General features: G+C 44.7%; 1 protein-coding gene across 3 annotated transcripts; it reads right to left on the bottom strand.

Moving 5' to 3' along the window:
- Positions 1 to 10,829: 10,829 nt before the first annotated feature.
- On the bottom strand, positions 10,830 to 48,019 carry ZNF281 (zinc finger protein 281). 3 transcript variants are annotated; one of them, XM_077252483.1, is made up of 6 exons: positions 47,360 to 48,019; positions 34,287 to 34,415; positions 27,583 to 27,706; positions 26,473 to 26,556; positions 26,235 to 26,353; positions 10,830 to 18,535 (listed from the first exon to the last, which is right to left on the bottom strand). In XM_077252483.1, the coding sequence occupies exons 1-6, from the start codon at positions 47,681 to 47,683 to the stop codon at positions 16,919 to 16,921; spliced, it is 2,397 nt and encodes a 798-aa protein (XP_077108598.1). In that variant the 5' UTR covers positions 47,684 to 48,019; the 3' UTR covers positions 10,830 to 16,918. The 3 variants fall into 3 exon arrangements, with proteins under 3 accessions (XP_077108598.1, XP_077108601.1, XP_077108600.1); XM_077252486.1 differs by lacking the exon at positions 47,360 to 48,019 and adding an exon at positions 41,254 to 41,338; XM_077252485.1 differs by lacking the exon at positions 34,287 to 34,415 and having other exon boundaries at positions 47,360 to 47,969.
- Positions 48,020 to 60,948: the final 12,929 nt, after the last annotated feature.

Below are 60,948 nucleotides of genomic sequence, written 5' to 3'. Positions count from 1 at the left end.
GCACATTGAGGGCTCTGCCAACACGACATGGCACCCGCAGACCATTCTATCAAAGTCTGAATTCCAAAACTTCACTCGTTTCCTTCCGAGCCCTGACGTTCACCCAAACAGTGATTTTCCTCCACATATGGGGTATCAACGTACTCAGGAGAAATTGCAAAACTTTTGGGGTCCCTTTCGTCCTGTTCCCCATGTGAAAATCATAAAAATGAACTTTTAGCCCCATTTTTTTTTTTTTTTTTTAAATTTTCGCAGCTCTAAGTTATAAACTTCTTTGAAGCACCTAGGGGTTCAAAGTGCTCCTCCCACATCTAGATAAGTTCATTGACTGGTCTAGTTTCCAAAATGGTGTCACATGTGAGGGGTGTTTTCAGCTGTTTAGACACATCAGAGGCTCTCCACACGCGATATGGCGTCCATTGTCAATTTCAGACAACTTTGAGTTCAAAAAGTCAAACTGTGCTCCTTCCTTTCCATGCACCAAAACAGTGGATTTCCCCCCACCTATGGGGCATTAGCATACTCAGGAGAAATTGCACAACTTTTGGGGTCCATTTTCTCCTGTTACTCTTGTAAATAAAAAAAGTTGAGGCCAAAAATATAATTTTTGTGACTAAAGTTAAATGTTCATTTTTTCCTTCCACGTTGACTCAATTCCTGTGAAGCATGTTTTCATGAACTACTTAAATGAGGTTTTAACCCCTTCCCGGCATGTGACGGTATAGTACGTCACATGTCGGGACCCCCGCTTTGATGTGCGCTCCGGCGGTGAGCGCACATCAAAGTCGCGACATGTCAGCTGTTTTTTACAGCTGACATGTGCGTGCAATAGCGGCGGGTGAAATCGCGATCACCCGCCGCTATTAACTAGTTAAATGCCGCTGTCAAACGCAGACAGCGGCATTTAACTACCGCATCCGGCCGTGCGGCCGGATATGAGCGCATCGCCGACCCCCGTCACATGATCGGGGGTCGGCGATGTGTCAGGAAGGTAACCATAGAGGTCCTTGAGACCTCTATGGTTACTGATTGCCGGTGGCTGTGAGCGCCACCCTGTGGTCGGCGCTCACAGCACACCTGCAAATCTGCTGTGTAGCAGCGATCTTATGATCTTATGATCACTGCTGCATAGCAGAGCCGATCGGGCTGTGCCTGCTTCTAGCCTCCCATGGAGGCTATAGAAGCATGGCAAAAGTAAAAAAAAAAAGTTTTTAAAAATGTGAAAAAAATAAAAAAAATATAAAAGTTTAAATCACCCCCCTTTCGCCCCAATCAAAATAAATCAATAAAAAAAAACCCAACCTACACATATTTGGTATCGCCGCGTTCAGAATCGCCCGATCAATAAAAAAAAAGCATTAACCTGATCGCTAAATGGCGTAATGAGAAAAAAATTCGAAACGCCAGATTTACGTTTTTTTGGTCGCCACGACATTGCATTAAAATGCAATAACGGGCGATCAAAAGAACGTATCTACACCAAAATGCTATCATTAAAAACGCCAGCTCGGCACGCAAAAAATAAGCCCTCACCTGACCCCAGATCACGAAAAATGGAGACGCTACGAGTATCGGAAAATGGCGCAATTTTGTTTTGTTTTTTGCAAAGTTTGGAATTTTTTTTCACCACTTAGGTGAAAGTCTTAGTTACTCACCGGTTAACGGTGTTTTTCGGAGTCCATGACAGCACTACGGAGAGAGGGGATCCGCCCTTCAGGAACAGGAAACCTACAGATACATAAGGGCGGCACCTCTCCCACGCATCAGTTGGTTTACAGAGCACAAGAGGACCACCAAGGTTAATAGCATACATAATAAACAATGATACAAATAACTAACTATTCACTACCCGTGAATTATATAAATAAAGGAAGAGGTGTACACCCAGAACTTAAGAAGACGGGAGGGTATGTACAGGTGCTGTCATGGACTCCGAAAAACACCGTTAACCGGTGAGTAACTAAGACTTTATCGGTCGTCCATGACAGCACTACGGAGAGAATTACAGAGAGTAACTAACTAGGGAGGGACTACAGCTTGCAGCACCCTTACACCAAACGAAAGGTCAGAAGAGGCACCCAAGTTCAATCTATAATGGTTATAGAATGTGTGTGGAGAAGACCAAGTAGCAGCCTTACAAATTTGGTCGATCGACACCTCCAATCTTTCTGCCCACGAAGCCGCCATAGCTCTAGTGGAATGCGCTTTTAGACCTTCAGGCGCCGGCTTGCCCTTTGAGATGTATGCCAGCGAGATAGCCTCCCTGATCCATCTAGCTAAAGTAGATTTTGATGCCCTGTGACCCTTCCTACTACCCTGATAGGACACGAATAGGGCGTTATCTATCTTCCAGGGATCAGTTACTGCCAGATATTCCAGGATACATCTTTTTACATCTAAAGTGTGTAGCTTCCTTTCCTTATCGTTAGTAGGATTGGGGAGGAAGGATGGAAGAACTATTTCCTGTGTTCTGTGGAACCTGGACACTACTTTAGGAAGATATGCTGGATCAGGGGATAGTATCACTCTATCATCCCTAAGCTGCATGTAAGGGGGAACCCTGGATAATGCTTGGATGTCGCCTATCCTACGCGCCGATGTTAGGGCCACCAGGAAGGCTACTTTAAGGGATACATTTTTAATAGAGGCTGATGAAATTGGCTCAAATGGGGCCTCTGTCATGGCTGAGAGGACTAGGTTCAGGTCCCATGGCATGACCCTATTCTTCACCATTGGCCTGGACCGTTTTGTCGCTCTGATGAATCTGCTGACCCAGTGATTCTCAGCAATGTTGCAGCCAAAGAGGGCCCCTAAGGCTGATACCTGCACTTTAAGTGTATTTGGGGATAACCCCATATCTAACCCTTTCTGTAAGAATTCTAAAATCTGGTCTATTGGTATTGACTGACCAGCTATTACCCCCGAGTTTTGAAGGAACCTCTTCCAGATCCTAACATAAATCTTTGTGGTGATTATTTTTCTGCTCTTCAGCAGAGTGTTAATGAGGCCCGGAGAGAACCCCCTATCCTTTAACAGCGCCCGCTCAAAATCCACGCCGTCAGATGAAGGCCAACCGCCCGAGGATGGTAGACTGGGCCCTGGGACAGGAGATCCGGGATGTCTGGCAAGACCCATGGGTCGGATATCGACATAGCCCTCAGGCATGGAAACCACGTCCTTCTGGGCCAGAAGGGGGCAATTATTATCACTGTGGCTTTGTCCTTCCTGATTTTCCTCACCACCAGAGGAAGTAGAGACAGGGGAGGAAAGGCGTAGGCTAGCCTGAAGTTCCAGTCTATGAGGAGGGCGTCTACTGACAGAGGATTTTCTCTGGGGTTGAGAGAGCAGAATTGTGCCACTTTCCTGTTTTCTTTTGTGGCAAACAGGTCTATTTCTGGTTGACCCCATCTTTCCACGATGAGGTTGAAGATGGAGTCGTTCAGGGACCACTCCCCCTGCCTCAATGTGTTGCGGCTTAAGAAATCCGCTGTAGTGTTTTCTGCCCCTCTTATGTGAAGAGCCGTCAATGAGAGAAGATGTTGCTCTGCTAGATGGAATAGACGATCTGCTACGCACATTAGGGATTTGGAACGAGTCCCGCCTTGGTGATTTATGTATGCCACGGCGACCCGATTGTCCGAGAATACCCGCACGTGGTGGCCCTGTAGATAGACAAGGAGTGATTTAACTGCCTGTTCCACAGCCGTTAACTCCTTTAGGTTGGAAGACATTTCTATCTGATCCCGATCCCAAAGCCCCTGGATCAATGTATCCCCCATGTGAGCCCCCCATCCAGAAGGGCTAGCGTCCGAGGTGACTATACGAGTTACATTATATTCCCAGGGGACCCCTGTGGACAGGTTCTCTTGGACTAGCCACCATCCGAGGGATATAATAGCGTCTTGGGATAGGGTCATCAGGCTCTCCAGACATCCCCCCAACCTTTTTTGTTGTAACAGCACCTCGCCCTGAAGTATCCTCGTATGATACTGGGCCCATCGGACCGCTGGAATACAGGACGAGAGAGAGCCCAACAGAGACATGGCTCTTCTAAGGGACATGGTGGGGTTTTCAGAGGCATTCAGCACCTGAAGGTGCAAGCGATCAATTTTTTCTTGAGGCAAACGGCATTCCTGAACCTGGGAATCCAGGGTCAGGCCTAAAAATCGCTGCACCGTCATGGGCTGTAAGCGTGATTTTTTGACATTTAGCATCCACCCCAGACGCTCCAGAGCAGACATCACTTTATGTAACTGTTCCAGACAGTGATCCGCCGTTTTACCTACGATAAGGAGATCGTCCAGGTAGGGGATTATTAGAATGTTGGACTCATGCAAGTGAGCCATAACCTCCGCCATAACTTTGGTAAACACTCGAGGGGCGACCGATATACCAAAGGGGAGGGCCCTATACTGGAAGTGTCTGATTACCCCATCCAACCTTACCGCCACCCTCAGGTATCGTTGGTGACCTGCATAAATGGGGATATGGTAATAGGCGTCCTTCAAATCCAATACTACCATAAAGCAGTTTTTAAACAGCAGCTTTATTGCGGTGTTAATAGTTTCCATCTTAAATGATTGGACGGTCAGGAAATTATTAAGAGCCCTAAGGTTAATAATTGTTCTGAAGGAGCCATCAGGTTTACTTATTAGAAATAGAGGAGAGTAGAATCCTCTACCCTGTTCTCCTTCCGGAACCTCTGACAGGACATTCTTACTGAGCAGGTCGTGAACTTCTGCTTCCAGGGCCGCCTGTTCTGCTGGAGAGGACCTGAGTGGGGTAACTCTGAAGAAGTTCTGAGGGATGGAGGAGAACTCTAGCCGCAGACCCGTAGCTATTAACCCCAAAATCCAATCACTACTGGAGATTTTGGACCAGGCCGGGTAGAAGGCAGATAGTCTACCTCCCACCGGGGCGACTAGTCATTGGGGTGGTTTTTTGACCTCACGGGATGGCTCCTGACGTCCTCCACCTCCAAACATAAATCCAGTACCTTTCTTCTTTTTCTCATCCCATCTGCTCTGGTCTCTGGCTGGTCTCCTCCGAAAGAATCTTTTCCCTGTGAAGGGACGCCTGTAAGAGGTAGCTGGTAGATTGGGAAACTTTTTCTTCTCGTCTCCAGCTTTCTCCAGCAGTTCGTCTAGGACTGGACCAAACAGGTATTCCCCTTCGCATGGGATAGAGCACAGACGGGATCTGGATTGAAGGTCACCTGGCCAACATTTCAGCCACAGGGCCCTGCGTGCTGCGTTTGATAGTCCGGCCGCCCTAGCCGCCATTCTTGCCGAATCCGCAGATGCGTCCGCGAGAAAGGCAGCGGCATTCTGAATTGTTGGCAGGAATTTCAACATAGAGTCTCTGGAAACACCGCCTTCCAACTTAGACCCTAGCTGATCCAGCCAGACCATCATCGATCTGGCTGCACATGTCGCAGCTACAGCAGGTCTCAGGGCACCCGCCGACATCTCCCATGTCCCTTTAAGGAATGAGTCAGCCCTCTTATCGAGAGGGTCCTTTAGGGAAGCCATGTCGTCGAAGGGGATAGATGATTTTTTAGACGCCTTAGACACCGCTGCGTCCAATTTCGGCGCCTTATCCCATGTATTCACCATGGGGTCCTCAAAGGGATATCTGCGTTTAAAGGCAGGTGGAAAAGAGCCTTTCTTCTCCGGTTTTTTCCATTCCCTTTTGATGAGGTTCTGGACCTTGTCATTGAGCGGAAAAGACCTACGTTTTTTAGGGTCTAGACCGCCAAACATTAGGTCCTGTGTAGAGAGTTCTGGCCTTTCATCAGCCACCCCCATGGTGGATCTAACTGACTTAATAAGTTTGTCCATTTGGTCCAATGGGAAACAGAACCGGTTAGACTCCTCTTCCGAAGAGGACGCTGAGGAGACAGAGGCGTCTGACTCATTCTCCCTACTAGGGCCAGCGGACAAATCCGACTCTGAGGCGCTAGGCTCCCTTCTTCTTTTGGAAGACTCCCCCCGGGACAGGGATTTCAGGGAATCTTTCACCTCCTTCCTGATAATCTCCCTAAGGCTTGATGTGAAATCAGGAGACTCTTCCGCCACCTATGGGAGCGGAGAAAAAGGCTATGTAATTTATCTGGCGCTACCGCTATCAGTGTTCCCATCAATTTATTTCCTACCGTCTGCCGTACACACGACTGACAAAGTCTCTTAGGGTAGGCGTCTGGCAAAGGGCAAGCGCATAGCGCGCACTCCTTGTTTTTTGATTTACCAGCGCTTTTTTTCCCCTACGGAAATAAACATAGGAAAAGACTGCATCAGGGTACATTCACGAAGATCTCTTACCCAGGCAGTAGCGGTAGGTACCGGATTACTGGGGGGTCGGTCCAGATCCTTCTGCTTAGATCTGCGACTGGTCTGGTTACTGCGTCCGCGGGTCTTCAGCTGGGGGTTCGCATGGGACTTCTCCGAGGATCCATCCTGCTCCTGCTCCAGCAGACCGACGGCAGCTTCCGGCTCATCCATAGCTGCAGATGGGCTCACAAGCAGTGCTGCAGCATTTTGTTTGGCTATAAATAGCCCTCCCCCGGATCCGGAATCAGTGCAGGTGTGTGGCCAAATCCACCCCCCCGACTTGCAGGTGACTGCTCCACCCCCCCCTGCACCCAAACGCCCCCCCCCCCGCCCCCGCCCCCGCCGCATGCAGGACAGCGGCGTTTTTAGAAAAAAACCGGCCGGCGTTTGACTTCCGGTTTTGGCCCCGCCCCCTGTGCGTCACTTCCGGTTTCGGGCAGAACGCTCAGAAACGTGCCCGGAAGCCTGGGAACGGCGCCGCCGGACCCCCCAGCCGCCCCCCCGCTACGCCACCGCCGCTTCCACGGCCGCAGCCCAGCGGTGACCGCGGCAGAGGCCGGTGTCCGACCCCCAGCTCCGGTCCCGAATCGAAAGGAGCACACAGGACGCCGCGCTGCACCGCACCGACGGGGAGAGTGGGGAAGACCGAGGCCCAGGGGGGAGAGCGGACCCCGGGGGGGGACATACTCACCTGCTGACCACTGGGGATGGACCTCCTCCGGACGTCGCTCCACACTGCACCGCTCACTGTCGTGGAGCCCTACCCGGACCCACCGTGGCGCTTCCAGGGACCCGCACTGCCCGAGGTAGGAGACCCCCTCGCTACCTGGGTCGGACAGCCGGCCTGGGTATTGATAGGAGAAACGAAGTCGTATCTGCAGGGAATCCTGTCCTCCAGGAACAGGAAACCAACTGATGCGTGGGAGAGGTGCCGCCCTTATGTATCTGTAGGTTTCCTGTTCCTGAAGGGCGGATCCCCTCTCTCCGTAGTGCTGTCATGGACGACCGATAAAAATAACCTAGTCATGTTAGGTGTCTATAAACTCGTAGTGACCTGGAGAATCATAATGGCAGGTCAGTTTTAGCATTTAGTGAACCTAGCAAAATAGGCAAGCAAAAAACAAGTGTGGGATTGCACTTTTTTTGCAATTTCACTGCACTTGGAATTTTTTTCCCGTTTTCTAGTACACAACATGCTAAAACCAATGATGTCGTTCAAAAGTACAACTCGTCCCGCAAAAAATAAGCCCTCACATGGCCAAATTGACGGAAAAATAAAAAAGTTATGGCTCTGGGAAGGAGGGGAGCGAAAAACGAAAACGGAAAAACGGAAAAAGCTCCGGGGGTGAAGGGGTTAAACAACTTGAAGGGTGCAATTTTTAGAATGGGGTAATTTGTGGGTATTTTATGTCATGTGGACACCTCAAAGTCATTTCAAATATGATGTGGTCCCTAAAAAAATGGTTTTGTAAATTTTGTTGGAAAAAGGAAAAATCGTTGGTGAATTTTTAACCCTTATAACTTAAGTTTTCAGTTATTTTATCCCATTTGTTGTTTGCTTCACAATAAAAAGAAAACCAAATGTTCAGTTGTAGGCATGTACATTACATGAACAGATGCAAACCCTCAAAAGCAAAAGTGTAATGCCAGTTTGTGAGGCAGCAAAATACTAAAAATTACAAGGGGGTGAATTATTTTGCCAGCCACTGTAAGGGACTCAATTTTTTTTTTTGCACTTTATGGATTGTGAGTCATCCAACTAGCTGTGAATATATCTACAAATATTTGTTACAGGACCTGACTCAGCATGAGCATCCCAATAACTATCCATCTGAGAATAGGAACTAATCCTGATGCAGCATAAAGCGCCTGTTACCGGACTTGAAGGCCAACCCTTACACATTATTTCTCTAATCTTCCTTCTCAAACTATGCTTCAAAGAGGGACCATAGCCACTGTCTTAAAGCCGTTGTCCACTACTCAGACACCCCTTCTGAGTCCTTATTTCCACCAAAATAAAACCACCTACACTCATCTCCAATGCCAGCGCTGTGTACAGGCTCTTCCAGGGCCAACATGTTATGTCATGCAATCCGTGCCTGCAGATGATCAGTGGCGGCATCACTGGACATCCCTTCTTTGAACATCAGACATTCTGAGGTAACAGCTGCTCTCAGATTTCCTCCAGATGTCCGATTCCTCTGAATGAGGGGAGAGTGAAGCAGCAGCGGGAGAGCCAGTGGGACTGGAGGCAAATATAGGTATTATTTCACTTGGAGAAACAGTGATTGAGAAATGTTTGTCCGTGTCGTGAACACCACCTTAATTGAAGAGATTCTACGATAAGTACTGCAAGACTATATTTTGACTAAAGTCTGTCACACACGAGATAGCGGACAGCTGAACGATGATTTGGATAGCAGCCATCTAAAGGTACCTTCACACTGAACAACGATAACGATAGCGATCCGTGACGTTGCAGTGTCCTGGATAGCGATATCGTTGTGTTTGACACACAGCAGCGATCTGGATCCTGCTGTGATATCGTTGGTCGGAGCTAGAAGGCCAGCACCTTATTTCGTCATTAGGTCGGTGTGTATCGTCGTCTTTGACAGCAAAAGCAACGATGCCAGCAATGTTTTACAATGGTAACCAGGGTAAATATCGGGTTACTAAGCGCAGGGCCGCGCTTAGTAACCCGATATTTACCCTGGTTACCATTGTAAGTGTAAAAAAAAACAAAAACAGTACATACTCACCTTCTGATGTCTGTCACGTCTCCCGGCGTCCGCGCTGCTGCTCAGAGCTTCCTGCACTGAATGTGTCAGTGCCGGCCGTAAAGCAAAGCACAGCGGTGACGTCACCGCTCTGCTTTAGGGCCGGCGCTTACACAGTACAGGGAAGCGGACGCCGGGGGACGCGACAGACACCAGAATGTGAGTATGCAGTGTTTGGTTTTTTTTACATTTACACTGGTAACCAGGGTAAACATCGGGTTACTAAGCGCAGCCCTGCGCTTAGTAACCCGATGTTTACCCTGGTTACCCGGGGACTTCGGCATCGTTGGTCGCTGGAGGGCTGTCTGTGTGACAGCTCTCCAGCGACCACACAACGACGAAACAGCGACGCTGCAGCGATCGGCATCGTTGTCTATATCGCTGCAGCGTCGCTTAATGTGACAGTCCCTTAATTCAGCCAAGCGCTCCTGAGTTTTCAAAGACAATTCTGGCAACAGCTTAGCTCTAGGAGAAAATATGATAGTCAAGCGCTACTATACACATTATAATAATGTACAACAGTATAATATGTAAAGGGGGCTTTAGGGTCCTTTTACACAATAATTATTTGAATATATAATCAAATGTTATGGCCACAAAAAATATGCTATTGACAACTTTTTATCATTTGATCAGTGGATAGGTTTAAAGGGAATCTGTCACATTTGACCTACCTAAACTATTAATACGAGCATACAGGTTATAGACTGCTGAAAAAAAAAAACCGTCATCCCTGTATGCCTCATATCAGATGCCTTGTTGAGAAATCATCTTTTATTACTTTATGTAAATAACCTCTTCCAGGGAGGATGCTGTCTGGAAAAAAAAAACTCTGCCTCCTGAGCTTATCTTAAATAAAAGGGGAGTTACCAGTATGAGCCAACTAACACAGAACAGAACTGAAGTTTGACTTCTTGCAAAGATTTTTTTGCAGCGCTGTGAGCTCTGCTGTATTGCAACCCTGTCTGCATGCGAGATGGAAGCTGAGAGGACACTGCAGGTGTGTCCGGTATAAATCACACACAAATCAGGAGCCATTAAACATCACTGGTAACACCCCCTACATGTGAAAAGCTCTGGAGGCAGAGTTATCTTGCAGGCAGCGTCCTCATAGCCTAGAAAAGGTTACTTGCATAAAAAAAGGATCTCTCAACAAGACATCTGATATGAGACATACAGGGATTAATTTTTTTCATCAGTCTATAACTGTATGCCATATTAATAGTTTAGGTCAAATATGGTGACAGATTACATTTAAAGTCCAGACACATTAGGTGGCTGACAGCCCAAGGATCTTTTGGGCATCTCTCCTATTCACAGGACAGGACCACTTGTTCGGCTGACTGCTAATGGACGCTCACAAAGAAATCAATCTAAAACATCTCTCCCAGAAGCTTATGTCCCCTGATGCCCCTATACACAATGTCACAATGAATAAATAGCTGTCGGTGGTTACAACAGACATTAGGCTAATATGTATGAAAGGGGGTGGATTTAAACTGAGCAATAATTGGGTATGAGTAGCTATGATTTAGGAGCCGTTTTTCAATATATAAATTTGCTTGGCCACAAGGACAGCTCAGGCAGTTCTGTTTCAGGATGCTGTTAACAGTAGTACATATCTTCCTGGACCCTCTATAAATTTGACTTGATAGGGAAAAAGAAATGCAAGCTCTTTGTGAAATGAGTACACAACAGATTTAGGTTTCTTCCCATCTATCCTTTCTCTCATTATTTTATATCATTTACTTTCAGCACTGAATAGTCTTGATCACATACAACAATTCTTAGGGAAAATAAATGAAGCCACACAACCAACTCTTGTAATTTTTTTTTTTTTATTATAACTTAGGGTCCACAATTCCTGTCCCCTCTCAAAAAAATAAAATAATAAAAAGTTCATGGATTCCCCCCAAAAAAACAACTTGTAAACGTGGAATCCCATCAGCAGAAGATAAATTCATATTTTCTATTTCTTTGTCCAAATTAAAACAAATATATATAAAATAAAAAAAATAAATGATAACATATTGCTCGTCCATGCTGCTTCTCTAGTAAAAGCTAAATCAATTAAAAATCTCTCTGGAATTTGGCGCATGTGGACAAAGTTTGGAAACAATAGTAAACGTCATCTATATATATATATATATTTATATCCATATATATAAAAACAGGGACCGATGTGAGAAATCTCAGATATCTTGTACACTTGCCATTTCTTTTCTTTTTGATAGTTTAAAAACACACATTGCATTGTTGTAGTGTATAAATAGACCATAAACAGTACATACAAAGGGAGATCATGAAATTACACAGGCAAATAATGATCATGATAAAAAAAGGCAATACTTCGTTTTTTTCCCAATATGTATTTTCTACACAAGTTCTGCCCAATGTCTTGAAGTAACATGATTCCATAAAAGATTGTACTGTCGAAGGAAAATAAGACTTAAGTCAACGCTAATCATCAGAATAAAACAAAAAAAAAATGTGAACCCAAGTCAGCTGAAATGAATTTCAATTTGCATAAGGCCAAGCTGCTTTTTTTCTTCTAGAAAATCTTAAAAGAGGACCTGTCACTAGGTGCAGCATTTGCCCTTAGTTTATTCTGCCGCTCCTGAGTATTCCATTATTTTTTTTTTTTTAATTCCGCCATACAGTTCTACACATAATGGCCTTTTTACTTAGTACTACAGTAATTTTCATGTCCCTCAGGGGCGGTGCTCATAAGGGTAATAACGCAGGACAGTCTAATGACACACCCACAGGGAATCTTGTGAACCATGACCTCTTTGAAATGACTATAAAATTTAGCACTAAAAAGTATCTCTTGTCATTGTCATATAATGGGTTATATATATCACATCACACACTAATAGAGATATATATAAATGTTATGGTTTAGTCAGGGGAACAGCAGGAATAAGAGCAAAGCTGGCTACATTTAACTTGATGAGAGGTACCCTATTATTTTTTTTAAAAGCAACTATGTAGGAAAATGCGGCCTGACTTTTCACAGCAGCAATAATAAAGTATTCTCTTTTTAAACATTAAAATGGCTTTAGAAATGTGGCTTTTTTCTGATTTGTAGACCACAGGAAAAGAAATGAAAATTAAAAATTATGCAAACTGTTGCATGGAGGGGAAAAAAAATTGAACGGTTTTATTGCACGACCAACCCATATGTCCTTACACGCACATACATACAAAAATACAAATACTCACAATCACCATAATACTGATTTTGAAGCATGTACCCGTTTGAAATGGACAATACAATGAACGTGTATCTGTCACTTACACAATTGTTTTGGTGGAGCTCATAATACAGTGATCTTTAAAGGGAATCTGCCACCAGCACATACTGTATAATTACACCTACTAAGCAGCACTCTGCAGTCAGGTGGCCAGAAGTAGCAAGCCCCACATAAAATGTAATGCGTTTCCTTTCAGATTTGGTGAACGACATAAGGTTCAAGAGAAGATTTTTTATTAGCCTCCCAGCTTCCAGACCAGAGGTGATAACTTGCTGATCACTTGAGAATGGGGGTCCTGAGGTCCTATTTGGAGAAGAGGGCAAGTGGTTCCATTGAAAGAAAAACAAAACAAGAGAATCAATTAAAAACTAGTGATAAGCATAAAAAAGAAAATTCTGAACCACAAGCGGATTTGGGTCCCCCTGCAATCGGCAAGTTGTCACGTGTCCTGCAGAGAGCTGATGACTTGCAATCCTAGCACATTCCCTTTAAGGAGATTGTCTTAGTACAAGATTCTCTTTAAGGTTCAGGGCAACAATCCATATGCATGATGGCAGCAAACACTGTAACTGACAAGTGCACTGTAATACACAATGAACGAGTTTCATGACTATATTGTAAGTTTTCCACTTCCGATAAAAACGTAACAGTTTATCTGGAGAGAAGAAAAAAAAAAAAGGAAAAAGAAAATCTATCTTGTATTTATTTTTCTTTGATACAGTAAGTCTACCCTCCAAATTGGAAAAGACGCAACTCTGCTCCGCTGTTACAATAACAAGACCCTGCAGGCTGCAGTACCCATCCCAGGCTGTGTCTTTAAAACGTTGGACAGCAGAGATCACACCTTACCTGTTGAGCTCACCGTGCTGCCATACCTTCTCCAGTAGAGTGCATGCATGTGGCAGTATTATAAGCTGTGTGGAGTCTTAAGAGTCTATGAAGTAACGCCATATGCCTTAACATTTCCCCAAATCTCAATCAGGCTATTGCTTTTCAGAGACAGTTTGCTGTTTACAATTGTTACTAACTCCAGTGACATGTGACAATGGAATAAATAGGGAGGAGTGTTTTCTATTTGTACTGGTGAGAAAAGCTTGTTATGCCATTTGTCGCCAGGTGAAAAGGAACCACTAAAGGTACCGTCACACTCAGTAACTTTGCAACGAGAACGACAACGATCCGTGACGTTTCAGCGTCCTGGATAGCGATCTCGTTGTGTTTGACACGCAGCAGCGATCTGGATCCCGCTGTGATATCGCTGGTCGGAGCTAGAAGTCCAGAACTTTATTTCGTCGCCAGGTCGGCGTGTATCGTCATGTTTGTCATCAAAAGCAACGATGCCAGCAATGTTTTACATGGAGCTAACGACCTGTGAGAACGAGAAGTGAGTCGCCGTTACGTCACTGGATCACTCCTGCATCGTTTTGGAGTTGCTGTGTTTGACGTCTCTACAGCGACCTAAACAGCGACGCTGCAGCAATCTAGTTTAGGTCGGCTCGTTGTCAATATCGCCACAGCGTCGCTGAGTGTGACGGTACCTTTAGTTGCTTCATGCTGTCAAAATAAGGCCTCCATACATGGCTAGAGGGCTCACTTGGTCATCCTTAAAACGACATCCCTGCCAACCTGTTTCAGGATGCATATAATAGGTAGGCGATGGTATCAGACACCAATCTCTTCCAGCCGACATCTTCTTAAAACACCACTCTAGCGGTTTCTTTTATTTCCAGTGCTTTAGTGGTGCTACCAATTGAAGTTCCCTGTTGCTAGTCTTGTACTTATCAGCCGCCATTTTCAGCCGTTTCAGATGCCGCTCCGGTCAGTCTCCAGAAGTTTGTGACATACTAGATAACTCCATTGATTGCTGGGCGAGTTGGAGACTCGTAAGTCTATGAGAGCCAAAACAAGGTTTTCATACTTGCATTGAAAGCTTGTGACGATTACCTCTAACTTCCGGTCTAACAGAAGTTATGGTCACAAGACGACGGGAAGGGACCGTAGCGGCACACATTATAGATGAAGACGGCAGCTGGCAATTATAAGACTATTCTCGGGGACTTTAGATTAGAAGCACCACTCCAACGCTGAAATTATAAAAAAAAAAAAAAGTTAGAGTCGTGCTTAAAGGGAACCTGTCACTCCCAAAATGGAAGTTGAGCTAAGCCCATGTAGATAAGCCCCTGATGTATCCTGAAAGATGAGAAGAGGAGGTTAGATTATACTCCCCCAGGGGCGGTTCCGCTGCGGTCCGGTCCGATGGGTGTCGCCGTCCGGGGCCTCCCATCTTCTTACGATGACGTCCTCTTCTTGTCTTCACGCTGCGGCTCCGGCACAGGCGTACTTTGTCTGCCCTGTTGAGGGCAGAGCAAAGTACTGCAGTGCGCAGGCGCCGGGAAAGGTCAGAGAGGCCCGGCGAAGAGGACGTCATCGTAAGAAGATGGGAGGCCCCAGACCAGGACGCCCATCGGATCGGACCGCCCGTGTGAGTATAATCTAACCTCTTCTGATCATCTTTCAGGTTACATGGGGGCTTATCTACAGCATTCCAGAATGCTGTAGATAAGCCCCTGATGGCGGTGGTCTTAGCTCAACTTCCATTTTGGGGGTGACAGGTTCCCTTTAAACGGTAAAGTACATATTTTAGCTCATAGAAGTTATTGCGGATCCAAGTTAGTGCTATCCAATGGGGGTGAGCCTTTCTAATGGGCAAAGGTGAGGGCAAATCTTGTGGGTTCAGGTTGCGTCAATTTATAAAATTTGGCAAGCAACTATAAAGGAGTCAAAGGAAAGTGTATTTGGTTCTAGATGCAGCCATAATTATGTGACCATGATTTTGTATGCAAAGTTCAGATGCCATGATTTATGTTCAGACCACTACATTACGGGCTTGTAAGGGGCAAGCATTATCTGTATTTGCTGATTTATGAGAAAATAAGGACGTCACCTTTCAGTATGTAAACATGTCACTGGGTAGTAAATCAACAATTGCTCCCCATTACCGAATGCACATCACTCACTCCAATAAAATAAAAAAGTTGTAAATTAACACTTCCATATACCCACACCAACCCATAAAAAAAAAAAAAATTGGTCCTAAACATATTTGACAACGATCTAACCATCATGATGCTCCATAGTAGACATCCGAGGCAGATAACCACAATGCCATATTTACCAGGCTTGAGATGCTTTGGCGGTTTTCTTTTAATCATAAAATCTTGCCCAGCAGCTCCTGTCATTTTACTGCTAATACAGTATATACTCTATATATTCCAAAACAAAAGAGGAACGCGCTACTGTTGCTCCCTGTGGCTGCATCTCAACAAAGCAGCAAAGTGAATGGCTGCACATGTACAAGTTCATCTTTCAACAAGTGGATCATTCACCGCTAACCAACACTCAAGGTTACATGGCTGAAATTTACGATAAAAAAATAGGGGTGTCACCTATTTAAAAAAAAAAAAAAAAATCATCCAGGCACATTTCAATAAACTTCCATTTTTGTCTGTGGCACCAAAAATGATGTCAGAGAAATGAGCATTCTCCTACGGCTTGTACCTTTTTGCTACAACGTCCGCTACATTTACTGGGCCTTTGTGTGCTGGAAATACAACCGGACTCCACTGGCTCTAAGCTCACAGAATTGCAAGGGTCTTTTAACATTGATATATGTTTGCATTTCTTGGATGTGCCGTTTGCTCATCTAAAACAAAGGCAAGATAGCTGTATTCAAAATTTATAACATTTTTCACGCTTCTATACAATAATTTGAACACAATGGTTTCTTTTTTATTATTTTCAATGATATTGCAAAATACATGTTCCTGAATGCTGCATGAACAGTAAAAATGAGGTATATCAAAAGGAAAAAATAAAAATAAAATGAACACTGTACATACATAATTTGTCAAAAAAAACAAAACATGATAGTAAAAAAAAAAAAAATGTTTAAGTCCATTAATTTAAAGCTATTGCCGAGAATATTAAATATAATAGACTGGAATACCGACGTGACCTACTCTGAAGGTTATGACATCGTTACGATGAACAGGAGAAGTGAGCTGCACTGTTTAAAGGGAGGGGTAGGAAAAGAAAAAAAAAAAAAAAAAATTAAACTCAATATGTGCCTTCAGCTCAAAATCCCATTCCTGAGTCCGATAATCTACAAGCCATTTTAGATTATTTTTTTCCCCATAGTCAGCAAACGGCAGGTTTTTTTTGTTATTCCCCTCTGGAGAAGTTTGCAATTTGAAGAAGAAGAAGGAAAAAAAAAAAAAAAAAATACTCTGCAGTTGCCCCAAAATCGTATTTGGTTACCCTGTTCCCCGGCTCTTCCCTCCCCCCACTATCTATTTTTTTAGTAAAAGTTTAGGTACAAGCTGAACTATCACAACACTTTTCATAATAAAGAAAAAAAAATTTTTTGCATTGGCAGGGCATAGATTACATAAATCTTGTTACGATTGTGTAGAAACATTCTAAGATGGCAGTGTCTTCAAAAATAAAAAATACACCATGATTTAAAAGACATCCAATATCTGGCAAACTCACAGCCTCACCTGAAGCTCTGACTAGTTGACGCCTTGACTCTGATGCTACCTGTATCATTTACATCAGATAGCAAATTTGTGTACCCTGAGAATTCTGGAGTTGAAGTCCGCAACCTGTGATCCACTCCCCCATCAGTGCTAGTGTTATATATTGGCACCCTGCTGCCAGGTTTGAATTGAGAACCGAATGCTTGTGCAAAGTTCTCGATCTGGCACGCGTCATGTGGTCGGATGTCTTTGTGTTGTTCTAACGAACTGGCCAAATCCTGAGGTTGAAGGTGATAACCTGAAGAGGACTCAAGGCCCTTTTGCTGATCCTTTTGCCCATTCAATTCCTGAGATGATATCTGGTAACTGGAGGATGTGTCTAAAGTTTTCTGGGACTCGATCTGATCAGCCAGCTCCTGGGAGGGAGTCAACTGTTGAGTCTCCAGTGATAAGGAGAAACCAGCTTGGGGGCCCACCACCATGCCAAAGTGTGACTTTGGCAGAGTGGACGGTAATACTGATGTTACCGACTGATTGAACCCACACTCGAGAGGAGATGTAGTGTAAATCTGTTTGTCGGGAAATAGAGAATGATTGGCGAGAGATGAAGATAGGCTCACAAACTGTAAACTCGGCCCCAGGGGGAATGAAGTCGTATGGCTTGTTCTTTCCAACGCTTGCTGAAGGTACTTTGAATACTCCTGAAACATACTGGCCTTATCATTTGGTGTAGACTGCGAGTCTGAGCAGACATTCTCCTGCACCAAATCATTGTGGTCTCCTGGTGTCTGGAGCTCAACGTGATGATCTGCAATGTTAAAGGAGACGTCGGGATGCCCAACCGATTTGTGTGTGTAGTGATCCAAGATGCTCTGGAGAACCTCGTCGGGAATGACAGATTTGTCATGACAATTCTTGATTTCGACATTCAGTGCCTGGGAATCGATAAGAGTTAGTGGGTTGTCCCCATCGATAACACTGGAAACTGCAGAGTGGATGACAGACTGTTGAGCCGCCATATGCCCTACATTCACACCATAGGCATTGTTGCTGCCAGAGGCCTGCAGGTACCTCCGCTTTTTCAGGAACTGCATTGCATCATCATAATTGCTACTGGTAGGACCCTTGCTACCTGAACTTTGAAGGAGGTTCATGGCATCTACATTGGTATTTCCTACCAAGTCAAGAGGGTTGTTCTGTTTATCTGAAAGTTTATGTATTCCCATGTTAGCAGACTGGGCCTCCAATGAGAGATCATGCTTCTCTGCTTGTTTCCGGTTGACCTTCTTGAACAACAATTTTGGCCCCTTGGTATCCAGGTCTTCAATGCCGGTGCTGGACGAACCACTACTGGAAGACACTATTGGAACATCCACTGCGTAAGTCTGAACGTCAAGACCTGCTCCCATGTGTGCCTCATTCAATTTGTTGCCATGCTTGTGGTCCTTGTGAGAGGAACCGTTTCTTGACTTGCTTTTTTTGCGCCCAGAAAAACTGGAATTTCCCTGAGATAAATCAAAGTTGCCAGACAGATTATCCATATTAGGATTCGATGACCCGGGCTCCAATCCTTTATTCACATTCTCGCCACATGTCCTTTTGTGCTTCAGCAACCTATCTGTTCTCGAGAAGAACTGTCAAAACAAAGTTTAGTGCTGAATTAACACACGGATAAAAACTCCCAGAAAATTAAAATGACCCCAAAAAGCATCAATAAGCGATTGGTATGATTGTCATAATCATGGCACGAAGACAGAAAGGCTATAATGACGCATACAGTTTAATAAGGAAATACTTCTATTTCCCTAACAAAAAATTCTGGAGCACCTTTTCTTAGATCTCTGTGTTGTGCTTTTCCTCCCAAAAACAAATTCATTGACAATTGGGTATTACTCACACTGGCACAACCAACACTGGCAGTGTCAGCCTGTTGAACCATACAGTACTTATTCATACAATTCAAGGAGGAATAACAAGGGAAACAGTACAGGGCAGAGCTCCAAGAAAGCATACTCCAAAACTGAAATATACAAGTATTTATAACACAAGAAAGCTGCTGGGTCTTATTTAAGAGGCTGTTCATATTTCAGGGTTATATTTCAGACACAGGAATAAATGTTCATGCTCCGACCACAAGAGGAGGAACAATGGAGACAACTGCCCTCATACAAGTTCTATGTAAGCAAGAGAAACAATGTACCGTATTTTGCGGATTATAAGATGCACCGGATTATAAGACGCACCCCAAATTTTGAGGAGAAAAATAGGAAAAAAAAACACAAATCAGGGATTTTTGTGTACTCACCGTAAAATCCTTTTCTCCGAGCCAATCATTGGGGGACACAGAACCATGGGTGTTATGCTGCTGCCACTAGGAGGCTGTAAATACAAAAAGATTAGCTCCTCCTCTGCAGTATACACCCATACACTGGCTCCAGCCGAACCAGTTCAGTGACAAAGCAGTAGGTGATCATAAGCATCAAATCAGCCATCAGTCCAACAGTGTGGGTGCTGTGTCCCCCAATGAGCGGCTCGGAAAAAAGGATTGTATGAGGAGTACACAAAAATACCTGTTTTTCTTTCGCCTCATTGGGGGACACAGGACCATGGGAGGTCCTAAAGCAGTCCCTGGGTGGGGAACCGACAATGATCAAACCCCATGCACCAACTGTCTATAGATGCACTAATGCCACCTTCAAGATTCGCCTGCCCAGGCCCGCATCTGCAGAAGCCTGAGTGTAAAACGTTGTAGAGCTTAGTGAATGTGTGCAGACTGGACCAAGTCGCAGCCTTGCAAACCTGTTAAGCCGACACCTGGTGCCGAATGGACTAAGAAGCACCCACCGACCGAGTGGAGTGCGCCATTATCCCCGCTGGGATAGGCGTTCCCCTAAGATGGTAAGACTCTTGAATAGCCGGCGTATCCACCTGGGTATTGTGGATTTTGAAGCGGCAAGTCCCTTCCTGTGACCCTCAGGAAGAATGAATAAAGTGTCCGACTTACGGAAGGATGCCGTCCGTGAGACGTACCTTATGAGAGCCCTCACTAAATACAGAGTGTGAAGAGCCCCTCTCCACCCGTGTACTGGTGCCGGGCAAAATGAGGGAAGGACAACGTCCCCATTAAGGTGAAAGGAGGAGACCACCTTGGGCAGGAAGGATGGGGATGGTGCGAGGACCACCTTGTCCTGGTGGAAAGTTAGGAAAGAAGCTCGACGGGACAGAGCGGCTAGCTCCAAAACCCGCTTGACAGACATCACCGCAACAAGAAATGCGATCTTCCATGAAAGGTGGGTTAACGAGACATTCTGCAGCAGTTCGAAGGGAGTATCCTGTAGGACACCCAGGAGCAAGTTAAGGTCCCAGACTTCCAACGGCGTTCTACAGGGAGGTATCACATGGGAGACTCCCTGAATGAAAGTCCTCATCTGCAGCTTGGAAGCAATCCTGCGCTGGAACAAAAACAGATCGGGCAGAGCTCTGGACTTTGAGGAAGCTAAGCGCTAGGTATGAGTATAGGTCGGTCTGAAGGAACTCCAAAATAGTGGGGATGGAGAATAGGTGAGGACGACCGCAGTCTTTGCACCATGCAAAAAAGGCCTTCCAGGTGCATTGATAAAAGCGTACCGATACAGGCTTCCGAGCGCTAATCATGGTGGAAACCACCTTTTGGGAGAAACCAGCTTGGGTTAGGACCAGAGTTCTGGGGGCAAATCGGGCCCTGGGAGAGCAGATCTGGTCGATCCAGTTACCTCCAGGGAACGTCGACGACGAGCTGCACCAACTCTGCGAAACACGCTCCGCGTGGCCAGTCCGGAGCGACTAGGATCACTGTGACACCCTCCGCCTTGATCTTCCTGATGACCCTTGGAAGTAACGGAAGTGGGGGAAACAAGTACGGTAGACAAAACTGACCCCATGGAAGAAGAGAGAACAAAATCGTGGAACAATGCAAGGTCACCACCATACTAATTATTTACCCAAAATAGGGATTGTTCATATATTTATCAACTGGGACCAAGAATATAGGACCATACTGGACCAACTGCCAGACAGTAAACCAAAAACACCAAAGAACAAAGAAAGCAGCAAACAATCCGATTATTATAAATATACAAAAACACTTTATTAGCTATAAAACCAGGAAAAAACATGACAGGGGGAAATTGTCCCCATACAATATCAGCATGTATCCATATGGACAAGGTGAAGGTGGCTATAATGCATAGAAAAAATCATTTACTAGCTGGCAGAAACCATACATATACTAGATTGCTGTGTCAGACTAGTAGTATAGATGTACTATGGACCTTAGTCCTACATCAATAGTAGAAGAGCCTAACACACAAAAAATCTAAAATATACATACCGGACAGTGTGGAGATATATCAAACCAGGTTAACACCTCACCTTCGTCCACCCCAGAACCAGCGCATCCACCCAAATGGCTTCTAGACCCCGGGACTGAGCTTTGAACTCGGGCACCTTGGTGTTTAATCTTGATGCCATCAGATCCACATCCGGAGTCCCCCAGCGATGACAGATCTGTTGGAATACCTCCGGATGACGTGACCACTCTCCCGAGGCGAGACCCTGATGACTGAGGAAGTCTGTCACCCAGTTTTCCATGCCCAGGATGTGAACTACTGAGATGACAGTAGGTTCTCTCAGTCTAGCGAAGGATGTGTTCCACCTCGCGCATTGCTGCCCTGCTGCGGATACCCCCTTGATGATTGATATATGCCACCGCCATGGGGGTGTCTGATTGAATTCAGATGTGATGACCAGCCAGGAAATGATGGAACCACCTAAGGGACAACCACATCGCTCGAATCTCCAGGACTTTTAACCGGAAGGCGATACTCCTGAGGTGACCAGTGCCCCTGGTCCGTGTGGTGACGGAAGACAGTTCCCCAGCCGAGAAGGCTGGCGTCGATAGTGATTACCAGCCACTGAAATGGGAGAAAGGAATTCCCCCTGGGTGGGGAGAAGACTGCAACATCCACCACCTGAGTGCCTGCTTGACCCGCAGGGAAAAGGGGGCACAGCCAGCCCAAGAGGGGAAAAACCGTGTTGGAGGACGGAAGAAAATTATATTTTGTACCCGGAAGACACCAGGTCCCTGACCCATTTGTCATGAACGACAGAGACCAAGGCTTGACGACATTTAGATGAGAATCTATGGGACCTGGATCCCTTGGATCTGGACTGCTTGGGTCGGCTTTTCCACGACTGGTTGGTCTTATACGAAACCTGGGGACCTCTGTCCCCATGAGTTGAGGGCCCCGTTCCGGAAAAGGTGGTTGTAGTGGACAAACCGGGATTACTGCGAAAGAACCGGAATTGTGTCTGTTGCGAGCGGCGATAGGGTCGCCTAATCTTCTGCTGAGGGAGGAATTTACTCTTCCCTCCTGTGGCGACAGATGAGCTGATCCAGGTTCTCACCAAATAAAACGACTGCTCTGGTAAGGCAGAGAGGTAAGGGACTTTTTGGACGCAGAGTCCGCTCTTCATCCCCTGAGCCATAGTGCCTGCCTAATAGTGACAGCGTTTGAGGCCGCAAGTGCAGCGCAGTTTGCCGCGTTCAGGGAAGCGTGTACCAAATAGTCCCTGGCTAAGGAAATCTGATTGGCCAGGTCCACTGCCTCCAGGGGAAGATCACTCCCCTGCATGGTCTTGCTCAGAGCATCTGCCCAAGAGACCAAAGCTTTGGCTACCCACACAGCGGCAAAAGAGGGAGAGAGTGCTGAACCTGAGGCTTCAAAAACCCAAATGGACAAGGTTCTCTGACGGTCTGTGGGGTCTTTAATCGATAATCCGTCTGGGAAGGATAGGAGGGTTTTGGAGGCCAGTGGAGATACCGATGGATCAATCGAAGGGGACTCCGCCCATTCCTTCAGCAGATCCATTGAAAAAGGATATCTTGCCTCAAGAGGTTTCTGACCTGTGAAGCATTTGTCAGTCTGCTCTTTATGCCGCCGAACTATGTCCTGAAGCTTGGGATGGTTGGCAAACACCCTATGAGGGCGTTTGGTCCTCTTGAAGGACACCGCGTGATCTGGGGCCGAGGGAGTCCTCGTCAACCTTCAAAGTCTGGTTGACGGCCTCAATGAGACTATCAACGGTCACCTAATAATCCGGCGATTCCAGGTCGAGGGGCCCATCAGACTCGTACTCAGAAATCTGGTTGCTGCGAACCCATGGAGAGCGGGAGCGAGAAACGGAACTCACGGATGCCAAGGTGCGAGTGGGCCCGGGAGACGTGCTATGGGTCTGGTTTCTAGATGCCTGTGTATCTTTTGACTGAGTAGCCCCTGCAGGGTGATGGTTCCCATGTGGTGGAGGAACCCTCTAAGACAGGCAAACGAATGCCCTGACCCAAGGAGGGGTCTTGGAGGGACAAAATTGCTTTAGCTAGCGAAGCCATGGACTGAGTGACGAAGCCCACTCAGGGGGACAAGCTACACTGGGTTCGGTAGCGGCGGAGGGCTCCTGAGCGCATTTGGGATTGCAGGCCTTGCAGAGTGGAGTACTCTGTCCCTGTGGCAACGAAGTCTGGCAGGTGGTACATGAGGTGAAAGACTGTGCGTTTTGTTAGCCCTCTTGGATGTCTTGGGGAGTGACATGTGTCCCAGTATGACTCCAAGTCTGCTAATATGCCAGTGAAATACTGCAGAGAAAGGCCAATGGCTTCGTGTATCACAGCCTAGATCTTACCCAGGTCCTGACTTCCCTCCCGGTGCCCTGCGTTCCTCTGAGCAGGCCACTCAACAAGAAATCAGGTTGAAGATGTGCATCGGGAGCTGCAGGAGTGAAAATGCAGCCCAGGAAAGAGTCACCGTATGCCACACTGTGTGGAGAGGTGGCCGGTAAGGAAAAATGGCCGCCGGGATTAACATAAGTCAGTCTCGCCTTGAGCGAGAAGCGCTAAGTGTGTGGACGGAGTTGCTGGCGCTACGCAAGCTGGTGGGTGAAGCTTTCAGGTTGCGACCTAGGACACGCCGAAGCCGGGGACTAAATTTCTGGCGCCGGCCGGAAAGTGCCCTGGGAATCGTCCTGAGGGGATAGCGGTACACGCTACCGCAGCCCTCCTGCTGACTGATCTGTGGTGCCCAGGAAATAAGAGCAGAGCCCATCCCTGCCTGGAATGCTCTTCATAGAGGTTAGCTGCTACCGTATGAATGGTGCAGGAACCTTCCATCCACCATCCCTTTGTTAGGGAGGTGGAGAGGGACAGTCCGCCTCCTTCCATTGCCGCTGTTTGTCAGTGGTGATGCAGTGCGGGCCACACGGATGCCATAGATGCCTCTGTACATCCTAGGGGTTTACTCCCACCAGGATGGAGCAGGGCTGTTGGTCTGGCTGTACTAGCATGGTTGCAGAAGAGGGTACATGAAGGTGACACTTCATGTTCCCGTCTTGCCGGTGTGGTGACAGCGGTGCCCTGAAGGGACCCGTCGCCCCTAAAAGAAACGTCAAGCATACCTTTTAACGGTGCAGGAGGGAGTACGTGGAGGCGACACTCCACATTCCCGCCTGTTGTTGTTTTGGGGAGATCGGAGCCCTGAAGGGATCCGTCGCCCCTTGTAATAAAAAAAAAATCAATAATAAAAGTAAAAAATGAAAAATAAAAAGTAGAAAATAAAAAGATTGTGGTCTGAATATCAGACCCATGTGCCTCCTACAGACACCAAGCATGAACTGGTTTGGCTGGTGCCAGTGTGGGTGTATACTGTAGAGGAGGAGCTTATCTTTTTGTATTCACTTAGTGTCAGCCTCCTAGTGTCAGCAGCATAACACCCATGGTCCTGTTTCCCTTAATGAGTAGAAAACTTTTTTTTTTAATAAAATGGTGGTGCTTCTTTTAATCCATGCATCGTATTGCTTACCGGGGGTGGTGGCTGCGGTGAAGCGGGGTCCCAGGGTCGCTGCTGGAGGAGGCAAGAGTGGAGTGTTGCTACAGGCTGGGATGAGGGGGTGTTCGGTGGGGCGGCGGCCTGCAGCAATGCTCCATTCTTGCCTCCTCCAGCAGCAACCCTAGGAACCTGCTCCACCGCGGCCGGTAAGGTATATCCACATTATAAGATGCACCCCCATTTCCCAAAAAAATTTTTTGGGAAAAAAAGTGCATCTAATAATCCGAAAAATATGGTAGCTCGCCCACTCTTGGCTGTAGCTTCACCTCCAAAAGGTGGGAGCTGGACCGAATTATTCCGGTCTCAACCATGAAAGCCTGAAATTCATAAAACCCTTTATTTGTGCTCTCATTAAGAAAATGTATTCCAGACACCTCCCCAACACCTACAGGATTTTATAGTAACCCAATAAATAGGTACAAAGTACCTTAACACACCACTCAAAAAGAGGGAAAGTAAAGAAATAACAAATTTTATTAGAATACAATTATTATAAATATATATAAAATCAGACATTAAGAGGAAAGGATTTTTACTCAAGCATAGTGCACAAATGAGATAGAGGTGATGGATACATTCAGGCTCTGGGATTGTGTGCAAGGCATCAACATATTAACATGCATAAAGATCCATAGCTAAACTAGCCTTAAAGTGCATAGTGCAAAATGCATGAAAGAGTTAATCAAAATATAGCAGCCAACACATGTGATATTGAGGACAGGCGGACTATATGGGTATGTGTTGGCTGCTATATTTTGATTAACTCTTTCATGCATTTTGCACTATGCACTTTAAGGCTAGTTTAGCTATGGATCTTTATGCATGTTAATATGTTGATGCCTTGCACACAATCCCAGAGCCTGAATGTATCCATCACCTCTATCTCATTTGTGCACTATGCTTGAGTAAAAATCCTTTCCTCTTAATGTCTGATTTTATACATATTTATAATAATTGTATTCTAATAAAATTTGTTATTTCTTTACTTTCCCTCTTTTTGAGTGGTGTGTTAAGGTACTTTGTACCGATTTATTGGGTTAGTGTTAATGCACACACCCCTTCCATGCTTTTTGGGATTTCTCTCCACGGTGAAGGAACCCATTTACTAGCATAGATATGCTTTTGGACATTTTTTTGTAGGATTTTATAGCAACAGAAACTCGTCTAGGTGTCAGTTTTTTATGTTTGACATATGATTTGTATTTTAAGCAAAGGAGACAACGTTACATGAGGAAGGGGGGGGGGGGATGGGGGGGAATAAAAAAAACAAAAACAACAACCAAAAAAAAACACAAAACAACATCGCCACAACCATGATTCCCATTCTTTACATGGATACAAGTACACATGCGGCAATCTGTGGACAGCACGGAGGAAAAAAAAATGGGCTGTTTATGCACCAGACTCAAATTTATACCTGCTGACAAGTGTCGCATTTGTATGGCTTTTCTCCGCTGTGAGTCCTCTTGTGTCGCTCCATGTGATATTTTTGGATAAATTTCATGTTGCATTGGTCACAGTTAAAAGGTTTTTCACCTGAAATATAGAACAACATACAGTTTGAGCGGACGCGCTATCCTGGCTATAAAAATCCCATTAAATGAGAATTTTCCAGTAACAGCGATACAACACATCACACATAAGCGTCTACGTACCACTGTGAATTTTTTCGTGCCGTTGGAGCAAATACTTTTGTATGAAACTCATATTGCATTGACTGCACTGAAATGGTCTTTCACCTATTAAAAAAAGGGAGAAAATCAGTGTATGACAGAATTCTACAAGGATGCCTCAGTGTCAGAACAAGCATTCTGCTTTATTGCCTTAATTTTCTCTAAATATCCTCAGTGATTTGGTGAGGCTGAAATATTCATTAGGGTCAACCCAGTGTATATATAACAGATAGCCAAGCGGCTTCCTGTACGTACTGACAGATATGGGACTGGCCTGTTAAGTGACCTCTGACATACAGCCCCCCCCCAACTCATCGTCCACCTCAATTGTGGCTACCAAATAAAATCTACATGCAGTGGAACGCAAAGATGATCGATTTTTTTTTATTAGAAACTGCACAAAGTTATGGCTTTTCTCTTAGGATACGTGTGACTTTTTGATCAATATTTATTTTGAGGCTGGATGGCAAACAATTTATTTTATTTTTGCAAAATGCTGTACATCATGCAGGATAAATAATGAAATTGTACAGTATGGATTGTCACAGACACAGAGACATGGCAGTACCAACTATGTTTTGATTTTTGCTGGGAGGATTTTTTTCTTTACAAATTAAACTTTTTTTTTTTTTACACGAACATTTTTAAATTTTTTACAATTTTTGTTAGCCCCTCAAGCAGACTTGAACATGTAATACTTTGCTTACATTATCCAACCTGTCAGTGTTTTCCATCCTGTTAGGCTCGGTCTCTGCCAAGGTCTAATAGGCTTTGGTATTTGGCAGCTCATCGCCATACCACATTCACACCAGTGGGAAGGAGTGTAGTATAGTTTGGTTTGTGACCGGCTGAGAGGGAATATGAACCAGCTTCAAACCCAGCATCTGGTCTGTAGATTACAGCTGGCCCCTGGTACGGATGGTGTGGGTTATGTTAGTGCCATATATGTAGAAAGTTACACCGTATTAGGACGCAAATATGTCATTTTCCGCTAAGGCTTTAAACGACATCTGCTAACGTGTATTTCATGAGCAACTCTACAGTCAGCAGGGCCGTCTGTGGAAAAAAAAGTAATATAAGGATTTATGGTACCTGTGTGTATGAGCACATGTCTGCGTAGATGGTAGGAGCTTCTAAAAGCAGCACTGCAATGTTCACATATATGAGGTTTCTGATTTGGAGACATGTTAGCAGCTTCACCATCAACACCTAATGACTGAAAAGAAAAAGAGAAAGGCCATTAGATTTGCTCTTGGAATATCCCCATATTTATAAATTACAGCATCCTCTGAACCCTAAAACTTTACTCTCTGTAAATCTGGCTCAGACTGCAGAAGAGCAGCGGCCGAGAGCTGCATCACTGCTCCACAGAAGACATAATAGCTCCTTATTGCTAGGTAGAGCCGGAAAATGTGCATTACCAATGTATCGCCTAAAAATGATATAGGCATGAGTACAAGAGGGAAAAAAAAAAAAAAAAAAAAAGACAAAAAAGAGGCACAGTGGTCATGTATTTGGTTGGGTTGCCACATGTAACATAGAAAAGGGAGGTCACGGAAGGACACCCTTCTGTCTTAGGGTCTGGCCGCTATAGCCCTACTGCTGTCACTAGTATCGCTGTGTGAATGTAGCTTAATCTGCATTTTAAATAGTGTTCAGTGAACCCTAAGAACAACTTGTCACTACACAACAGACTTTGGAGAGGAGAGCCAGACAAATGTAACGGAGGACAAGACCAGCTGAATCCGCAGACCTTCTAGAATTCAACGTGGAACAATCACAAGAAGTCTACTCTTCCTGGGGTTCAATAACCCGAGGTCTCTGTTCACTTTCCTTCTCCAATGCTTCAGATGTGGAGATTTGAACTGTACAGCCCACTTTCAGAGTTTGAATAAAAAGGCAACAGACCATCAAGATCAACCAACCAGAGTAAAAAAAAAAAAAAAATTAACACTCATGGGGTGTAACCAATATGTCCTCCTCCAAACACGGAGTTATAAAAAGCAACCACCTGATTAAACAGAGGTGTATGCAAAATGGAAGTTGAGCTAAGCCCACCGGCATCAGGGGCTTATCTACAGCATTCTGGAATGCTGTAGATAAGCCCCCGATGTATCCTGAAAGATGAGAAAACGAGGTTAGATTATACTCCCCCAGGGGCGGTCCCGCTGTGGTCCGATAGGCGTCGCGGTCCGGGGCCTCCCATCTTCTTACGATGACGTCCTCTTATATTCACGCTGCAGCTCCGGCGCAGGCATACTTTGTCTGCCCTGTTAAGGGCAGAGCAAAGTACTGCAGTGCGCAGGCGCCGGGAAAGGTCAGAGTGGACAGGCAAAGTACGCCTGCGCCAGAGCCGCAGCGTGAAGACAAGAAGAGGACGTCATCGTAAGAAGATGGGAGGCGCTGGACCGGACCGCGACGCCCATCGGACAGGACCGCAGCGGAACCACCCCTGGGTGAGTATAATCTAACCTCGTCTTCTCATCTTTCAGGATACATCGGGGGCTTATCTACAGCATTACAGAATGCTGTAGATAAGCCCCTGATGCCGGTGGGCTTAGCTCAACTTCCATTTTGGGGGTGACAGGTTGCCTTTAAGCACCACTCCAGGTTTTTTTCTCTAATTTCAGCGTTGGAGTGGTGCTTCTAATCTAAAGTCCCCGAGAATAGTCTTATAATTGCCAGCTGCCGTCTTCATCTATAATGTGATTTTGGGGGTGACAGGTTCCCTTTAATAACTAGTTTGGATCTTGCTCTAGATTATACTAATCTCAGAGAGCAAATATTCACCTGGTTCCTGGCCTAACGGTTGAAATCCTAATCTCTTTTCCACTCTACCTTTTCCATGTACTGTAATTTTATTGGTTGCATCTTATAAAATCAATAAAAACAAAAGAAATGAATCAAATAGTTTGTCTTACAAGGCAGGAGAAACTGATTATAGCCATGACTAGTCATCATTGTAACACTGTCCACATGACTATTCGCAAGGCCCGTGCTAGAATTTCACTTTTCTCGGCCTAGTAAAAGTACCAATTTTGTGAGAAGCATGTGCAAAATTATCCACAAGCAGAACTAAAACTCTGAGGGCAGGTTCCCTTCAAAAGGTCTGAAGGCTGAGTGACACTGCCAAGAAGATAATTTTTAACTTCACAATATAGAACTCAAGGACTTTACTGAGGATGTTTTTTCTTTGTAGAGTAAAACAAATATTAGCAGTATATGGGCACCTATGAAACAAATAGATATCTATTGTGTTGCTGTGGATCGCTGCATAGTCAGCAGCGTCAGAAAGACGACCTTGATGGTTTGGGAATAACCTGAAAACAAACTATATTGGACCTCACGAGGCGGCGCTCCATGCTCCTAGATACACACATCAGCAGGTATAAATATTGACAGAGCAGCAGATAAGTGAGCAGTGAAGCAAGCAGGCAGCCCCTTAGGGGTTTATTCACATGTCTGATTTTTACATGTACGAGATCAGACTTTCTCCACCCTTTCCATTCTGACAGACTGAAAATCGGACCACCCTCTGATGTCATCCAAGTGCAGTCCGACCCTCAGATATGTTTCCACAGACATGTGAATTGCCCCAAAGACTATCACAGGTACGAATGCTAGCTGTGAAAAACACGGATAGCACTCAAACGTGAAAACTGGATGTCAGAATGAGCCATAATGAGTAGCAATATTGGCTGATAATTTGTAAACTATTAAAAGGGATGTTCTGATCAAAATAAACATAGTGCCAGTATAAAAAAAAAAAAAAAAAATCACAACTTTGGCGACATGCTTTCCCCCCTCAATTGTAGTCTTCTTATATGATAAAATGACTTAAGACTAGGTGGGTGTGTGTGTGTGTGTGTGTGTGTGGGGGGGGAACAGGACAACTATCATAGCTACTCTGATGAGGACTATAGTACAAATTACCACAACACTCACTTTAGTATGCAAATAATTTTTTTTACTGGCAGGGCAGCATATGGAAACAAAAAGGACAGCCAACATTTTGCTCTGTCCTTGATCATGCCCCATGTCTAATGGTTCTTAGTTGGCATTGGGGCTGAATGTTTGTCATAGCCTGTGATCAAGGCCTGTGTAAGACCAAAACGCTGGCCATCCTTTTTGTTTTAATTTACTGATTTATCAATAAAGCTTTATTAAAATATTAAAAATAAGAGCTATGGTGTTTTGCACTACTCTTTGGAGGGACATCCACTATTAAAGAGCATCATTGTTTCCTAGATACGTGTGCCAACCAGCACACAAAGGAGTTCTCAGTTTAGGCTCAACAAATTATTTATGATCTTTTGGCTTAAATAGGTTTTCCCATGAACAAAGATCATTTTAATCAATAGATGTTGGAATAATAAGTTCCAAAATTGGATATGTAAATGTCCCCTGCTGTGCACTGTGTAATGGCTGTGTGACCGTGCAAGAACATGGTCTGATCATACCACATCTCCTGGGCATGGGAGAAAAAAAAAAAAAAAAAAAAGTTTACAGACATTAATGCACGGAATTACAAATTATTTTTTCTTTGAAGTAAAACTTTTTTTTGTAAAACAGGCCGGGATATGCTTTGTCTCACAAAAAGGATCAGCTGTGATCCCGTGCGGTAATGTCTGAATACCCTCTTTTTCTCCGCCCCCCTGCCCAGGAGCTGTGGTATGATCAGGCCATGTTCCTGTACAGTCAGACACGGCCATTACACAGTACACAGCAGGGGCACATATATAAGATTATCTCAGCACAGGAACATTTTATTTGAAACACATCCAATTATGAAAATTATTATTATTCCAAGATACATTGATTAAAATAAACTTTAAAGTTAACTTTCCTCGTGAGAAAATCACTTAAATTAAAAGAAACCAGTAGGCATAATAATCACACCATACTTCCAACAAGTAAAGATGGCACTTCCTCTAGCTGCCCATGTGATTCATTGCTGATGCATCATGGGGCTGAGCGCACAAAACTGATAGGGTGAAAGCAGGAAACCTAAAGTTTGAAATGGGGCAAAGTAAGAGATTATTAGTATGTGAAGGCTATAAGAAAAATAGTGCAAAGGAACAGTAGTATAGATCTCATACCATCTACTTTGTGGAGACTTTTGGAAAAGAAAAGTAGGTTCCTAAATAGTTTCTATCTAAACCAGTGAACTTTTCCTTTATGGCCCTAACAACATGCAAACAGCATACGGCCATGTGATATATGGTAAAGGGGCTGAGAACACAACTTTTGGACGAACCTCGAACAAGTGGAACTGACCGAGCAATTGGCGGCAGGTCTCACATGACAATATCACATTAAACCAATGTCAACATCACAAACTGCATAGATGTCCGGTGTCCGATCAAGTGATCGCCGTTATTCACTGAATAACAGAAATCAAAGAAAAAGTTTGCCGGCTTTGAAATGATAACCCGAAACCTCCTGGTACCTCTGTCAAACTGGGGTAGCAAGCACTTGTGCTCAACACTAGTGACGAAGAATTCAATAAAACGACCTAATTTTATAAAATTCTGTGTTGTACCTCTGGGTTCAAAACGTTCACTATACCCCTGAATAAAATAATTGAAGGTGTGGTTTCCAAAATGAGTTCTCCGCTGTTTAGGCACATCAGGGACTCGCCAAACGCGACATGGCGTCCGCTAATTGCTCCAGCAAATTTTGCATTCAAAAGAGAAATGGCGCTCCTTCCCTTCTGTGTGCCCAAACAGTGGGTTTCCCCCACATATGGGGTATTGGCATGTTCAGTAAAAATTGCACAGCAAATTTTGGGGTCGATTTTTTTCCTGGTACCCTTGTGAAAATAATAAAAATTGTGTCTAAATTAATTTTTTTTGTGAAAAAAAGTTAAACGGTCATTTTTTCCCCACACATTCAAAAAAAATTCTGTGAAGCACCTGAAGGGTTAATAAACGTCTTGAGTATGGTTTTGAGCACCTTAAGGCCTCTTTCACACTAGCGTCGGTACAGGTCCGTCGCTATACGTCGGCCCGACGTACCGACACGTGAAAATGTGGCACGACGTGGGCAGCGGATGCAGTTTTTCAATGCATCCGCTGCCCATTCTAAAGTCTGGGGAGGAGGGGACGTTTTTTCGTGCCGAAGGTCTGCCAAATCCCGGCGGATCCAGTGCACGACGGACGCAACGTATGTACATACATCGCGATCCGTCGGCAATACAAGTCAATGGGCAAAAAACGCACATTTGCAGGATCCGTTTTTTGCCCAAAGCGACGGATTGTGACGGAGGTCCCACGATGCAAGTGTGAAAGAGGCCTTAAGTGGTGAAGTTTTTAGAAAGGTGTCACTTTTGGATATTTTCTATCATATCAACCCCTCAAAGTCACTTCAAATGTGAAGTGGTCCCTAAAGACAAACGGTTTTGTAAATTTTGTTGGAAAAATGAAAAACTGCTAGTCAAACTTTAACCCTTATAACTTCCTAACAAGAAAAAAAAATTTAGTTTAAAAAATTGTGCTGATGTAAAGTAGACATGTGGGGAATGTTATTTCTTAACTATTTTGTGTGACATATGTCTCCGATTTAAGGGCATAAGAGTTCGAAGTTTGAAAGTTTCTAAATTTTCGTAAAATTTCTGGGTTATTTCACAAATAAACGCAAGTTATATCGAATAAATGTTACCACTATCATGAAGTACAATATGTCACGGAAAAAAAAAAAAAAACAATCTCGGAATCACTGGGATCCGGTGAAGCGTTCCAGAGTTACAACCTCATAAAGCGACACTGGTCAGAATTGTAAAATTTGACTTGGTCATTATTGGTCAAGTGTGGCTCAGTCATTGAGGGGTGAAAAATGTTTCTCCAGGTAGTGTGCAACTACTCTTTAGCCTGCAGCTGCCAACGTATTCATGCAGTTCAGGAAAGAAAAACAAAAGAAAAAAAAAATAGAAGAACAAAGTTATTATAACTAGGAAGTGTTTAGAAGTCCATAATCATTTGTCCAAAATAGAGAACTAAGATTCCGACTAGTTGTAAGATTATCAAAGTATCTACAAAAACTTCAAAATAAGTACGGTATTTGGTGGCCTGGGAGACGGCAATATCCTACCCCAAACATAGGAGGCCAGATCTATGTGCTGCATATAAGGGAGATTGCAGTGGGCAAAGCAAAAAAACGTTACTGTGCAGCTGCACTTACACCGTGGCAGCACATACGCATTCTCCGGCTGCATCTGTTGGCTGGCAATCAGCAGCTTTATATTCCTGTAGCTGTAACTATGTCATGCCCCGTGTTGCTTAGCTGAATGAGCATGTGTAGTAAGGAGAGAAAGAAGCCATCAGTCAATGACTGCTCCCCTCCCTCCCGCCGTCAGCATACTCCGCCAGACAGGAAGCAAAGATATAGAAGGTAGAAGTTCAGATGAGGTCAGGGCCTAGACTTCAAGCAAATAGACAGATCCAAAATAGCACACGGAGCAAAAGCCACCATACCCTGTTATTGCCGCAATTTATGGCCAGTTTAAAAAACAGCGTTAAACTATGCTTACATAAAAGCGGGTTATTTACTGACAAGCTAGAGACAAAGCAAAAAGTTCCTCTCTATCTCCATTCAACAAGAACCCCCCCCAACCAGCACCTCGGCTTCAGGGTCTCAATAAGGGGAGGTCTAGAATAATGCAGGAGGGATGGCGCCAGCCGGTGGTACCAGTCCATCGTTTACTTCACCTGGGAGCCAGCACTCCTGCATCACCAGACTCGGGATGAACAATGTGGCAGAAGTTAGTGAAGCCCACGTGAGCACATGAAGGCTCTTACTTTAGAGGAGTCACTCCGCCTGCGCTTGGATTTTGCTTCCTGAGCTTCTGAGCTTGGACGCCTTGTCTTCTTCATGGATGGACTTGCAAGTTTTGGATCGCAGCCATTTTTTTCAGTTCTTATTAAAAGCTGTGAGAAGATATGGGTACGATTAAGGTTAGGATATGGGGTCACTTTTTAAGGAATATTTTCACTCCTCTGATTTCATGGAAGCTTTTACAGCATGCTGTACTCTTGATGGTATAGATTATGTAGCATGCAATGCCTTGTGCGGTGCATGCAGCCATACACAAGTAACCTAAAGCAGGGCTGTGGAGTCGGTAAGCCAAACCTCCGACTTCTCGATTTCCCTGACTACAGGGCTCAGATTCCGACTCCACAGCACTGTAGGAGGAGCTTCACTACTGAGCATGTACATAAAGTGCGGCACAGATTCATCCCAACTAAAAGCCTGGATCCTTGGATGAGGAACAGAACAGACATTAATAGTACATTTGATAACTTTTCCAAATTCTGCATTAAAGTACTGTACCCAATTTATCATATACTTTAGGAGTTGGTCCATTATATACCGACTTCACAGCACTGACCAGACAGATACACTTCATTGCCCCGAGGTTTGATCATGTATTTATCCCCATAATACACTGACTTCAGCGTAATACCTCAATTTACCTCCAATGAAGAATAAGAGGGATAATCGGATTCCGTACAAGTGCCGTATACAGAAGGGAGAGGGGCTGGTAACGCCACAGTCACAGATATCTGCAGCTCATGTGCATCTGTTTTCTGGTGACAAACAGGGGTTCGATATCTGCCAACTTGTGCACAAGCAGCAGGTGTCTGTGGATGTGACATCACCGTACACTCGCCTCTTGATAAAGGAAATGAACAAAGTTAAATTTCCACTTCACAGGGATTTTCCTGAAACACATTTTTGCCCCAAGTCACTTGTCCTATGAAATGTGCAGCGTTAACAAGTAAGAAACTTCAAGGACTGATCAGAACAGTGAACATGCATGGCCTCCACGCCATCCACTACCTATGGGAATGATTTTCTCAGTCTCATAGAAGTGGATGGTGCAGGAGCACACTGACTACTACATCATTTTCACACGGGATGTTGGAATCCCAGTGTTCAGGATCTGTGGATACCAGACATCACCTTGCCACAAGGCATTTTGTGAAAAATCTAGGTTAAAGCAAAAAAAAAATTTTTTTAAGATGTATTCCCAAAGGACGCACGTCGACTGTTGACCCAAAACCCTGTGCCGTGAGCACCTTCAGACGGTGCCATAGGGAATATTTAGCCTCCTCACTGTAGTGACCAATGTAAAGGAGCTTTCTCCTACACAGGCACAGTCGGGTCATTCCATATCAAGTGATCCAAATGTGAATATTTTTTTTACCTGACGTCTTTAGATTTTTTTTATTTTTTGTTTTTATGAAGTACAACTTTAGTTAATTACAAATTAAAAGTTTAGAATTTTTTTCTTCATTAGTTAATTTTTTACAGATTTTTAAAGTTTTAAAAAAGTGCGGATTTTGGCCTGGTATGGCTTTACATTTTTAATCATACCTCGGGCTAGAATTAAGATATAGTGGTGGGAGAGGCATCATTTTTCTCAGAACGGTACCGGCTTTCATTTGATATGTCACAAGACTATGTTTCTTTATATTTTGTTTTGGAGAAATCAAATTAAACATTTTGATGTGCAATTCAGAAAAAAACGTATGTTTTAAAATTGTGAAAACATGCATGTGTGTTACTTGTGACCTTGTTTATATTTGTACAGGGATTCAACTTGGGACCTATCACATTTGTATTTTTTTTTAAGCCTTGAATCATGTGATTTTATGTTTGTGTGAGTTTCTTCCCTTTTTCTTTTCAAATTACAACTTATTGCATTCAGCATTTATATGTAACAATAAAGAAACACGAAAAACAACTACCAAAGTGCCAGAATAAATACATCTTAGTCATCATAACAACTTGCTCAGCATTTTCAACCTGAATTCATTGAACAAGCCAAAAGAAAAAACGTGATCACATCCTCAAGTGTGATTTTCTAAATACAGTCTGATCCTAATTATATGTTAAAAACAAGATTAAAAGAACCAATATTTTTACCACCTATTTATACATGGAACAATTTTTTTTCTACTATATCACTAAACATGTCATTTCTGAAGTGTTTAAGAAGAATAGTCCAGTAGTTAAATCCTCGTACTATAAAATATGAACTAATCAAACAATAGTAGGTTTTTACACTGGGCTTCTATCATCAGTGTGTCCCTTCTAGTGGGTGAAATGCCATCTTGTCCATAAGCGCTCACTAGCAGTGGCCGTTTCCTTCTGTGTCAGAGTATGTGCGGCTGTCATGGTGCTCGGCTCCACCTGAGTTATATCTGATTTTTTGTTCACTTTTACAATGTCTGATTTTCTTGGATACACAAAGGATGGCGCTGGACCAGAAGGGGCAGAAAAGTCACTTCTATGTCTAAATTTTCACAATCTTTGGAGAGTCCAGTAGCCGTCAGCGCTGATCAAATTCACAGGTCACATAGCCAGTTATGTCATCCATTGCCGATCTTGTGCCGCCTTCTACCACGTCATGGACGTCACTGTCTTTATTTCCACTACATGGGATGACAGTCCGGTATTGCTGAGTCCCTGTGATGGGTTCTGCTTCCTGTAACCGATGTTATAACAAACTCCTCCTCCCCCCGTAGTCCAGGTTTGTACAATACATGAACATGGATGTTAAGAGTATTTTTCTCCCTCCATTTGAGGAGTTGCCTGGGTGATAAGATTTGGTATGAATATGGTCTGTGAAGGCCCGAGCTGCCGGCCTGTCATCTGCTCTGCAGTCACTGTCTACCCCTGTTCAATCTCAGGTTGGGCCCTAACAAAGCTTCTCCTCTGTTCTCTCCTGCTTCTAAGCTCTAACATAATAAAATAATACAGGAATATCTAACAATCATGGATTATTAGGTAAATATGGACCCCACACGTCTACACCACAGGCTGAACAGACCTGAAATCGAGATTTTTGAACTGACACTGTAATAGTTTTATTTTTTAAAATATGATCCCATCACGATCCCAGCTTGTATTTTGGTACAGATGTGGCTAGGACCATAACAGGCACATGTGCAGTTTTTGAAATTTTTTAATTAAACGTTTTTTTTCGGAAATTTATTTTAAAGTTTTGCGCTTGCGTTCGCATAGGTAAAATTTTATTAAAGATACTCTTGTGACATATTTGGTGAAAGCCTGTACGGTTCTGAGTAGAATGGTGTTTATTTTGTTTCTCTATCTCTTTTCTAGCCTGAGTTATGGGGAGAAATGTAAAGGCAGACAACACCGAAATTCGCACTTTTTCCGAACTTTGAAAATCAATAAAAAATAAAAAAAAAAAATCTAGATTTTTTTTTTTCTTCATATTTTGCATTCTCTGACACACTATTACCAAATAACAAAATCTCAAAAGAATTAAAAATATAGTGGTAAAAATCATTGGTTCACTTGACATGGAATGACCCAGTCACTGAATGTGTTTTTTGGGCACACAGACATTTTGGGCCTCCATCTATCTCTACAAGGAGCACAGTGGGAGGCTGCAGACTGGCGAAAATCTGACTGAAAAAGGGATTTATTGACTAAACAAAGCTTTGGGACAGTTACAATGGGCTGGCTGGAGGTGGCCATTGAAATCTTTGTTTCACTTGCTGAAGCCTCAAGAGAGGACGTCTCCATGGAAAGATTTATCTCTGCGCCGTTCAATGGCTCCCAAAGCCTCAGATGTCGTCACACCTGCCATCGGCATTTGTGTGTCCCACCACAATGTGAGCAAATTCTTCTGAGTTATTTATACCAGAAAGGCGGCTGACCATTCTACAGATGAAAAAAGAAAACGAGACACAACAAGAAAACAGAGTAGGAACCTAGAGCACTAGAAATGAAGGGACTTCATCCACTAACACTAGACGCCAGTCACATCTCTGGGTTAACTTAGTCACCTGGCTTTAGCTAGATATTTTGGGTGCCCAACGCATGGCTGTACACGGCATCTAGGAATATGTGTATATCTGCTATACACACAGCAATGCTCCTCGCCAACACAATTTGTAGCTCCAAGTGGATTTCGGTGCATTTTTCCATCAAAACCTTTGTGACAAACACCCACAAAACGCCTTGCGTTCCTTGGCATGAGAAATATGGGTTGCTGTTTATACGAAAAGATTTCTCTGAAAACTGTTTTATTGCAGATTCCACCCTAGAAATAACACTGCTTAGCAAGCCGTGGATGAGCTGCATAAAGCAGGGTGCTCAGCACGCAGACCCACAAATAGGCTGTGGCAGAAGCTCAATTTTTCCTTCAGAACCTGTGTGTGAAAAAGAATGATAAGCAAACTCTCAAAATTCAATTTCTGTACCTCAGTGGCACATCAATCGATAAGTTAGAGAGGAATGTCTTCTAAGGGTATGTTCGCACAATGGCGACCCAGAATCTGGGCAGAAATTCTGCCCCTCGATTTTCTATTGTGGATTTACAGTATGAAGGTGTACTAAGCCCACTCCATGGAGACAATCCACGTTTACGTCAAGCAGTATCCACACCAAGTGGTGACATTTTCTGACTCGGGGATTTCAGCATGCAACCTGCATGGATACGTCCCTGAAAGCTGTAGCTAACGGAGAAAACCTGAGGTGTGAGGTGTACAAGTCACATAATAGTCGCACACAGCTGCCATGGTGGCCCATTCTATCACCTGCACAGAGAATATACATCTCCGTGCAGTAACATGGAGGGAGGGGAGGGTCGCAGTATTCCCCAAACTCCCATCCTCACGGACCCCAACAGGTCATGTTTTCAGGATTTCCAGAGTGCTGCACAAGTGGGAGAACTCCTGATACTTCCATCACCTGTGCAATACTAAGGAAATCCTGAAAACATGACCTCTTGGGGTCCGTGAGGACTGGAGTTTGGGAAATACTGATCTAGAGCAACGAAGAGTATATTTGCATAGGAGGTAAAAATGCTTTTGCCCTCTAGTATAAGGGACACTGCCCTCTGCCATGGAAAGTCCATGTCAGGCAGAAATTACCCACACAGGAACAATAGTCCACTTCAATGGCCTAATACCTTTAAGAAAGGCCAACAATGAGAAGGCATCTGCTACCAAAACTGAAGAGGTGAAGAAAGCCTTAGTGGGTGTCACCCATCCCTAATGTCTGAGCTGCAGCCTCATGAATATTGGTTTATCTCACAAAATGGCTGCCTCCATGTCAGAGGTGCCCAATTTCACACATGCAGATCCACCACACAAAATGGAGTACACTAATGAGCATTGGCAAAAGAGTATGACAACACTTGTCTTATGTGAACGTAGTGGAATACAGGTCCTCACATGAGCGTCACCACTACTGAGAGGTGTTACAGCCATATATTACCCATAAAACGTGTGGACAACCTCTGTGCCACAGGTCCAGATCCATGTTAATAACAAGTAATGGCATCCACAGCTCAGAAAGATGAGCAATATCTAACCATCAGGCATCCGCAGTGAGACATCTGCTTGTTCATGTCTATGCATGTGCAACACCTAGGGAGTCAACCCCAACCCACATGGAAATTCTGGTACAGATGCACCTAGCACATTCAGTAGCACCCCTTATCAATTTGTCTTTCATAGAGCTGCTGAAGCTGGTGGCAACCAAATAAATAGGGAAGACCAATGCTATATTCATCAACAGATAGCATGGAGCACTGTGGTTAAGCCACATTAACATCCATGGAGGTGAGCTGCAATACCAGACACAACCAGTGGACAGGTGTGGCGCTATTTTTAGAAGACATTTTTTTCTAATCCTGGACAAACCCTTCAAAGTATAACTGAACAGTCAAAAACAAGTCACAAGTCTAGATTGGTGGGGGTCTTGAAGGACACGGTACATGTGGGACGTGGCTGATACGAAAATGCCAAGGTGACTGCATACAAAAGCTACTATATATACAGTGTGTCCGTTAAGTCATGGGGCACTTTTGACCAGTCACTGGAAAGCAACAACAAAAAACAAACAAAAAAAAAAAAAACAATAGAAATGTGAAATCTGCTCCATATAAAAAGAAAACCTCTCCCAGTTTCATACCTATTCAGTGCAGTTCGATGTGGGCTACACACATCAAAAGGATAGTGAAGTTCTTGCCACACACCAAACTGCCGGTTTCCTTCAACTGCTTATCCCACCGAGTAATGTTATTCCTATGTGGTGGCTCTTCGTTATAAACGCGCCGATATTCATGTAGCACTTTGGTCTCGGATTCGAATTAAGTGAGCCACAGAACACACTGAACTTTCCTCTGCACTGTCCACATCTCCACTGGCATGGAAAACCACACACCTGGCATAAGCTTGTGGTTGCACGATGTCACAGACCTGGCAGTGTAACAATTGTACAAACCGACAATCAGTGGTTTGATAAAACAAGGCAAAAGCTGTGATTGCCTGCAACCATCATTTCAGCAATCAGGCGGTGAAACTATTTCTTTAAGGCATTTCAATATTGGACATTTGCAGTAGACCTCCCAGATATACAATAAATGTTTGTGCCATCTGTGGGACCGCAATCTACATGGTGGAGTGGCCAACACATCCAAGAGGAAAACAAAGGTATATGCGTCTCTCTCAATCCATTTCTCTATAGTAGTCCCAGGAACAGGTCAGCTAACTCTTCTACGAATCAGGTTATTCTCCTGCTGACTCAGACACTCAAACGCCACCCCAGAAACCAGGACCGAACAGTCAGAGGACCACAGTTCTGGAGAGAAGTGTGAGTTCAAAGGTGGCAGACGTGCACAGCATATCTATATAATTTTGAAGATGTGACCACCCATTTTATAAGTTGCTCGCTGTGGTGGGTGTCACACATTATGTATAGACCGGCCAGGGGTCTCCTTACCCAAACGAGACAGCTTTATGTAAGGCACATGTAAGGCAGCAGAGTTCTTGTCAGGAGACACCAGACCGGTCCATTTATCGCCACCTGTATTTTGACTGGGAAACATGGATGTGGGAAACCTTATTATTATTATTTATTGTTATAGCGCCATTTATTCCATGGCGCTTTACATGTGAGGAGGGGTATACATAATAAAACAAGTACAATAATCTTAAACAATACAAGTCATAACTGGTACAGGAGGCGTGAGGACCCTGCCCACGAAGGCTCACAATTATTCAATCTCAATAATTCACCATGCCCTCAGTGGATAAATGGATATCCATTTATCACTCATCTAGTAAGTTAGAGTGAAATGGGTCTGATTGCTGGGATCCTGATGACTAGCTGATCTGCAGGTAGAAAGACCCAGCAGATAATCCCTTCCCCTAAACATAGTTACAGGGTGATCAATAAAATTAACGAGTGTCTATGTAATGTATATTTTGGCAAATATACCAATCCGTGGCTCATGGCGGCCTGACACCTTGGTGAGTGAGTACCAGGCTTAGCACACAACTATAAAGGAAAGGTCCTCAGATGGTGACTTTTGTGAGTAGTCCTGCACAGGAGAGAAGATCTGGTATGTGCATATATTGGTGGAGAGCGGAATAGGATACATCCAGTTAGGCTACGTGCCCACAATCAGGAACAGTAGCATTTTGGATGCAGCGAAAAGATGCCGAGTCCAAAATGCTACTATTCTTGATCGTGGGTGGGTAGCCTTAGAGGGTTACTTGCAGCTGGGTGTGATAAGAGTGGTGAATGTGCATGGTGCAAGAATACCAAAAGGCTGTAAAGTGGGAACCTCTGGATGCAAGAATACTGCCTATAAGAAAGGGAGCACAAGTACTTTCTGTGGGGGTGTCATTACATTGGAACTGTGGTGCTCTCGGTGTCACTGTGGTGTTAAGTGGGAGTGGTACTGCTGAACGTGGCTTGTGACCATCCATCAGAGTTCAATGTGGCTCTCAAGGTAAGGCTACTTTCACACTAGCGTCGTGCACTGCACGTCGCTATGCGTCGTTTTGGAGAAAAAACGCATCCTGCAAAAGTGCTTGCAGGATGCGTTTTTTCTCCATAGACTTATTAACGACGCAGTGCGACGCATTGCCACACGTCGCAACCGTCGTGCGACGGTTGCGTCGGACCGTCGCCACCAAAAAACGTTGCTTGTAATGTTTTTTGGAGCGTCGTTCCCGTCTTTTCCGACTGCGCATGCGCCGCCTGAACTCCGCCCCCGCCTCCACGCACCTCACAATGGGGCAGCGGATGCGTTAAAAAACAGCATCCGCTGCCCCCATTGTGCGGCGCTTCCACAGCTAGCGTCAGTGCGCCGCAACGTCGCATAGCGACGTGCAGCGCACGACGCTAGTGTGAAAGTAGCCTAAGAAAGGATGTGTACCGCTGATGAAGACACAGAGACCCAGATTCCAGCCTTCTGTAACTTATTGGGCTGCTTACTGTAGTTTTGATCAAATCAGTTTCATCAGCTAGAGATTATAATTAAAGGCCTAGTGATGCAGTCCTCCATATTCATAAGCTCTGTATAACTCCGCCCCAGCACTGACTGCAGCTTTCTGCCTATGCAGTGCACACAGAAAGCTGCCAATCAGTGGTGTGGGCGGAGTTATACAGAGCTCAGCATTCAGAGGACTGTTAGATCTGCAGTAGATAAAACAGTGATTTTATGGAAACTGCAGCAAGCAGCCCAGTAATTAGTTTAACTATAGAGAATTGATATAGGGAACCTAGTGGGAAATGCCCCGGACACATTAGTAATAAGGGACTTCCTTTGTTAACTCTTTGCACCCATGGACAACTCTGATTTGTATTAATCTAAATGTGTTAGTGCTAAATCAGTACCAGAATGCAAGGAAGCTGAAATGTGGCTGATCTTGGGAGCTCAGTAGCCGTGGTTTCCAGGATGTGTACATAAACTATATGTAACACCATCAAAAAACTAGTTCTAGGGGCATTACTACACAAAGGGCTTCACACATGAAAGCAGTCTCAGATATAGTGGGCAGCTAAGACGCATCAGCTGGTCAAGCATGATAACTTAAAAGTGATGCCATACACCGACGTAACAGAGCCTGAACATAACGCTGCTACCCCAACATCTCTCGGCTAAGTGTATGGTTTGCCATATACATTATAAAGAGATATCCAAAACTGCCAATCCCATAAAAATGGACTAAGGGATCAAGTGAAAATGGGTTTCTTTGAGGAAATGGTGCGGATTTGCTGCAAACAGCATGGCAATGGCCAACCTCCGACACTGAAATTGACATGCTGGGCGTTTGATAGCCACAGGAACTGCACACTTGTTTCAGAAAACTGTCTAAAAACCACTAAAATCCACAATGTAGGAAAATACTTTGAAAGGGCATCAATATATAAACAGAGTTTCAAAATAAATATATTTTGATAGTGGAGGATCTGAACTCAGGGAGTGACAATGATCCTGAGAATGAAACCGCTTCAGTGCTGGGTCACCTTCACAGTTTTTCCTCTGGGAGCGCCAGTGTGCAGAGAGTAACCAAAAAGAAGTCACTTTCTTTTCAGAACTGTTCAGAGTCCCGTCCACCAGCGCTCATTAAAGGGAGAAAAACACTTGATTCATGCTGCCTAAACCACAGACAGAATTTTAATTTTTCTCTCTTAAACGCACCCGAGTTCAAAGTGATCAGTTTGAAGTTCTGGCCAGAGACTAGTTTGGCGTCATTCCCAGTCGGCTTCTCCTCACACCTCTCCAGTTGATCGACAGGTGTCTACCATGTATGTACACAGGGAGAGACATGTCAATCACCTGGAGCAGGGACAAGGCAGGGGCTGCACCAGATTAGTCACGTCTTTTCCTATGGTCATCGGCCAGCTTTTTAAACTATGGCCGATTTATCAGGTCCACAGTTTTACAAGTCAGTCTTGGTAAGGGGATGAAGTGTGAGGCGCGTGAGTCATTAAGTAATCAGTCAAGGCTTGAAGTGGTGCGCACCTCACCACAACTATATTTGTCTCGTAAGGAAACCCACTGCCCATCACGTCCCACCTCTACCCATTTTGTTGGAGCTAGGCGAAAATTGCATGAAAGCGCCAAGTGTTACAAAATTTTGGCAAAAACTCATGCTCATGTTGCGCAAAAAAATTGTGCCTTTTAAAATCTTTTTTTTACGTCAGAAGTCTGACGTAAAAGCTTTGATTAACTGGGCTTTATGTTTCAAGTAAAAATATACCTGGCTCCAGTCAGCAACAATTCTTGCTGCCCACAGTTTGAGCAACATGAATCAAGCGACAGATTCCCTTTAAAGAAGATCTTTGACTGGATTTTCTCATTTATATTGGGTCCCTCCTCCAATTGGTGCTGCTCCGCTGATGCTGGATTTTTTGTAAACTTAATAGCTTCACCTAATGGTGCTGCTCCCTGGATTCTGGGACAGTTTTTTTTCTGTGCCCCTCAGTTATGACCCCTAAAAATAAAGTTACAAGTTTTCTCTTTAACCAACTGGGCATAACCTACAGAACGTTACAGAGAAGTTCTACGGTCCACACCTAGTTGGGTGAAGGGAAAACCTGTAACTTTAGTTCTGGGGGTCATAACTGAGGAGCACAGAAAAAAAATGTCCCAGAATCAAAGGAGCAGCGTCATTAGGCGAAGCTATTAAGTTTACAAAAAAATCAGTCAAAGGTCTTCTTTACAAGGTGTAATCCTCTGCAGAAAAGGGCCGGTGACTTCATATCTACAAATATTTGCAGGCTCATGTGCGAGAGCAGCAGATATCTGTAGACGTGATGTCACCAGCCTTGCTTACAACCCAAGCAGAAGAGAGTGGGGCCGAGTAACTCTCTAAGTGATGACACATCCTCGAGATAAGGAAATATTTACCAGAATGGGAATAGCCATACAGAGATCAAAATGACCAGTCATCATGTGACCGCTCATACGTGATTTGTATATATCTGCACCTCTCAATGGGAGAGGCGGAAAATAAAACTGCTCGAGTATGTCGAAACACATATAAGAGGACAAGCAATATGTGCTGGGAGTGTAGAAACGGTCCTGTAGAATCATGACAGTGAGTACAATGCAAACTGTTAGGACTCTGCATGCTACAGTCCCTGCTAAATTATTGAACTGTCCTACACAACCCCTTTAAGGTATCTATGCACATTAAAGAGTTGTCCAGCACTGATCTCTTCCATATTGGGAGGGGAGAAGCACTGGTGATGTACTGTCTGATACTTGATATCGGTAGATGTCACCAGAGCCGATCACCTCCCTATGGAGAAGTGTGTGGAGACTGAGTAAGAGATGCCACCATCATGCTTGTATTGTCAAGGTGTCGGCTTAGGCTACTTTCACACATCAGGTTTTTTGCATCAGGCACAATCCGGCAAATGTTGGAAAAACTGGAACCGGCTATCATATCTAGATTATTGGATAAAAAAAATAAATAAATAAATAATTGGAGCATGCTCAGTTTAAAAAAAAAAAAAAAAGAGGAATCCGGCGCCGGAATCCGTCATTTTACGGATCGGGCACCCATTCTAGCAAACAGCCAGAAGCGCCTAATCGATTCGGCGCTTCTGGCTTTTTCGCTGGAGACAAAAAACGTTGCTATGGACATTTTTTCTATAAACTACAAACGGCAGATTTGCCGGATCCGAAGAAAACCGGACGAAACACAATGTCATCCGGCACTAATACAAGTCTATGCGAAAAAAACTGACCCGGCGGCAACATTCGACAGATCCGTTTTTATTTTAAATGTAGCCGGATTTAGCCTGACAGCGAAATCCTGATGTGTGAAAGTAGCCTTAGTGTGCATGCAGGGAAAAGTTACCAATGTGCATGCTATGGTGCCCTATTAGCACATCAGGGGCCAACATGAGTGTCCTTTACACCTCTGTCCGAATACTATGTGTATGGGACAACACAGTACACTACACTGTTCCATACACTGACACCCAGTACCGCGTGGTATACTTTTTGTTTTGCAATGGAACGGACGTATACGTCAGGAGCTTTTCTCATATGTGGAGGCTGTGAGGGTTATGTGGCCATAACCTTACATACATCATGGCCTTTTTTTGGGGGGTGGGAGGCCAGGTGACCTTCGTTCCTGTAATGACTCATTGGGGCCCCCCAGGACTAAACAACTGATGACCAAAAATGGGTGCTGATCTGTGCTCCTGGGCCGGACAGATATAAGTGCTGTCTGGAGCCGAACACAGTGGTCCGATACAAACCTAGTGGCTAGTGCCAAATACTGTGCCTTGTCTGACCCTCACCTGAGCGGGAGATGCAGTGCAGCACTCAGCAGACAATGTAGGCGGCTGCTGTGCTCTGCTTCAGGCATTGCTTCCATCCCGCCAGTCGGCTGATCAGTACGGGGGGCGGGGTTGGACCCCACTGATCTCATTATGACCAATACTATGGCTAGCTCTCCAAAGGTTCAGCCCTGGACAGCCCCTATGAACCTAAGGGGCAGCACGCAGGCGCTCCTCCGCCAGGACACTGGGGCAATACAGTGGACTCTCTGCACTTCACCAAACGTCATCAATAAAGTGCATCAAATAATCCACAGTATAAACCATCCGGCGGTGTGGATTTTTACCACGCATTTAACCCCTTCAATGTACAACGAGTATTTTCTGGAGCAGTGGGAAGGCTACGTCGCTCTGGACTTACCTGTGCGGACTTTATCTAAAAAAGAAAAAACAGACAGCTAAACCCCAGGATCCCTCTCTGAGGCGACCGGTCGTTTCTATGAACTTTATTTACACTAGAACGGCGAACATGACTAACGGAGATGGCGACGGCCGACATTAACCAGTTAGAGGGACAAACGCGGGATCTAACGGCGGCCGACTACCATGTAGGAAACCCAAACTCTTTGTCTTGGCAGAACCTACTGGCAAAGCCGCCGAGAACCGGAGTGGGCCCTGACATGGTGTGATAGGCCACGGGTCGGACAGCCCCCCATATAAGACCCCCACAAGCACACAACACCTGGTTATGGGCCGCCCAGCAGTGTTGGCATAGGGGCACGGTAGCACGGCTCACCTCTCTATTGAGGCCCAGGTCCGGGATGATCCCCGGGCTGCCCACCGTCACCTCCACGATCTCGGCCTGCCGCTGCCGGTAGTACGGGTGGTACTGCTCGTGCTCCACGATCTTCTCCTGCTTGATGCCCGTCAGGCTCTGCAGGAAGTCGGCCGGGTGTGGCGGGGGGGAGCCAGGCTCTTTCTTCAGGATCATGTCCCCCGGAGCCGGTAGAAGAGCCGGTGGCGGCGGCGGCTGTAGCAGTTCTGAGCCCAGACGGGCGAAGGTAGTGACCGGCGGGAGGTGGCTGAACATGAGCATGCTGGGGGGGAACGTCGGCTCCATGGCTCGTCGTGTCCCGGGAAGGTGAAGCACAAGAGCGGAGGGGGAGCGGGGCTGCTGAGGTAACGGACCGGGCCAGGCAGCCGACTAGGTCTCGCACATCCTCACAGCATGGCCTTTCCTCCTTCCATCGAGCTCGCTACCGATCGCCGGGGGATCTCGGCGGGAAACAATACCGTCATTGACTGTCGGCCTACTACTGAAGAAACACGACGCCCGAAAGCTCCACAATAGAAGCAGTTAGAGAGTCGTACTGCGCAAGCGCGGGGATCAGAAAGCATCTCATTGCACTTGCGCAGAACCCAGAAGCCTTCTCGACGCGCACGCGCCTTACTCCACGACGCATGTCCTGTGGTTATTTTGGGTTTATTGCGCAAGCGCGTCCCACCGAATCGTTGCGCTTGCACTATGGGTAGTAGTGATCATTGCGCATGCGTTTTATTCTTTATACTTTTTTGTGAATGGCTTTATTTAAAGGGACATCGCAAAGCTACAATCTGTGTCATCCGTGTTGGCCACAGTTATACATGTCAGTAATTACTAGTGCAGGAGGCATCAAGGTGGAGAGCTACTAGAATTAAACTTATTATCTACCCACTTTAGGTGCCTGATCACTGGGGTAACCCAGAGCAGCAATAGGGCATTTACCGTTCATTCTGTGTTAGGCTGGGGTCACACTTGCGAGTTCAATGTGAGAAACTCCTGCATCAATACTGGAGTGTGCGGCTGCATAGAAATATAGAAATAGAAATACATGCAGCCGCAAACTCCGGTCCGAGTGCCGGCGGCAGTGTCGGGTATTGATGCGAGAGATTCGTATGAGTTTCTCGCATTGAACTCGCAAGTGTGACCCCGGCCTTAGAGCTACAGCTCTGATTCTAGGATCCCACTATAATATTACCTTGCATTGTACTTCAGGTGGAGCTGCCCTTAAATATTCCAAACTACAATGCCCCAAGCACTGTTGTCGGCTGATGGCACCTAATGAGGCCACGTTCACATTCAGTGTTTGGTCAGCCTTTTGCCTTAAGGCTGCCGTCACACTAGCAGTATTTGGTCAGTATTTTACATCAGTATTTGTAAGCCAAAACCAGGAGTGGGTGATAAATACAGAAGTGATGCATATGTTTCTGTTATACTTTCCCTCTGATTGTTCCACTCCTGGTTTTGGCTTCCAAATACTGATGCAAAATACTGACCAAATACTAATAGTGTGACTGCAGCCTAAGGGTACGGTCACACTATCAGTATTTGGTCAGTATTTCAGCAGTATTTGTAAGCCAAAACCAGGAGTGGGTGAAAAACGCAGAAGTGGTGCATATGTTTCTATTATACTTTTCCTCTAACTGTTCCTCACCTGGTTTTGGCTTACACATACTGATGTGAAATACTGATCACATACTGATAGTGTTACCGTACTCTAATATTACAACTACTGAGGTAAAATACTGACCAAATACTGAAGGTGTGAATATGGCCTTACAAATACTGAGGTAAAATACTGACCAAATACTGAACGTGGCCTTACAAATACTGAGGTAAAATACTGACCAAATACTGAGTTTGTGAACGTGGCCTTACAAATACTGAGATAAACTACTGATCAAATAATGAATGTGTGAACGTGGCCTTACAAATACTGAGGTAAAGTACTGATCAAATACTGTACATATGAGCATGGCCTTTTAAATACTGAGGTAAAATACTGACCAAATACTGAACATGGCCTTAGGCCACACACATACCACCTTTACCCACAATTACAGGCCCATATTGTATAGCACACACTTACAGCTGGACATAGTTTCTTGGTGGACAGCTCCATATCTGCACAGTTGTAGAAAATGGCTTCTCAGTAGATTTTGCACATTTCCTCACCCATCAGTCAAAATTGTCCATTTGTAATGTATATTGGCCTTGACCATCATGGCTGTTTCTCCAGTTTTCTGGAGTAATTTGCTCCTTTCCAGTGTCTTTAGTATTTGCACCTTATTCGCTATATGTTTGCCCCACTTTTTAAGTTGTTTTTATTCTTTAAGTCTTATTTTTCCTCAACAACCTTGCTTATCCAGATGTTTTAGACGGAGTCATGAAATTCGACCTTTATCAATTGTCGCACATTTTTAGCGCCTCTCACTCCATTACCCTCTGAAGTAAGGCTTTTGGTGAACTTTACAATTTGGCTAATTTTTGTGACTATTGGTGCTAAAAAGTGGCAAAAAACTGGCTGAGGACAAAAATAAAAAAGAGCATTTTTGTTTTTTCACAAAATTTGTCATCCGTGTTCGCTATTGTGAAGAATTTGGTACAAAAAATGTCAGCAGATACCATAAGACAAAAAAGAAAAGTGAGTTTAGGAAATCGCAAATCATGAATTGGGACTCATCGTGTCATAGCTGATCTTAACCTGAGGCCTGTTACCTTAGGTGACTAATGGTTGCGTACCTTGCTGCAATTATATATAGTTGAGGTGCATTTACACTTGCTGACCATGGATGTTAAACGACCACCGATCGGCAGGTGCCTGCAAAGTCAGGACCCAGGTCCTGCTCTGCCCCAATCGATTTTGGCATCTGCTAACACATAGTGAGGTGAACTGCAAGAGTTATGGACGATCTCGATTTTGTACACCTTTTCGCCAGAGCCAGTTTTAGATAAAGTGGGGCCCTGGGCAAAAGTTTAAAGTGGGGCCCCAAATGCTAACATATTGCACCATCACACAAAAACATTTCGGTTGTATTTACATGCGCTGAGTTCAGACTGCTAAGCGAGTGCAATCAACATTATTGAAGTCATTCAACGCTTGTTCCCGGGCCTCTTTACACTGGCTGAGGAAGAATGATGGGCACAGAACGACCACTAGTAGATTAATCTGTCCACATATGGTATGTTATCAGCAGCATATCTGCAGTTTCCACCGGCAATGTGCTGCTGGGAACAATGATTTTTGTTCCGGCATAAACAATCCAATCACTCAATGAATAGTCAGCATTTTTCTGGTTTAGTATGATACGCCTCATATATATATATTATATAATTGTCTAAGGGTCACTTCCGTCTGACTGTCTGTCTGTCTGTCTGTCACGGATACTCATTGGTCGCGGCCTCTGTCATTGAAATCCAAGTCGCTGATTGGTCGCGGCAAAACGGCCACGACCAATCAGCGACGGGCACAGTCCGGCGGCAAATGGCCGCTCCTTCCTCCCCGCAGTCAGTGCCCGCTCCATAACCCCCTCCAGTCAGCGCTCACACAGGGTTAATGGCAGTGGTAACGGCCCGCGTTTTGCCGCGGGTAACCCACTCCGTTACCGCTGCTATTAACCCTGTGTGACCAACTTTTTACTATTGATGCTGCCTATGCAATGTACTATGTGGGCTGTGCAATATACTGCGTGGGCTGTGCTATATACTACGTGGCCTGTGTTATGCACTACGTGGCCTGTGTTATGCACTACGTGGCCTGTGTTATACACTACGTGGCCTGTGTTATACACTACGTGGCCTGTGTTATACACTACGTGGACTGTGTTATACACTACGTGGGCTGTTATATACTGCGTGCGTGGGCTGTTATATATACTACGTGAGCTGTGTTATATGCTACGTGGGCTGTTATAAACTATGTGGCTGTGTTATATGCTATGTGGGCTGTTATACACTCTGTGGGCTGTGCTATCTACTATGTGGCTGTTCTATATACTCCGTGGACTGTGTTATATACTACGTGGCTGTGCTATATACTCCGTGGGCTGTGCTATATACTCGGTGGGCTGTGCTATATACTCCGTAGGCTGTGCTATATACTCCGTGGGCTGTGCTATATACTACGTGGCTGTGCTATATACTACGTGGCTGTGCTATATACTATGTGGCTGTGCAATATACTACGTGGCTGTGCTATTTACTACGTAGGCTGTTATATACTACATGGCCGGCCGGCCGCGAACAATCAGCGACAGGCGCAGTCCGGCTGAATCCTGTGTATTCAATGTATTATTCTAAAATCTTCATAAATAAACTACATACATATTCTAGAATACCCGACGCGTTAGAATCGGGCTACCATCTAGTATATAATATATATATATATATATATATATATATATATATAGTATAATGTGCACCATAGTCCTCCATATTGTATAATGCAAATCCTATAGTCCTCAATATAGTATAATGTACCTCATAGTCCTCCATATAGAATAATGCACGCCCCATAGTCCCCATATAATATAATGTGCCCCATAGTCTTCCATATGGTATAATATACTCCCCATAGTCCTCCATATAGTATAATACACTCCTCATAGTCCAATAGAGCATATTGAAGCCCCCCTCACAGTATAATGCAGCCACCCTCATAGCATAATGCAGCCACCCCATTAAGTATAATGCAGCCCCCATATAGTATAATGCACCACTTAGATGTCGATTGAGTATAATGCAGCCTCCTCTCAGTATAATGCTGCCCCTCTCAGAGCATAATGCAGTCTCCCTCAGAGTATAATGCAGCCTCCCCTAAGAGTATAATGCATCCCCCTCATAGAGTATAATGCAATCCCCTCATAGAGTACAATGAAGCCCCCTCATAGAGTATAATGCAGACCAAGATGCTGATACAGTTGAATGTGCAGGGGGGGTGCTGGCACTGGACATCAAGGGCCCCGTAGCAGCCATGTGGTGTGCTGCTATTTGCAACACTCCACTGGCTGGGTCCACTAAGAGAGCGGGGGCCCTAAAACAGAGAATTACAGACGCTATTCACTGTGTTACACCAGACATCCTTACCCGTGTGTGCCAAGAACCTCACTATTGTTTGGATGTGTGTAGTGCAAGAAATGGAGCCCACATTGAACTGCACTGAATAGGCATGAAACTGGGAGAGTTTTCTCTTATTTGGAGCAGATTTCACATTTCTATCATTTTTTTTGTTGCTTTCCAGTGACTGGTCAAAAGTACACCATGACTTTACAGACACACTGTATATATCTTGGAAAGAAAAAAAGCCTCTTCTGCAGGCAGGCGCCGGCGGTGGCACCTGCGTTGCAGCCTGATCGCATGTGTAATGAATTATATGAACATTTGTTTGATGTAATCCTTAAGTTCCTAAAAAAAAAATCCATTTGAAAATGGCTCCTACTGCGCCTTCGCAGTAGCAGCTATCGGTGATCCAATACCTGCTACTGCACAGGCGCTGGCGGCACCATCTTGCTAGAGAACAAAAAAAGATTCCTCCTCCAAGATGGTGCAATCATGCTGACAGGTTCCCTTTAAATATTTCTTAAAATATCCAATACTCTTTTTAGGTATATTTTTATTTATTTTTCTTTAAGGGAATGTGTCACTTATTTTTTTTTTTTAAATGAGCAATAATATCACATATAAGGGACAAATACAGTCACAGCTTGACCAGACCACATATTACCACCGCATAGTGACCGAATAATAGCACAGACAAGGGACAAATACCGCCACATCATAACCAGACCACATATTACCACCACATACTTACCGAATAATACCACATACAAGAGACAAATATGGTTAATATAGGAATCACCAGTGACATTATACACAGGAGTTCTGTATATAGTGTATAGTGTACAGGTAATACTGTAGTCACCAGTGACATTATACACATTAGTTCTGTATATAGTATGCAAGTAGTACAGTGATCACCAGTGACATTACACCCTAGCTCTGTTTACAGTATAAAAGTAATACAGTGATCACCAGTGATCTTATATGCAGGAGCTCTGTATATAGTGTATAGTGTACAGGTAATATAGGGATCACTAGTGACATTATACACAGGAGAGGAGTGCTGTACACAGTATATAATGTATAGTGTCAGTGACTCAGTGTACAGATTACACACTGACTAACTGGTGACATCTCTAGTTGAAGTCCTTCATCTTCGCTTTTCTCCTTAGGGTACCGTCACACAGTGCCATTTTGATCGCTACGACGGCACGATCCGTGACGTCGCAGCGATCGTATGATTATCGCTCCAGCGTCGTAGACTGCGGTCACACGTTGCAATCACGGCGCTGGAGCGATGCCGAAGTCCCCGGGTAACCAGGGTAAACATCGGGTTACTAAGCGCAGGGCCGCGCTTAGTAACCCGATGTTTACCCTGGTTACCAGCGTAAACGTAAAAAAAACAAACAGTACATACTCACATTCCGGTGTCTGTCCCCCGGCGTCTCAGCTTCTCTGCACTGTGTAAGCACAGCGGCCGGAAAGCACAGCGGTGACGTCAGACGTCACCGCTGTGCTCGCTTTCTGGCTGGCCGGCGCTCACAGTGCAGAGAAGCTGAGACGCCGGAGGACAGACACCGGAATGTGAGTATGTACTGTTTGTTTTTTTTACGTTTACGCTGGTAACCACGGTAAACATCGGGTTACTAAGCGCGGCCCTGCGCTTAGTTACCCGATGTTTACCCTGGTTACAAGCGAACACATCGCTGGATCGCTGTCACACACAACGATCCAGCGATGTCAGCGGGTGATCAAGCGACGAAAGAAAGTTCCAAACGATCTGCTACGACGTATAATTCTCAGCAGGGTCCCTGATCGCTGCTGCGTGTCAGACACTGCGATATCGTAATGATATCGCTAGAACGTCACGAATCGTACCGTCGTAGCGATCAAAATGGCACTGTGTGACGGTACCCTTAGTCTAGTGCAGACCGCCATCAATTCTTCCAGCCATGACTCGTCTCTACATAGCATAAGACTCATTTGCTCTCTCCCCACTCCCAATTCGTTATTTGCTTCTCCCCACTCCTAATTTGTCATTTTCTCTCCCCATACTCTCCAAATTTGTCAGTTGCTCTCCCCCACTCCAAATTCATTATTTGCTCCCCCTCCCACTCCCAATTCATCATTTGCTCACCCTACTCCCAAATTCGTCATTTGCTTTCCTCACCCCCATATCGTCATATGTTCTCCCCACCCTCCACTCCCAATTTGTCATGTGATCTCCCCACCCCCCACTCCCAATTCATCATTTGCTCTCCCCCACTCCCAATTGGTCATTTGCTCTCACCACCTCCATTACCAATTCATCATTTGCTCTCCCCAAACCCACTGAAAATTTATCATTTGCCCTATCCATCCCCCACTCCCAATTGGTTATTTGCTCTTCACACCCCCCAATCCCAATTCACTTGCTGTCCCTCAAGTCCATTTAATTCTATTAAAAAATATATATACAGTACAGACCAAAAGTTTGGACACACCTTCTCATTTAAAGATTTTTCCGTATTTTCATGACTATGAAAATTGTACATTCACACTGAAGGCATCAAAACTATGAATTAACACATGTGGAGCTCATCAAGAGAATGCCAAGAGTGTGCCAAGCAGTCATCAAAGCAAAAGGTGGCTACTTTGAAGAACCTAGAATATAAGACATAATTTCAGTTGTTTCACACTTTTTTGTTAAGTATATAATTCCACATGTGTTAATTCATAATTTTGATGCCTTCAGTGTGAATGTACAATTTTCATAGTCATGAAAATACAGAAAAATCTTTAAATGAGGTGTGTCCAAACTTTTGGGCTGTACTGTATGTTAAACTCTGGCCAGCAGAACAAATGTGGCTCGCAGGGTGAGTATATTTGCCCACAACGCCGGGCGGGTCCCCCAAGTGTATTTGGCCTACAATGTCCCCCACTCAGCATCGCACTTTGAACCATCTCGGATGACGATACAGCTGAAAGCAATGATGGTGCATTCCCCCTCTGCGTTTGATGTCTCAGCACAGTGGGCATGATGACATCATTACAATATGCCCTCTGTACTGAGATATGCACAGGATCTGAAGACACCATCAAGAGGCTAGAGCAGGAAGGAATGGGAAAAGGTGAGTATTTAATTTTTTAAAGTGATGCCATTATATTGTATGTAGCACTGTGTGAGTCTATTATATGGTATGGAAGACAATAAACATGGAAGAGAGCAACATGAGAAGCACCAGGTGGTTAAATTGGGATGATTCAATGAAAGGTGGGGGGATTAGCCTCTCACCTGGAAGGGTTATGCACCCCTGCATAACTCCGGTAGCAGACTTCTCAGGGCACTCCTACTCTGTTGCTCCGGGACTGCTGTGCTGTGCTTCCTGGTCTGGTCACGTGGGACCAAGATCCAGTCACGTGATGCCACTACACAGGATGTGACTCACTTCAGGTCCTGTAGCCTGGAGATGAACTCTATGTCCCCAAGCTGCTCCAGCTACAATCCCTCAAGGGGAATATCAAAGTTTTTTGGATAAAAATATGTATGTGGTCAATTTAAGGAGCAATATGGCTATAGAGCACACTGCAAAAGATTAGTAGTAAACAAACCTTTTATTAAACCACTACGCATTTCGGCAGCAGACTGCTACCTTCCTCATAGTATGGAGCACTATGTGAGGCAATTTTACTGTATGGAGCACTATGTGGGGCCATTAAACTGTATGAAGCACTTTGTGGGGCTCTTATACTGGATGGAACACTTTTTGTGGCCATTATACAGTATGGGCCACTTTTTTCTGGGGCCATAAAACTGTATGGAGTACTATGTGGGGCTATTATACTGTATGCAAGAAAATGCAGGGCCCTGTTATACTGTATGGAGGACTTTGTGGGGCCTATTATTCTGTATGGAGCACTACAGTATGCGGGGCCATTATACTGTGTGGAACACTTTTTGCAGGGCCATTCTACTGTATGTGAGGCCATTATACTGTATAGAAGGCAATACAGGGCTCTGTTAGACTGTGGAGGGCTATGTGTGGCTCATTATACTGTATGGAGCACTCTTTGTGGCCATTATACTGTATGGAGGGCTGTGTGGGGTTTACATTTGGATAATCATACTGTGATGGGGTCACCATTCATTGTCGGGGGTACAGCAGGGTGCATGTGGAGGGTACTGTGGAGGAATTCACTGTGGGGGTATCATACTGTGCTTGGGGCAATTTTGCTTGCATCTTACTTTATTATCTGTATTGTTCAAGGTTTTTTATCCTTTGTTATTATATATTTCAATTAGGCCATTGGGCCATACGCTTTTTGCTGCTCTTACATAATATCTGGTATTATTCCAATATTTTATTCTAAAATCTATTAATTAGAAAGCACTTTGTTCATGAGGCAACTCCTTTGAGTTTGTTTCCATGTGGAAAAGTTCATCATTATATTTGATGACTAGATGGTGGCCCGATTCTAACGCATCGGGTATTCTAGAATATGTATGTAGTTTATTTATGAAGTTTTCAGAATAATGCAATGAATACACAGGATTCGGCCGGCCGTGACCAATTAGCGAAACGTGGTTCAAACTCCGCGCCAATTCGCGGGCGGACTGCGCCTGTCGCTGATTGGTCACGCCCGGCAGCGAACAATCAGTGAAGCCAGGGCTGGCTACAGGTTTTTGAGGGCCCCGGGCGAAAGAGTCTCAGTGGGCCCCCCTCTTTAACACATACCACGATTCATGATGCACAGATACAGCAGAGAAATATAGCACAGTCAAGTAGCGTATAACACAGCCCACATAGTATATATAATACAGCCCACGTAGTATATAGCACAGCCACGTAGTATATAGCAGAGCCACGTAGTATATAACACAGCCACGTAGTATATTGCCCAGCCACGTAGTATATAGCACAGCCCAGGTTTTTGAGGGCCCAGGCGAAAGAGTCTCAGTGGGCCCTCCTCTTTAACACATACCACGATTCATGATGCACAGATACAGCAGAGAAATATAGCACAGCCAAGTAGCGTATAACACAGCCCACGTAGTATATAACAGAGCCCATGTAGTATATAGCACAGCCACGTAGTATATAGCACAGCTGCGTAGTATATAGCACAGCCACGTAGTATATAACACAGCCACATAGTATATTGCCCAGCCACGTAGTATATAGCACAGCCCACATAGTAAATAGCACAAACACATAGTATATTGCCCAGCCACGTAGTATATTGCCCAGCCATGTAGTATATTGCCCAGCCACGTAGTATATAGCACAGGCACGTAGTATATTGCCCAGCCACATAGTATATTGCCCAGCCAAGTAGTATATTGCTCAGCCATGTAGTATATTGCCCAGCCACGTAGTATATAGCACAGACACAGAGTATATAGCACAGACACGTAGTATATTGCCCAGCCACGTAATATATTGCACAGCCAGGTAGTATATTGCCCAGCCACGTAATATATTGCACAGCCACGAAGTATACTGCACAGCCACATAATATATTGCACAGCCACGTCGTATATAGCACAGCCACGTAGTATATAGCACAGAGACGTAGTATATAACACTGCCCATGCAGTATATAACCCAGGCCACGTAGTATAGAGCACAGCAATGTAGTATATTGCCCAGCCACGTAATATATACCACAGCCACGTAGTATAGCACAGCCCACATAGTATATAGCACAGAGATGTAGTATATAAAACAGCCCACGCAGTATCTAACACAGCCCACGTTGTATATAGCAATGTGGGCACCATATCCCTGTTAAAAAAGAATTAAAATGAAAAATAGTTATATACTCACCCTCCATTGGCCCCCCGGATCCAGCCCAGGTGTTTACCGATGCTCCTCGCGACGCTCCGGTCCCAAGAGTGCATTGCAGTCTCGCGAGATGATGACATAGCGGTCTCGCAAGACCGCTACGTCATCATCTCGCAAGACCGGAATGCATGGACCGGTCACCGGAGCGTCGCGAGGCGCGGGAAAGGTCCCGGAAGGTGAGTATATAATGACTTTTTATTTTTTTATTTTTTTTAACATTAGATCTTTTTACTATTGATGCTGCATAGGCAGCATCACTAGTAAAAAGTTGGTCACACAGGGTTAATAGCAGCGTTAACGGAGTGCGTTACCCGCGGCATAATGCGGTCCGTTAATGCTGCCATTAACCCTGTGTGAGCGCTGACTGGAGGGGAGTATGGAGCGGGCACTGATTGCAGGGGAGTAGGGAGCGGCCATTTTGCCGCCGGACTGTGCCCGTCGCTGATTGGTCGTGGCCGCTTTGCCGCGACCAATCAGCGACTCGGGATTTCCGTGACAGACAGACAGACAGAAAGACGGAAGTGACCCTTAGACAATTATATAGTAGATAAGGAAAAACTTCAATTGTAGAAACTTTTTTAAGAAACATCATGGTTGGCCAGCGACTTTGTCTAAGCTTTTAATTTTGTCTTGCTGTATTTGAGTTTGACATCCAGGCCCAGATTGCTAATCTGCTCATCTGGGCAGATGCCCGCTGGGCTGGCGGCTAAGTGGGCTGCAGCCGCCGGCCCTTTAAAATGAGTCAGGGAACCTCCGGCCGCAGGCCACATGCGGCCGTATCCTGCCAGCTGCCGGCCATTTAACCCCCAAGTGCATGCAGCGTTCATTACAGAACACATGAATAATGTAATCGGGGTGAGCGGGGTTAGCGCAGAGGTGAGCGGGGTTAACACTGAGGTGGGCGGGGTTAATGCTGAGGTGGGCGGGGTTATGTTGTGAATTAGACTTTTTGGCTCCCTCTTGTGGTCACTAGTGATATGACTGGGATTGTCTTTCTTCAGTTTGGCACTCACCTGGGTCGTTAGTCCAGGGGTGTCGCTATATAAACTTCCTGGATCCTTAGTCCAGTGCCTGGCATCGTTGTAATCAGATCCTTCTGTTGCTCCTGTCTGCTGGTCCTGGTTCTTGCAAAATTAAGCTAAGTCTTGCTTCTTTGTTTTTTGGGTTATTTGCTTTGCTTCTATTTTTGTCCAGCTTGTGCTAAATGTGAGTTCTGACCTTGCTGGAAGCTCTAGGGGGCTGGTGTTCTCCCCCCGGCCGTTAGTCGGTTCGGGGGTTCTTGAATATCCAGCGTGGATATTTTAATAGGGTTTTTGCTGACCATATAAGTCATCTTACTATATTCTGCTATTAGCTAGTGGGCCTCTCTTTGCTAAATACCTAGCTCATTCTTATGTTTGTCTTTTCCTCTTACCTCACCGTTATTATTTGTTGGGGGCTTGTATCCAACTTTTGGGGTCTTTTCTCTGGAGGCAAGAAAGGTCTTTTCCCTTCTAGGGTTAGTTAGTTCTCCGGCTGGCGCGAGACGTCTAGAACCAACGTAGGCACGTTCCTCGGCTACTGCTATTTGTGGTGCTAGGATTAGATATATGGTCAGCCCAGTTACCACTGCCCTATGAGCTGTTTTTTTGTGTTTGCAAACTTGGTATTTATTCCTGAGACCCTCTGCCATTGGGGTCATAACAGTATGCCAGGCCGACATTGAATGTTTAATGCATTGCAGAAGTGGGATAATAAGAAAGGAAATTCTGAGTTTTTTTTTTTTTTTCCTCTCTTCCTCCCCTTTACCTCTGAGTGGCTTGAGCTTGCTGCAGACATGAATGTCCAGACCTTGATTACAAGTGTGGACCAGCTTGCTGCTCGTGTGCAAAGCATACAAGATTTTGTTACCAGTAGTTCTATGTCTGAACCTAAAATACCTATTCCTGAACTGTTTTCTGGAGACCGATTTAAGTTTAGGAATTTCAGGGATAATTGTAAATTGTTTCTATCTCTGAGACCCCGTTCATCTGGAGACTCAGCTCAGCAAGTAAAAATTGTTATCTCTTTTTTACGGGGCGACCCTCAGGATTGGGCTTTCTCGCTAGCGCCAGGAGATCCGGCATTGGCAAATATTGATGCGTTTTTTCTGGCACTCGGATTGCTTTACGAGGAACCCAATCTTGAGGTTCAGGCAGAAAAAGCCTTGCTGGCTATTTCTCAGGGTCAGGATGAAGCTGAAGTGTATTGCCAAAAATTTCAGAAATGGTCCGTGCTTACTCAGTGGAATGAGTGTGCTCTGGCCGCAAATTTCAGAAATGGCCTTTCTGAAGCCATTAAGAATGTGATGGTGGGTTTCTCCATTCCTACAAGTCTGAATGATTCCATGGCGCTGGCTATTCAAATTGACCGGCGTTTGCGGGAGCGCAAAACCGCTAATCCTCTGGTAGTGTTGTCTAAACAAGCACCTGATTTGATGCAATGTGATAGAATTCAGACCAGAAATGAGCGGAAAAATCATAGACGTCAGAATGGGTTGTGTTTTTACTGTGGAGATTCTACACATGTTATATCAGCATGCTCTAAACGCCTAACAAGGGTTGTTAGTCCTGTCGCCATTGGTAATTTGCAACCTAAATTTATTTTGTCTGTGACTTTAATTTGCTCATTGTCCTCTTACCCTGTTATGGCGTTTGTGGATTC

Source organism: Ranitomeya variabilis, chromosome 4, assembly GCF_051348905.1.
Source record: "Ranitomeya variabilis isolate aRanVar5 chromosome 4, aRanVar5.hap1, whole genome shotgun sequence".
NCBI lineage: Eukaryota > Metazoa > Chordata > Amphibia > Anura > Dendrobatidae > Ranitomeya > Ranitomeya variabilis.
The sequence above is the reverse complement of the archived record's forward strand: the minus strand, read 5'-3'. Positions and strand labels throughout refer to the sequence as shown.

Coding starts and splice junctions, on each gene's coding strand:
- ZNF281 (XM_077252483.1), bottom strand. CDS start 47,683: ATGGAGCCGACGTTCCCCCCCAGCATGCTCATGTTCAGCCACCTCCCG. Junction 27,707..34,286: donor GGCGGAGTGACTCCTCTAAA/GTAAGAGCCTTC, acceptor TTTTCTTTTCAG/TCATTAGGTGTTGATGGTGA. Junction 18,536..26,234: donor AATGCGACACTTGTCAGCAG/GTATAAATTTGA, acceptor TTGTTTTGACAG/TTCTTCTCGAGAACAGATAG.